This window comes from Chinchilla lanigera, unplaced genomic scaffold, assembly GCF_000276665.1.
Source record: "Chinchilla lanigera isolate Chin_1 unplaced genomic scaffold, ChiLan1.0 scaffold00019, whole genome shotgun sequence".
Lineage (NCBI taxonomy): Eukaryota > Metazoa > Chordata > Mammalia > Rodentia > Chinchillidae > Chinchilla > Chinchilla lanigera.
In genome coordinates this window covers 14,599,052-14,669,286 of record NW_004955420.1, presented here as the reverse complement: position 1 = coordinate 14,669,286, position 70,235 = coordinate 14,599,052, and the positions used below count along the sequence as shown (strand labels likewise).

Here is a 70,235-nt window from a genome sequence, read left to right as displayed (position 1 = left end):
CGCGCTCTGCTCCCTCCCCGGTCCCGGCCGCGGTGAAAGCCGGGCTCCCCGCTGCTGCCGCCCTGCCGGCCTGGGCGTCCGAATGCAGTGCGCTCGCTCGGTGAGCGCTCGCCCGGGGTCAAGTTCCCGGGGCTGGGTGGGACCTGGGCGTGTGGCTGCTTCAGCACCAGCGCCTTTAGTCTTGCACAACCTGAAGAGCCGCTGGGGGGACGGGAGCGAAGGGGCGGAGCAAAGGCTTGGGCCTCTAGGGGCGGGGGGGGGGGGGTTGCCACAAAAGCCGCCCAGAACGGCGGGTCAGGCAAGTGGCTTGGTGGAGCGCAGCCTGGGTGCTGGGCTGGCCCTGCGGGCAGTTAGCTTAGAGACCCAGGGCGAGTCCCCACCCTGACTGCCTGAACACGTGACGGTGTTCAGAGCCCCCTGAGTGTTCCTCAGCGCCCTGGGTGAAAGGCGGCCTTGAAGTTTGTTCCCAGGGGGCCCCGAATCACCCTGTGGTACGATGTGGAGGTTGGAGGATGAGGAAGAATCTAGAAAGACAGGGTAGGGCCCCAGCAGCTCGGTCACAAAGCCCAGGGTCCAGGCCAGCTGCCACCACCCGACTCTGTGGCCTCTGCCTGGGCCTCAGTTTCCCCCTCTTTCTGAAGCTCTGTGATAGCACCTTCTTCTCTCCTACAAAGCATTCCTGGGGTGGACCCTGGCCCGGGTGTCCGTTCTCACTCCGCCCTTGCAGAGGCTGCGGAGGTTCAGGGAGCCCCGCCAGAATGAAGTGGGCCTTGGAGAGGCTAAGATTTGAAAATAAAATCCAAGAAATGAGGAGAGCGTCCTACAGGAGGCCCGGCTGGCTCCAAGGATCCCGTCCAAGGCATCCGTTGTTCCCTCCAGTGGCAAGTGGGTGTGACAGGACCAGGTGTCCCCACACCACTCCCTGGGGTGACGAACGGAGTGTGGTTTGGGAGCCAGCCCCTCCAGCCACCGCTGCAAAGAGGAGTTCACTTGTGAAACAGAAACCAACAAAGGCCTGGTTCTTCCAAGCCCCATTTCTGTCACTACACCCTGTCCGGGGAGCATGTGGCCCCAGACAGCCTTCATTTCCTGCTCTCTGGACAGAAGGCCACTCAGTCTAGTTTTCTTCGTTTGCATAATGTCAAGAAAAGTGAGTCACATTGAACTGTCATTTGTTGAGAAATACTGGCAAGCGGTTCCAACTGCAGTTGGGGTTGGTTCCTCGCTAAGGGACAGGCGCTCTCCATCACTGATTAATTATTGTGTGGTGGAGGGTCTGGGCCTCAGTGTTCTGGTCCACGAATCCCGGTGTATTTAGTGAGTTCTTTCCACTTTGTCCCATGGGGACTGCAACATGCGTGGTGCCATCAGGAGACGTTAGCGTGACAACTGTCCAGAACAGAGATGGGTAAGGCAGGCATCTCAGTTTTTGCACGCAAGTTTGTCTGGTATTGTAGAAGTTGGAAAGGAAAGGGAGAAAATCACATGCCTCACTCCCGCACACCCGTGCACAACCGTCTTCACAGATAACTTCAGGTGTTTACAGACTCCCAAAAGCCCACCCCTGTAAGAACCCTACCTCCAGAGGATCATAAACATCGGGCCTGCTTCCTAATCTGTGCAGCGCAGACATCCCTCCCCAGCTAGCTTCCTGGAGAACAAAGAGAAGAATAAATAGCTCCGTGCTATCGGAACCCATTGGGTCTTTGCCCGGTGGACATGCACTATTGATGCAGCCTCTTACTGCTGTCTGCCGAGGTCATGGCCCATCCTACTTCAGGGGTGGACGTTTTTTTATAAGATGGAGAAGCAGCCTTGGTGGGGAGATTCCCAAAGCAAGCACCTTCTGGTAAGCCAGCACCAGAAGTTCTCCTCCGCGCCATTAGACACGGGATGAGTCCCCAGGTCACCAAAGGGACAGCAGAGGGTGGCCGTGTGGATGGTCAAAGGGTAATAATGGCCCAGGCCAGGGGGCAGCCGATTATAATCTTGTGGCTTTCAAGAGCAGCTCGTAATATTATAGAGAATAACTCCCTGAAACAAAGCCAACCTTTGGGGGAGGGCTTTTGATGAAGCTGTTTGCTGCCGTACTAAGTAGAAGCAGTCCATGTGGTACCACCAGTTTTTCCATGACCAGTAAAACAGAGGGATTAGATTGGGTGCCGAGGCCCTTGTCCTGCTGGCTTTGCAAATCCTTCAAAGAGTCAGACCTGCACTGTGGATCTGGGCCTCAGGAGGTACACAAGCACCGCACCTATCATGGTCGCCTAACTTTGTTTATATTTTAGGGACCTCCCAGGGCCTGGCAGCCCACTGTGGACTGCTAGACGTTGTTAGGTCACACTCCGCAGTCTCCTCCAGGGCCAGGTCCTCCTCGATGGACCTCAGGCAGTGAAGGAAGCGGCCCTGATGGTGCTCAGAGCCTCCTCGAGCACAGCTGGGAGCGAAGTGCACTTCCTGCAGGTGCTGCAGACAGAGCTGTGCTCACAGCGCGAGGTGGAAAGGAAAAGGCTCAGGTTCTGCTTAGGAAAGAGTCCAGCAAGCAGCAATTCAGCCCCACGGTCGGCGGACCCCGGGCACACACCTCCCTCTTCCTGCCCGTCCTTCTCATTGACACTATCCACACAGCTGTGCCTGTCCACTGTCCCCCAAGTGCCACAGAGCTCCAGGCAGAGCCAGTACCAAGGCCCTCTCTTGGGGGATGAATGCTGGTCCCCAAAAGATACATCCAAGTTCCACCTGCTGGCACCTGTGCATGCAGCTTTGTTGGGAAAGGGTCGTTGCATGTATGATGAAGTGAGGGTCTTCCTGGAGGAGGTCACCTGGGTGCCCAAGGGGCACCCCAAGTCCAGTGACAATGTCCAGTGTCCACGCCAGTGCCCTTATAAGACATGGAGAAGGCAGCAGAGGTGAAGCGCTATAGCCACAAACCAGGTTCACCCCAGAACCTTTGCAGAGAGCCCTGACCCTGCTCCCCAAGTGATTCCAGACTTGTGAACTCCAGAACACAGAGAGGATAAAGTTCTGTTGCTTGAAGCCACTTAGTTTGCAGTAATTTGTTACAGCAACCGTGGAAAAGAAATATTCCCCCTTAGCAAGATATCTTTGTGAACACCGCTCTTCAATAGAATTCTTAAAGGCAGGAGCTGCAGGCCAAGACACTCCTGACCTGGGAAGAATCAATTTCAATCTCAATCTGAATCTGAATCTGAATCTCAATCTCAATCTCTCTCTCCAGTCCCCAGGGCAGGGCCTGGATTAGGGTCACAGGAGGGACACCCACTCCCCAAACCTGGCTGCTCTGCTTCCCTTCCGGAGAAGCCGCCGGCCCTGACCCAGGCTGCGTCCTTGGTTGTGGGCTGTACACAAAGCGCTGCTCAAAGTCCGTAGCTCCTGGACTCAGCTCAGGGCGCCACCCGCAGAGTTCATTCTTGAGGCTGGAGAACGTGGAGACGACTCCTTCAGGCAGACTGATGGATCGTGGAGGCAGAGGGCGCGTCAAGGATTTTTGTGGTTTGTTGTTGTTGTTGTTCTGTTGTCCTACTGAGGACCCCAAGTTCCAGAGGGAGGAGAGTCGACCCAAGATAAAGAGCAAAATAAAAGACCGTAGGAAACAGGGAGACAGTCCTTCACAAAGCAGAAGAGGACCAAGAGGTGGAGGGAGCGGAGGAGGACGGAAAGAGAAGGTAGATGTGTTGCACACACGCATAAGCCCCACCTGAGCAACGTGGACATTACGTACTGTGAGCACGGGCGATTAAAAATAAAATTAAATAATTTAAGGGTTTTTCAAAGGGGGAAGAAAGATCTGCACCCACAGTCCAGTGCACACAGGCTTTTCCTTCTCCGCAGGGCTTGGGGTTTAGCCTCTGTGGTGTCAGGAACAGGGGTGAGGCCAGGTCGTTCTTAAACCCTAGGCTTTCATGCTATGAGGGTCCAACTCCAGCCCTTTTTTTTTTTTTGCTTGAGACAGGGACTCAAAGTTGCCTAGGCTGGCCTTGAACCTGCAGACCTCCTGCCTCAGCCTTCTAAGTAGTTGGGATCACAGGTGTGCAGCACCATGCCTAACTGCAGTGAAGTTTTTCAGAATACTAAATTTCAGGATTAACAAGATGAGAATCATATTGCTTTTCTTTTGTGTGAATTTAACTTTTTTTTCTGAGACGGGATCTCATTATGTAGTTCAGGCTGAATTTGAACTCACTATGTAGCCCAGGCTGGCCTGGAACTCACAGGAATCCTCCTGCCTCAGCCTCCCAAGTGCACACCAGGCACAAGTTTGCCTTTTAATCCTTGGATTGGGGAGTGTTAGAGGAAACCTTCACATGGAAAATGGTGAAGGTGAGGAGTAATCGGTAAGCGGGTGGGTGCTGGTCCAGGGTCCATGCAGTGCCTGGCAAGTGTCGTTGGCTCTGAGCCAGTCTAGATAAGGGAAGAGTTAGGAAATCCTTTCTAAGTATCTGCCCTGGGTCAGGCATGGAGCTGGGCACTGCTGGGCCCATTATCTCCTGTATAACGTGGAAAGCCGGGGGGGGGGGCGGGGCAGGTTTCAGACGGCTTTTATGCGCACCTGGGAGCCCACTGGAGCGTTCCTGCTTCTGAATTCCTGCCTTGAAGCAGCCCCGTTGCCGCGGACCCACACCTTTTGGTCTGTTTATATGGCCCGGAGCCAGCTGAATGGGACAGAGGAAGATAAGGCAGGCGCCCATCAGTCCAGGGCCAGCAGCCAGGCTCGATCCGTCCCCCAGAGGTGACCTCCCACTCAGGCCACGGCACCGGATGGAAGGGACTCTGGTCCTTATTGCACCAAATATCTGGGAGGGGAAAGAGCCGTTCAGGCACATCTGTATTTGATTGAAACAAACAACACACAGGCTACAAGCAAGACCTGGGCATGAGAGTTTCAAATGGTTCCTCCCCGGCTGATCAGATCACGGTGAAACATCAGAAAGTCTCCAGGAGTGGAATCAGCTATAGTGTAATCTCCGTCAGGCCAAATTGCACAACAGATGCTCCAGATGGTAGCAGAGCCTGACTGCCTCTATTTTCAGTCCCAGAGCCCAAGGGCTGCTCTCCAGGTCCCCAACCCAGAACGGAGGAAGCCCCTGAGACCGCAGCCCAGGTCTCACACTCCGAGAGCTCCGTCTGCTGAGACTCGATCTCGCGCCCTATCTGTCACCACAAAGAACATGGCAAAAAGACAGAGAAACCTGGTGCAGCAGTGCACGCACGTAATCCCCTCACTCTGAGAGGCCAAGGCAGGAGGTTGCAAGTTCAAGTCTTGCTTGGGCCATTTAGTGAAACCCTGTCTCAAAATAAAAAATGCAAGGGCCTGGTGATACAGCTCTGTGGTAAAACACCCCTGAGTTTGATACCAAGAATCATTAAAAAAAAGACACTGAAAGCAGCTTGCCAGGTTACCCATCTGTCAAGTCTGGGACAATCTATTTATCCTAATAAGGAATAGCAGTGAAGATGATAACCACTGAATAAAGTAGACTCTGTATGTCCTCGGTGACATGAACAAATGAGTAGAGAGAAGAAAAGCTTTGCTCGTAAGTGAAGGGTAAGTTAGAACAGTGACAATTCAGTAGGTATCACGACGATAATTAATCTAGCCAAGAAACATCTGTATGTTAAAACTAATGGATGAAAATTCAAAGTGGGAAATTTACAGACTCAGGGCATCATTTTTTGTTGTTGTTTGTTTGTTTGTTTGTTTGTGGTGCCAGGAATTGAACTCACGACCTCGTGCTTGCCAGGCAGGCGCTGTGCCGCTGAGCTAAATCCCCAGCCCCCATCAGGGCATCTTTACACAGAGTACTTACCAACTATGAGGGGAAAAATAATAATTTTACAATGAAAAGCCCCAACAAACACCATCTCAGATGAGTAGTCCAAGAGGATATCACAACAAGGGTCAAATTGAAATCATACATCACTGAGAATGCAGCATCATTTCTGTGATATTCCTGCCCCAAATGCATGTCCTAAATCTAATTGGGAGGAATCTTCAGACAAATCTGAAATGAGCGACTATTCTATGAAATAATCATTATATGCTATTCGAAAAGTGTCAAAGTTATGAAAGTCAAGGAAAATTTGAGCAACTATTCTGAGTGAAAGAAATGAAACAGCAAGATAACTAAATGCAACAGGTGATCCTTTTGCTGTAAATGCACCATGTGATTTGCTGATAAAACTTACCTGGCCCCTGAGGATTATGGGTAGTGAAGTTTCAGTGTGAATTTCCCCATGTTGATGACTGCTTTGCTATTCTGAGTGGGAATGTCTTTGCTTGTAGAAATTAAACCCTATACTATTTGGGCTCAGGAGAAGCACTCCTTGTTCTACTTTTGAAACTCGTTTTAAGGATGAAATTATTTCTAAATAAACAATTTTAGAAAACATCCAGAAGCAAGCATGTCGAAGTTGTGACTGGTAAGCATGTTTTTGTCCCTTCTTCCAGAAAATGGACTTTGTCTGCAAGGATGTGCAGCCACGTGTGACACGAGGCAGCTCAGTGCCCTGCCGGGAGCCTCATGGGGAGTGAACGCCTGTAAATCAGTGCCAGCGCCCCTCTAGGTGTCACCTGTGATACCCAAGCATCAGGCGAGACCAACCTTTAGCGAACTGCACCAACTTCATTTTACCTGCTTACAGGTAGGAGCATCACCTGCTGAAGCTGTTATTACACTGAATGTAACCTGGGCACGGCAGACGGGGAAGAAAATGAAGGCCGTTGGTGACAGGAGGGCCGTAGTTGGTTCCCCCTGCCTGTTTCCTCTGTGATAGATGAGAACCTTCTGCAGGTGCCGAGGGCCTACCTCAAGCCCCTCACTCCTTCCACCCTTCTTTCTCAAAGTAGTGTGATGCCTGGGGGCCGCTTGGAGTATTTGATAGCGTTCCAGGGACACGGCTGTGACCCTCTGTTCTGTCCAAGTGGAACGGGCTGTCCCCAGTTTATAATCCTGCTGCGTTCCAAAAGTTCTTGTTACTATTATTGCTGAGAGCTTGGAAATAATACCACAAATTATGGTTTGCTTTCTCAGCCCCCAAACTCCCCATAAATAGTATGTAATGTATTTACACACTACACACATACAGGTAGCACGTGCCCCCATGGAAAGGACGGCAGGAGAAAGGTACTGTGTGCTCGGTGCATTAAAGCATGGCCCAACTTTTATGGGCTGGAGTGGAAATCCAACCAACACGTCTACCTTGTCCACTAGGAAAAAGCGAGTTGAATCCCATGCAGAGCCCAGAGCTCCCGATGTGTTCCTCCCTGACCGCACCGCTGTCTTCATCATGTCACTCCCACCTCCCCACCAGACCTCCTCCCTGGCAAACGTGGGACACCGTCCTCTGCTCCCAGAGGCCTCCCCTGTGTCACTCACACAAGGACACACACGTGTGCAGCACGCTCACACACAAAACTCTCAGGTTGCCATCAGAAGGACTAAGGGGGCATTCCAGGTCACAGCAGTGAGTCAAGTGCGCATAGTTCCGAGACAGCACTGACATGAAGAGTGCGTGTTGATGAGCGGCTTCCTCCCTTGGGATTCTAGTGTGACAAGAACATGGTGAGGGATTCCTGCTGGGCCAAGCTCCCCAGTTGACTGTATCAACTTGATCAGCTTTGGGATCCACGCTGGGGATGGGAGGAGCACATTTTAGGGAATGTCTGCCTGGGTCATGGAAGTGTGGTCTTGGGGGTCTGTGCTTGGTCCTTCACCCCTAGTCTCTGGCACTGTTCACCTGCTCACCGTTCTGACCACCACAAAGGAAGCAGGTTTGCTCCACCACACTCTTCCGCCAGGATGTTTCTGCCTTGGACCCAGCTGACCATGGACTCAGTCCTCTTAAAATGTGAGCCAAATTAAACCTCTGCTCATGCTGTGGGATTTGAATCCCAGCAATGGGAAGGCTGACTAAGACACCTTTCTCCCACAGCTGTAGACCCCAGGCCTACAGCCACTTATGACACTCTGATCAGTGTCTTGCTATAATTTCACACCTCCCCTTTCTACCTCTCTCTCTCTCAAACTCTCTTAGACACACACACAACTGGTATCATTGAACACAAAAAATATGACATTGGGACGGAAAGTAAGTCCTGAAAGTAAAACATTTAGGTAAGCAAATATTATTTTCCATTTACCACTAAATATGTATTTCATGCCAGGCGTGGTGGTGCATGCCTGTAATCCCAGCACTCGGGAGGCTGAGGCAAGAGGATTGTCGCAAGTTCAAGACCAGCCTGGGCTGCAAAGTGAGCTCAAGGCCACTGTCTCAAAAAGACCAAAAAAAAAAAAAAAAAAGTATTTCATTTAGGTCATCCTGCCAGTGATATTTGATGGAATTATTTTATTTAAAACATCTGTGGGATATTCTATTTATCATAATAATGAGGAAAGGGAACAAAAAGAAGAGAAAGGAGACATAACTAGCTATTGGCATCAACCCATTGCCAGAACTGCATGTAGCTGTAAACTTGCTGGATGTGACAGGATTTAACTTTCGAAAACTGATAAGTCCATTGAGGGTATTGAGAGTTAAAAATGTCCTTGAAATCCTTATTCTGTGATAGAAAAAAAAGGGAAGCAAATCTGTCTGTATTCTCCCTACATGTTCTTCTTCAAGACAAAGTTTATAGCATAATTTCAGACAGGGTGTAACATTTGCCAGACAGCTGTTCTAGAGAATGCCAAAACAATAATGCTGGGTCTGCCGTAGTCTTTGGCATTTTTTCTCCCTTCAGTGAATTCTGGGACTGGGCCAGTATGTGGACACATGTTCAGGAAGCTGCAGAAGACTCTAAGGGGATTTCGTTTTCCTTGAAGCTATTTATTTATTTATTTTTGTTTTTTTGAGACGGAGAACTGGCATCGCGAGGTTTGACAGAAGGGCTGACCTCAAGTTTTCTAGCTAGACCTATGCAAATGCAACGGAATCCTTTTTCCGCTGTCCAAACTTCTCTCATTAAGCTCATTTCATATATTGAAATATCCATGATATTTTAGACATGTTTCTTGGCAGAAAGAATTTAGTTTTCTAGAACACTCATTCCTGTGGACAGGGATGGTAATCGATCAATCAGAAGAGAAAGCGCCAGGGCATGTGACCCCAGAGTTGTCTTCAGAGTTGTCTTCCGACCAGACTACGGCTTCCTGTGTGGGGTTTCACCCATTCTCCACAGGAGCTGTCTCAGGGATGGCTCACACCACAGAACTGGGTTGTCTCCATGCACTTCTGGGGGCGGAGCCCAAGGTCAAGGTGTCACGGGGCCAGCGGCTCCTGGGCTTGCGGATGCCCAGCCACTGTGTGCTGTGTCCTCACAGGCGCCTTCTCGTCCACTGTCTTCCTGAGGTCTCCTTTGGGGTCCAGATCTCCTCCTGTTACAGGGAAGGACGTGGGTCCCATTGGATGTGAGACCACCTCCATGGCTTCGTTACGCTGATCATCCAAATAGAATAATATTCTGCAGGACTGTGGGTTAGGACACAATCCCGTCCGCAACGGTTAAGAAGAGTCCTGTTCAAAATAGGATGTGGAGACCCAAGAATTAGTAAGCTTTCAGAATTCAGAATTGTTTTGAAACAAACCAAACAAGAAGCAGGATGGAATTCACAGCACTGGCCCGGGCCCTGAGCTCCAAAGAGGGGGAGGCCTTGTTGAAGGAGCCTCTTGTCTCCTCTACCCAGCCCTCTGCATCCCATGCTGATGTCAGAGAGGAGGCTGGGAGTGGAGACCAGGATGCAGGATGTGGAATGGGGAGATCGTGTTAAGCTTTCTAGTAGCCCCATTGAAGGAAAATTGAAAAATAGGTAGAAGGGCCAGGGATAGAAACAGTAGGACTGAAAAAGCTCACTTCAGCTCCCTGTTCCACAACTGATGGGCCAAACTGTGGGACCCAGTTTGTGCCTGCCAGGGGCACAGCACCTTGCCTGGCAAGCGCAAGGTTCTGAGTTCAATTCCTGGTACCAAAAAAAAAAAAAACCATAGAATTCACTTTAAATTATATCTAATATAACTCCATGTGTTCAAAACATTTCATTCCTTTCCTTTCCCTTCCTTTCCTGTCCTGTCCTGTCCTTTTCTTTTCTTTTCTTTTCTTTTCTTTCTTTGATACAGGATCTCCCTATACTGTAGCCCAGGCTGGCCTCAAGCTCATGGTGATCCTCCTGCCTCAGCCTCCTGAGGGCTGGGATTACAGGCACGTGGGACCAGGCCTGGCAAAATGTTATCATTTCTATCTATGATCCGCATTAGACAATTCTTAGTGAGCTGTTTTACCTTCCTCTTGCTGTGCTATGTCACCAGGTTCTCGTGACCATTTTATGCTCCCCCCCATGGGGCTGGTGGCCACACATCCCACTGTGCAGATCCAGGCCTCGTGAGGGCCTCAGTAGCCGTCAGGCTTGGTCTGGGATTCTCATGGAACCCCGCCAGGCAGATAGATGAGAGCCAGTGGCCAGTTAGCTTGGAGCCTTTGCAAACCCATGACTGTGTGAGCTAACCCAGGACACGACTCCAGAGCAGGCAGCCCAAGAGGGACACCGACCTTCCTCATGCACTCAGCTCTGACATGGCCAATGGGACCAAGAAGCCAGGCATGGTGGCACTCACAGTTATTCAAGAGGCTGAGGCAGGAAGCTTACAAGTTCAAGCCCAGCTTGGGCAACTTAGTGACTTAGTGAGACCCTCTCTTACGGGCTGGAGAGGTAGCTCAGTGCAAAAGCCCTGGGTTTACTCCCCAGTACTAAAAACAAAACAAAAGAACAATTAGAAACAATAGGACTGAAAAAGAACTGTGGCTCCAGTTCCCTGTCCCACAGCTGTGGGGCCAAACTATGGGATCTAGTTTGTGCCCGCCAGGAACCTTCTAGGCCTGCCAAGAAATCACACCCCTTTCCTTCCAGGCCAGCTTTTCCAAGAGCGCGTCGTGAAGTGGGAAACCAGGAGGTGTGTCGGGATGGACTCCTGGGAGGGAGGCTCCTGTAGACAGAAAAACGGGGCACTGCTCATAGCTGGTGAGAAACTTGGGAAGTCCGGGGCGTTGGATAATTTTCAGCTGACTTTGCACATTGTGCAGGAAGCGCGGCTCTACCACATCCCCAAAGGACTTGAAAGGTTTACTCCACCTCTACAGGCAAAGCCAGCGGCCTGAGAAACAGGCAAAGCCGCCCTCCCACCGCACTAACATGTCTTCTCCTGTCGCCTGTCCAGACGGAAGTCACCTCAGTGACCTGCTAATCAGAAAGGAACCACAGGTAAGGCTTCCCCTCACGGCACACTCCTAACGTTGATGTCACCGTGCACGCGTGGCATCCACAGTCCTCACTGAATCACTCGCCCCCAGTAATGCCCTTGAGAGGTGGGAGAAAACTGAGGTACCCAGCGTTGGCAAGGTTAGGGGGATGTAGAGGATTTTAAATCTGGTCTTATGACCTCAGGTCTACATAAACTGTGCATGGGGTGTTGACGTGTTAATGTCTCTGGGCGTGTAGCAAATGAACACTTAATAAAAACGGGGCAGGTGAATGAATGAATGAACGAATGCAAGAAAAATAAGAAACTGGATTGGTCTGAAATTCCCCAGAAAGTGCTGGGCCGGGCTGACTCTTTCACAGCCCTTGCTTTTCTTACTTGCCCGGAGTGGGGATTTCTGGGGAAGAAAATCCTAGGAAGAGGGGCCCCCAAATGCAAGGGCAGTCACTGGTTAGAAGGAAGCTACTTACGACAGAAAATTGTCTACCTGGAGGCCATTTTTACTCTTGGCATTGATTCTATTTGCTATATTTCTGGAGAGGGAAAATCATTCAAAGGATCCCAGGCACTGCAGGCTCAAATGAAAGGAATGGAGAATGGTGGAAACACTTGGCCTCCGTGAACTCATTCAGTCTCCAGCCGGCCCTCGGACATCGGCCCCCTCTTCAATGGCCGCATCTGTGCCATCCCAGGCCGAGTGGGTGCCAGCCCCAGCACCCCACTCTGTGGCCGGCCCACTTTCTGTGACAGAGCATCGCGGGGGCAGAGGCTTGATGTCACAACACCAGCTCTGGGTCTGGTGCAAGTGGGGTCGGACTGTGCTCCCTTTGGGGCCCCGGAGGGATTTCAGCGCCCCTTCCTTAAAAGAGCTGGCCACTAACACCGGAAGTGGATGCAAACCCCAGGTATCGGCAGCCTTCAGGTTCTTTCCCAGCCCCTCCGTCGATCGCACTGGCTACCAGACATCGTCAGAGCAAGTTTCCCTGCCTCAGTTCTTCAGCCAGAGAGGGGAGGTAATAACATGACTTTGCCCTGGGGCTGTGATACAAATCCAAAAAGTTACTTGTAACCTTTTTGAGACAACCCAAGCAGGCACTGCAGGAAGCAAAGCACAGTGTTTCACAGTAGTCCTTCCTGAAATTCTGGATCGTTATAAACAGCTTCTCGCTTTCTCCAGTGTCAGAATGCTCCTGTTAAGCTGGAGGGGGTGGCTAACACCCATAATTCCAGCACCTGGGAGGCTGAGGCAGGCGCAGCGCCATGAGTTTAAGGCCAGCCTGGGCTACACAGTGAGTTCAAGCCCAGCCTGAACTACAAAATGAGACCACTGTCTAAAAAAAAATGCTCTTGCTAAAATCAGGTCACTTTCCCCTGCCCGGGCCCACATGATTGCCTGTAGGAGTTCCCAACTGTTATTTTGTACAGGAATCCCCCTGGGGCGCTGGCAGAAAAATGCAAATTGATGAGCCCGCCCTGGGTTCTGGTTTAGGAGGTCTTGGGTGGGGCTCAGGCATCTACATTTTTATCCAGTATCCAAAAAGACTTCTGACGTAGGTGGTCTGGCACAACATGGCTTTTTGCACGGCATTCAGTGACCCTGGTCAGCTGGCCCTTGGCTACCATTGCAGCCTCAGCGTCCAAAGCAGGGCCAGACCTGCGTCAGGGAGAGGGAGAAGCCCCGTGAAAGTCACATTTCCCCCTCTGACAGCTGTGTTCTACAGGATGAGGAAAAACAGCTAGTGGATGGCCACCGAGGCCTCTGTCGCCCTGCCTGAGGGTCTCCATGGGAACCAGAGGCCGTGTCTGTGCTCGGGGACAGAGCAGCTCTGCTCTCTCTGCATCTCTCTTGGAGAGCAGAGCCCCCCCTCCGGGCTACTCTGGGTTTGGGGGAAGGAAGTTGCCATCAGGTACCAAAGTGGGCCTGAGGCCCCAGGACCATGAGCGGACTGAGCTATGTGGGGACCTTAAGGTGTATCAACAGCCCTGCCCCAAACTCATTAACTCCTCCAAAGAAAAAATAGCTGTTTCTCTCATGATGCCTAACAACTAAGTCATGACATATTTGTGGTCGTGCCAGGGAACTTTATAATACCTTTTTTTTTTTTTTAAACCCAAATATGAAATCCAAGCACTTTTAAAAGGTGTTTAAAGTCTTGGGGGGAAAGTTCCTGTTAAGTTTCACTGAAGGGTGCTTCGTTCTTGAATTCCAGAGCAGAACAGTTGGCTGGGGTCTTCGTCCTCAGTGGCGAGAAAGGGTCCCTCTGCCCTCCCTTTAGAGCTGTGCCTGGGACCTTCTTAGGGGAGGTGTTTGTAAAATAGAAATTAAATGGGGGGAGGGGCTGGGGATTTAGCTCAGCGGCAAAGCACCTGCCTGGCAAGCGCAAGGTCATGAGTTCGGTTCCCGGTACCGGAGAAAAAACAAACAAACAAAAAATTAAATGGGGGCACACCAGGTAAGAGCGGGCCCTAAATCCACCCGCTAATGTCCTTGAAGAGGAAAAGCTTTCTTCCCGAAAGCAAAATGTCAGTTGAAGTCACAGACACACAGGAAGAAGTGGTGTTCAACCAAGGCAAAAATGGGGGTGGGACACAGGGCCAAGCTGTGGTTCCCCAGCAGCCCCGAGAAGGTGGGGAGAGGGAAGGAAAGACCTCTCCTTAGAACTGCAGAGAGGGCAGCTCCCGTGGGAGCTGTTTCCAGTGTCAGGCATCCAGCACCATAAGAGAACGTATCTCAGTTGTTCTAAGCTGCCTCTTCCTGAGAATTTGTTAGAGCAGCCCTAGGAAAGTAATACCCTGCCCAAGAGGACACTTTCTTGATGAAAGAAGGTTCAGACTGTTGATTCTCAGATAGACTGGACAAGATAGTTAAGCTAAGTTGCCCAGGCTGGCCTTGAACTTAGACCCTCCTGCCTCAGCCTCCTGAGTACCTGGGCTTATAAGCACCCAGCTAAGTCCTATGACAAGAGCATTCCAACTTCCTTTAGGGCTTCTCTCTTCCACCTATGTGCAGTCGTAGAGGGCTGTTAAAGTTCCTTGGCTCCCCCCAACGGGACCGAGGCTTTGTCCCTTGGACTCTCCCCTGGGTCTCCAGAGCACAGGGAGGCTGGAGGGGAAGCAAAAGTCTCCCACCACCTTCAGAACCCCCAACCGACTGTCCGCCAGACAGCGTGCACTGCCCCACCCTCTGAGCGGCTCTCCCTTCTGCCCGAGTGGGCCAGGAGCAGTTTGTATTCCCTGCAACCAAACACTGCAGTGGAGACACCTACCTGCACCTGACCCTCCCCAAACCCTCCAGTCCACAGGGCGAGGAAAGGGAACGCTGGGGTACCCCGAGATGCTGCAGTGGCCCCAAGCTACACACAGGGCTTCAGTGCAGAAGTGCTGCTAAAAATTCAAAGTCTTCCACTCTGCTTGGGAGCCAGTCCCTTTGTTAATATAAATTCACTTCAGAAATCAAAACTGCATGATGAAAGTTCTGTCCTCTGAACAACCATCATTAAGCATTTCTTTCTCCCAGCCAAAATGCTTGAGGGAATCAGCTGCTTTTCCCCTGTGGCCCTTTGGGGTTTTTTTGGTTTAGGGTTAAAGTGACCGTGTTGGTTTGCCGTGTATCTTTCGCCTCTCCTGTCTCATGGGGCGGATCCTTGGTTTCTATTTCAAACATTTGCTATAAGATCTCCCATACCCCTTGTGGAGCCAGGCGAGGTGTAAATTACGAATTAATAAAGAAAGAGGGACATCACATGATCTTCCTAAGTCTTATCAAGTGAGATCCATAACTGATACAAATTTAGGATCCAGAAGCATTTGGTCCACTCCCTGGCTCCATTTGCACCAGGATAGGGAAGAACTTGGATCAGCAAATCAAACGCACACCGCTCCCCCCACCCCCGCAGACATGGCCCAGTCCTGTTATCCGGAACTCTGACTCCACCACCCCCAGGACCTGCCTTAGACCCCTGAAACCTGACCCCCACGTGTTCAGCAGCCTCGAAGAGTAAACCAGGCAAATTCCTAAGCCCACAGTCAGAGTTCCCTGGGCCAAAAGGTCACGCCACACCCTCGCCGCTCACCAGAAACTGGTGAAAAGCACAGGTCACCAAGGTCTCTTCTGGTTTCGTTTTCGTATTTTTCTTTCTCCTGAAAGAGCTGGCCCATCAGGAAGTTATTTCCTTGGGTGACCATTTAGCCAGAGAAGAGCCATCTTGATTTCCAACCTCAGGGCTTAAAACTAACACTGATACCAGCTTCTCTCAAATTTGAAAATTTATTGTACCAATTTGAGTAAGGCAGTTACTCCTCTTATGCCCTGGGGAAAGGAAAAGAAAAAGAAAAAAGCTACATGGCGCAGTCAAGACTTGTAGCATAAACCGGACCACGGGACTGAAAAGATTAATATTTTCCCTGTCAGATGAAGGATGGTATGTGAATGCAAACGGCCCCGTGTACATTATTACATTTCTGCTGCACTTGATCAGTTATAGAGTGATATTTTGACTGCTTCCTCTGTGTAATTCTCATAACTCCACCTGCCTGACATTTCCTTCCCCTCTCGGGTGCAAGCAGAACAGGTCCCATTTGTGGGACAGAGGCCACCGGTAGAATTCCAGGGACACATTCCAGAGCAGGCGGCTGCTGCCGACACACGCAGGAAATCTCAAACACACACAGATAGCACGAGCTCGGACCCTCCGGCACTGCTCAAGGAGGAACAGAGAAAACTCCTCCCCGAAAAAGAAAAGGAATTCCCCAGCCTTTCACCTTCCTGTAGCCCTCCAGGACAGAAACTCATTGAATACCCTTCCCCCGAGGGAGAGGGTGCTCAGAGAAAAGTATAAAGATTAAAGGCTTAGCAGGCACTGTGCAGAAGACACGCAGAGAGCGCGGTGGACTCTGGGGAAGCAGGAAACAGGATGCCAAAAACAGTTTCATTAATAAAAAGAAAAGAGAAAGAGAAGAAAAAGTCCACGATCACAAAGGTAACTTTGCCGAGCTGAGGCCGTGGCAGGGAGTATTTGTGAGTCAGACCCTGTCCACCCCATCTTCCCACCGTTCCTTGGGTCAGAGCCAGCGGTTTGAGGTTAAGCGCCTGCCCTTTGGGGAGGTGACCAGAGGAGCACGGGTGTCACTTGGAAGCAAAGACTTCCTTCCTCGATAGATCAAGGGACACTACCACCCCTAAGTCCCAAACGTCTTGTTACGGCAGGATGCGAGAAGGAGGGCCTCGTCTCCTGGTCTGGTACTGTGGTACCATCAAAGGGCAGGGTTAGGGCTGGGAGTGTAGCTCCGTGGTAAAGCTTGTCCTTACTTAGCATGCGCAAGGTCTTGAGCTCAATGCCCAGCACTGAAAAAGCAAGAGTGGTGTTAGCGTCCCCTCCCAAAGCCGGCACTGGTGGCCCTCCTTGCCATGGTTTGCCTGGGCTCCTCACTTCCCCCTAAAGCACAGAAAAATGAAATCACATCTCCAAGGCCTGCCAGCAAGGATCCTGCGTATTCTCTAGGCTCACCTCAACCAGTTTCCCACCCAAGCCCAAACTTTCCCTAAAGTCTATGGCTGAACTCAAAAATTCACGCAGAATTGGCACCCTACTCCTCCGTTATATATTTTTGTTACACTGTAAAAACTATTCCCAACTACCACCGGGTAAACACTTATCCCGTGGAGACAAGCCAAGTTTATCTTGGTGTCATAAACTCTAGGTGACCACCTGTTATAGCCTGGGATCTTAGCTGTCACCAAAGGCCCCCGTGTTACAGGCTTGTTCCCAGAGAGCTAAGGGGAGGCGCAGAACCTTTAGGAGGGGGTTGGTGGGAGGGGCTCAGGTCGTTAGGGGTGCAGAGGAGAGTGAACCCTGTTCTCTTGCTTCCTGGCCAGCAGGCGAGCAGTGTTGCCTTCCCACATGTGCCTGCCATGAGGAGCCACCAAGCAAGGCCCGAGGCAGAGAAGCCGGAAACTCCAAAACCTAGAACCAAAATGAAGCTTTTCTAAGTTTGTTGTCTCAGATACTTGCTATAGTGATGGAAAGCTGGCTAACACCCTATGCCAGAATGAGAGTATCACCCCAGGTTGAGGAACCCCGTCTTAAATAAGTGCCGCTCTTAAAGGAGCAAAGATGTGGCCATCAGGCTGTGGACATGACTAGGCAGCCGCCTTGTGTCATCTTGACTTGTCAAGAAAGGGTTCTGAGTCGTCCACTGATGATGAGCTCCTGGCTGAATGAGCTGCTGGGGTGGGGCCAGGTCGGAAGGGGCGTCGCTGGGGGCGTGGCCTGGAAGGCCGAGCTGCCCTCCCCAGCCCCTCCCCTCTCTCTGCTTCCTGGCAGCCATGGTGTGCGCAGCTTTTGTCCACCAGGCCCCTCTCCATCAGGTTCCTTCCTTGGAGCCAGCCAACTATGGACTGAAACCCTGACCCAAAATAAACCTCTCCTCCGTCAAGTTGTAGGTGTTGGGTATTCTGTCCCAGAGACAAGACAGTGACTAAGACACCCACCTCATAGCACCCTCTGGCCTTCCCCTTGGTCGTTATGTCCCAATGGACTCTCACACTGAAAGCAGTGCCTGCCCTGCGGCAAACCACCTACTTCAGTAAGAAGTGCCCGTTCCTTCTTTCCCCTGCTTTGCAGCAGCCGTGCCAGCGCATACATTGGTCCCACCCTGCCCTCCCGGGGGAGAAGACCCTTCTCTCCAGAGACTGGGTTAGTTGCCATCAAAGCTGGTTAGTACAAAGCGAGGCTGTTCCCCGTGTTTCCTCCCCTCCACAAACACACTTTCCTCCCATTTTCTGCCATGACTTGACTGCACCACAAGGCTCTCACCCACAGGCTTCCTAGCCTTCAGAAACATGAGTCAAAATAAATCTCTTTCTTTTATAAATTATGTGGTCTTGAGCCTTCTGTTATAGCGCAGAAAGTGTATGAAAATAGACACTGTCATGGTTTCTATTTGGATGTTCCCCCAAAGCTTTGGGTACTCAATGTGTACTCATGCTGAAGGGCTTGTAGAAGGTAGCTGGATTCTGGGGGTGCTTAGTGAGAGGAAGTGGGGCCTGGTCAAAAGAGGTGGATCCCTGGTGCCCAGGGGTGTCTCGCTTTCCCACTTGTCCCTTCCCTCTCTGCTCTCTCCTTCCCAGCCACCATGATGTGAGCTGTTTCTCCTCCACCAGGCCCCTCTCCCATGCTGTCCTGCCTTGGAGTCAGAGGATTACAGAGTGAAACTTCCACAAACTTTGAAGCAACATACACCTCTTCTTTAATTTGTGGGTGCTGGGTATTGTGTCTCATTGATGAGAAAGTGACAAAGACAGCTATGGAATCTAAATTTGGAAGCCAAATTTGGAAGAATTAGCCATGATTTGATCAGTAGATAAGCATTAGGCATGCAATCTGAGGACAAGAAGAGGCAGGTTCTAGATTTTCCCCCTGAAAGAATAATATCTGTAAAGGACAGAAGTGAGAGAGAATGTGGTACCTTCATGCAAATAAGAATGATCCCGTGTCCTATCTGAAAGAGCAGCCACTGGAAACTTGGTTACTCTGAATCCTGTAATCTCCATCCTTTTTAAGTTAATCACAGCACTATGGCCAGATCCTGGTGCCCCCAGCCGAAGGTGTCCTTCCATAAGCAGTACAAGAGCAGGCAGCAGGAACTGAGCTACAGACATGACCTCCCTGACCCACGCCACACTCCCAGTACCAGCGCAACACCTCATGCCATACACCTGTTCCCGGTCCTCCTCACCAACTCAAGCTTACAGAGCAAGACGAAAGGTCGTAGGACCCTGGTGGGATGCAGCTGTAACCGCACCTCCATCACATGTGGCTTCCATGTCTGTGGATATTCCCATGGATGCTCCAATTTTATGGTGCTTTCCTGGTCATTTTCCAACCTGAGCACACTGGTGAAAAATTCGAGTTTGACATTGCCAGCTGAAGTCAAACAGGACAAGATTCCACCTTCTTGTTTCAGCGACCATCCTGAAAACAAGTGTCCTCTGCAAAGTCTGTTTTGGGCCATCGCTATGATTTCGGTCTGGAATGTCCCCCCAGCTTGGCACTATTGGTGGAAACCTTCAGAAGTGGTGTCTATCAGGTCATCAGGGCATGGTCTCAGGACCCCGGCCTTTCCTCTTTCCCACCACGCCCGCCAAAATCTGCTGCTGCAGGACCCGAGGCAAAGGGGCTGGCTGATCATAATGGAAACATCTAAAATGGAACCCAAAGTAAACACCGTCCCCTTCTCAGCTGATTATCTGAGGTGTTTGCAACAGTCACGGAAAACTAACACAGCCCTCTTTTTCTGGTACGTGTGCATTTTGTGCTTTGTGTTGATTTTGTTTAAAATGGCCCTAAAGCATATGTCGTCCAGCATTTTTAAATGCAAGTAGGTCCTGATGGTGTGTTGGGGAAATTTCATTCAGGCAGAGCTACAGTGCTATTGTCATGAGTTTGTTGTTAATGAATCAATACATGTAAATAAAGTGTCTTTAAACAGAAACACGCAAAACAACGTTGACAAATACATTGTGATGAGCGGCTTAAAGGACCTGAACCTTGTATTTCTCTTAGGGGCAATGACCTGGTATTTGCTAATTTAGTATTCACAGCCACATTATAGAACACTGAGTAATGAGACGTGTATACGCATGTAGCTTCCAAGGGCTAGAGACTGTCTTTCTAGCTCAAAAGTTGATTCCCTAATCAGTTATTTTAAGTGCATTGCTTTGGCAAACAGACCCCAAAGTTCATAAGAATTCAAATACAGCTAACATTTATTTCTAGTCTACCAATCTGGAGCAGTGAACAAGCCAGCCCAGGGATGTCCTCCACCCAGCTCTGTAGGCACCCAGGCTAGATGGCCACTGACATTACAATACAGCTTTCAGGGGTACCCTGGCTGTATCCTTAACTGGCCAAAAGGGGAAAGAAATATGTAGGTGTGCACCGGAGATATTTTAATGGGCCACACCTGGAAGTGGCACCCATCGTACCTGCCCACCTTCCATTGACTACAACTCTCTCACATGACCATGCCTAGCTGCAAAGGATTGTGGGAAATGTAGTCAGCCTGTATGGCCAGGAAGAAAAGAAGAGGATTGCCCTGGCTGCTAACAGAACAGTCTCTGTCACAGAGTACTTACTTTTTGTTTTTGGCTTTTTATGTTTTACTGTTTTGTTTTGTATGTTTTGTTTTGCAGTACTAGGGACTGAGCCCAGGACCTTCACATTGAGCTACATCCCCACTCCTTTATATTTATTTATTTATTTATTTAAATGTTGAGACAGGGACTCACTAAGTATCTTAGTTACCTTTCTCATTGCTGAGACAAAATATCCAACACCTAAAGTTAAAGGAGGAAAGGTTTATTTAGTTTACAGTTTGTACAAGTCTCAGTCCATAATCAGCTGGCTCCAAGGCAGGGTGGCATAGCAGAGGGACATTGTAGAGGAGAAACAGTTCATGGTGGGCAGAAGGCAGCAAAACAACTAGAGTCGACCACAGCTCTTTCTATCCCTTATATCTTATTCAGGCTACTTGGGGCAGGTATGTTTGGGTCTGAAATAACCCCTTAATCATAATGTCCTTGATCCTAACATTGCACCATGAATCAATTCCAGCACCACACACTCTAGATTCAGCCACCTCTGAAAAAGCCTCATTCATGACCACACAAGGCTTTGTGAGGCCATCTAGACACAAGCTATAACACTAAGTCACTAATTACCCACACTGAGCTCCAACTTTTGATCCTCTTGCCTCAGCCTCCCACAGTACTGGGATTACATCCCACCCCAGTATTTGTTGTAAGGATTCATACAGAGTCAGGTTCAGGTTCAGACCAAGATCCCAAGATCTTTGCTTGCCCACAAAGATTAATAATTTGCTCACTCTCCTTCAATTCTTTGTAAATATTTGCTCAAAGTTTACATTGACATAAATCTGTGTGGGGTTAGGAAGGGAGAGAGCTATACCTTGACCCCTGGAAATGCTGCCTAAACACGTGGTCTGGGGCCCAAGCCACCTCCAAATCTGGTGCTGATTCTATCTCAAAGTGGAGCCTCTTCCTAAGGCTCCTGGGAATCATAGCCTTTGGGTGTGATGTGGCCGGGAGAGGGTCCACAGGCCCCTTTGAGGAGGGACCTATGTGTGGGATCACGACTCTCTCCGAGGAGGCACAGCCCTACAAGCTCAAGCCTGCGGAAAGGACACCTGGCTCTGGGCAGGAAGAGCTATGACCTCCACAGCTCCCTAAGGCAAGGGGTGAGGTCACACCTGCCAGGTGAGGCCTCGAGCCAGAGCTGACAATAGTGGTCTGAGCCCTTCCCATGCTGGGAGGCCAAGAGAGGTGGCTGAGGTGAGATTCCTGAATGAGGGCAAGGAAGACGGGAACTCATTTTCATCCAACGTGCTGAGGAGGCAGCCATCTTTGTGCTTTGGAAACATTTCTAAGATCTCATGTAGCCACAGGCTGCCTGGTCGGACCCCACATATTCTGGCTGAGGTGACAGAAAGGAGCTATAGATTCCGTCCTCCCCGCCTGTATCACTCCTGAATCCCCCCCGAAAGACTCTTGTTCTATCACCGAGCATCTTCAGAGAATCCAGAAAGAATCCCTGAAAGCACAACATACTAAATTTTATACTATGTCAGGCACCATGGTAAACATTGACGCAAGTTGCTCTGTTGAAGTCTTACCATGACCAGCGAGGCCGGTACTCTAACCCTCATCCCAGCAATAAGGAAACTAAGGGTCAAAGGAGTGAGGTAACGTGTCCCTGTCCCCACAGGTGGGAAGAGGCTGAGTCAGGCACTTCCGTCTGACCACAAATATTCTTAACCTCTGACCTTCCCGGAACGGTGCTTTTAGTCCAGTGAGCTGTCTGGCTTCTTCTGGCCTGGATCCTTCCCTGTGTACCTGTGAGGTCTCAGCTGCCGAGTTCCACGGTATCTCTGGGATGCTAAAGGGAGCCCCAGGTAGCATCAATCACCTGCAAATTTGCTCTCTCCTTCCGGTGGCTCTCAGAGAGACTTGGAATTGTGTCCATATCTCAGGACCTGTGACTAGCCCTCCTCTTCCACGGGGCTCAAAAGGCAGAGTGACCTCGAGCCACAGAAGTTCCTTCTTAGCTCTCCCTGGCCTGTGCCTTCCTGGCTGCTTGGATGACAGTGACATGGCCTCAAGCTTCACTGGTGCCAGTGGCCCTAGCCAGGCAAGACAGACTGGGTCGCTCTTGATTTTTCACTACCTGCTGCGCCTTGACCTCAAGCAGTATTCCTCCTTCCTCCCCTTCTATGAGCCTGCATTTCCCCCTTTTTAGGGGAGGGTGAGGACAATCCTTAGGGGTTGCCAGTTCTCTGGTTCTAAAAATAATAAAAGGAAGCTGGGTGTGGTGGCGCACGCCTGTTATCCCAGCACTCGGGGAGGCTGAGGCAGGAGGATCGTTGCAAGTTTGAGACCAGCCTGGGCTACAAAGTGAGCTCAAGGCCAGCTTGAACTGCGTAGAGAGACCCTGTCTCAAAAGAAGAAAGAAGAAAGAAAGAAAGAAAGAAAGAAAGAAAGAAAGAAAGAAAGAAAGAAAAGAAAAAAAAGAAAAGAAGAAAAGAAAAGAAAAGAAAAGAAAAGAAAAGAAAAGAAAAGAAAAGAAAAGAAAAGAAAAGAAAAGAAAAGGAACATTTTACATAATCTTAAGCGGGCTTCAGAAGGCAGCATTAGTTGGTGTCATTGGCAGTGATTTTAGGCCTGAACTTTTTGGGGACAGTTGCCGTGTCTGGCCCATTTCAATCCTATTCCTCTTTTTTATTGTTTTCTGAGAACAAATCCTATGGTTTAGTGTGGGGAGGAATCCACAACAATCTCCCTCCACGAGGACAGTTCCGCTTTCCTTCTCTCTGGTCTGGGGATGGTGGATAGGGCCAGGGTTTCTCAGGGTGTAGCCTCCGCTCCCAGCCTGCTTCCTCATAGTGTGGAGGGCCTGGCAGGGACAGGCTGGTAGTGCCGCAGCTGGTTTCCCACAAGCCCTGGGTCCTGCCCAGCTTCCCAGCTGGGGTGGACAGAGCAACAGCAGTGTTTAAGAGAGTTGCCCAAATCCACAGGGCTGGGTGGCACTCCCTGCCTGCAGGGACATCGGGAGCGGGCCGAGGGCACAGAACTGAGTCATGGGGCCAGGAGCCCCAGGTAAGGGCCTGAACCTCACTTGGCTGACAGCTCCACGCGACCCCTACAGTCTCACCACCCATCCCAGGGGCTCGGTTTCCTCCTCCCTAAGTGTGATTTCCTGTGACCTGTGATCCCCGAATTCTAGGAGGCAGGGGCAAGAAGACTGCAAGTTCAAGTCCAGCCTGAGCAAGTTAGTGACTTAGCGAGACCCTGTCTCCAAATACAAAAATAAAACAAATTTAAATTAAATTTAAAAGAAGTAGGATATAGCTTACTACCAAGGCCCCAAGTTTAATCCACATATTAAATAAATAAAACTTCTCTCCCTTCTCGAAATCAGAAGTCTTTTTTTGGCCAACACTCAAGCTCAAAAACTCTAAGTTCACCTGAAGCAACCCGAGGAGCCTTCACCTCCGGGAACCCTGTCCTCCTGGCCTTTGCCAGACACCTCCCAGGGAGGGGCGTGGGGTGCAAATGCGTCACACCCACTGCCCTGTGCCACTCGAATCTTCCCACCGGGGAGGGCCAACCGGTCCTGCCAGTGCCGTGAAATCAAAACAAAGCTCTGTTTCCAGGGCCACTTTTTCCTCAGTGGCCCTGGCCGTGCAAGCCAGCAGGAACCATGGTCTGGTGCCCCACGTTCCAGACAGACGGCCTGACCTCTGTCCTGGCTCGCTGCTCCAGCCTAGGCCAGACACCGCACCCCAGGACCATGTCCCAGCTGCAAAACAACCCAGGCTGGTGGCCGTGGAACACAGCCCGCAGCCTGGTCTGGTGGCAGTTAGACGTCAAACTCGCCATGCTGGGGGTGCCGTCCTTTTAGGGGGCGGGAAAGAGTCCAGCGTGTGCTCGGAAAGGGCGGGAAGGTGAAAGTTTGGGGGAGATGGTCCCCGCTCTGGTTTCCTTTATGGGGGGAGCAATCTGGTGTGCAGATAAATAGAGTCACCCTTTGACGGCTGTTGGGGCCTGGGGGTCAGTAACAGCTTCATCGGGGTGCTTCCGGAAGCACCCTTGCCCTCCCCACTGCACCCCTTTGACAGGCAGCTGTTGCCTGTGTCTCCCGCAGGTCTCTCTGGCTGCCACTGCCAGGTCACCCTGAGCCCTCAGGCTGTAGTGACTCACCTAGTTTCACACCCGCCTCCCTGGGCTGGGGCATCTGCCTCCTGCTACTTGGGACTTCTCTTCCTACCCCTGCCCTTTCAGTACCCCTTCCCTTCCTACCTCTGGCCCAACTGCAAAGGAAACCGAGGTGCCTCAGTCCTGGGCTGGCACAGCAAGGTCTTCTGGAGCTCAGCACTGAGATGAAGCTTAGAGCCTGCAGGAGAAGGAGCACGTCCGGCCCCTGCGTCAGGCCTGGGGAGGATTCACACGGTCCTCTGCCCGTTCGCACACATGGAGAGCAGGCGGCCGCCCGCAGCAGGCTTGCCCCATCCTTGGCTCTCCCGCCTGCAGATAAGGGAACTTGATGCGTGCTGCGCCGTCACCATCAATGGTGCTGGCTGTGATTCTTGGGGGAGGAAAAAGTGCAGACAGAGCAGGAGTGGAGAGGTCCAAGCAGACCCCTGACCCTCGCCGTGCCCCCGGACACTTGCTCGGCCAAGATACTGGATGAGATCGCAGACAGTGGTGCCCTTGCTGCACATCACAGGGGGTCTGTGCACAGGTCCTGGGCATCTGCTCACAGAGAGCCCGAGATCTGCACCAGGGTTCTGCCTTGTAGTTTAAGAAACCGAGGCCAGGAGAGGGGCAGGGCCTTGCCCTGAGTCAGCTGGCTGCTGAGACAGAATAGGACCCGAGTCTTTTCCCATACTGATGTTCCCTCTGGAGGCTTTAGAAGAGGGAGCCCCAGTCCTAGGGCACATGAGGATCATCTGGGGAAATTTCAAAGTATACAACAGCAGGCTTCAGCCTGAAACATGGAGTTAATTGCTCTGGAGTGAAAAGCTTGGGCTTACGTATGCATGAAAGTTCCTTGAGTGAATCTAATGCATGGCTATGAAGGAGAGAATCCCCTTTTAAAGACAGAAGTCCTCAGACAGGCAGAGAGAAGGCGGGCATGGTAACACACACCTGTCATCCCAGCCACCTGTCTCGGAGGCAGGAGAATTCTGTGGAGGACCACGTAGGCGACTCTCCTTGAAAGAGGGGCAATTGCCTCCATTTTGGCTGAGCCTGACCCTGTTTCCATGTATTGATGTGTACTGATCTGGCTGGGACTTTTCCTTATCCCTTCAATTGGCCTTAAGCAATGCTGATGGTGGTCTTTGGAGATGGCAGGGGTGTTTCCCGGGACCCCTGCTGTTCCCAGGAGTGAGCCAGGATGAGGCAGGATGTGTGAGCCAATGCTCCACGCTGTCGCTGGGATCCAGCCTTGGGATAGAGGCTGTGACTTCCTGGGGCTTCAGACTCTATACCTCAGAGCTGAAGCATGACCTCAAAACATTAGATACTATCTCAGGTGTGTTATGCAGATTGCTCTTTCTGCAGATCCTCCTGTCTGCATTTGCAGAGGTGATTTCAGGCCTCCTACCTCGCCCAGCTCATGGCACTCACCTGCTTCCCACGGTTCTCACGGTCACTCATCCTCAAGCCACTCTCTTCTTCACAAATTAATAAAACCCGGGTTTGGCCTGGGTTCGAGGCCTCAGTTCCGGATGCATCATCATGTCTGGACCTAGGACCCCTTGACTCCCCACCACTACTAATATGCCTTAGTGTCTTTATTCTCACCATGGGTTGCACTGGAAGTGGTAGATCAGAATTAACTCACTAGAATCCCAATAACTTTTCATGGGATTACAAATATAAACTTCCTGGGCCACAGCAAGGACCGGGAAGGGCTCTCTACAGAATCCCTGTGAATTTGAGCCTGGACTACAGAGTGAGTTCAAGGCCAGCCTGAATCACGTAGCAAGACCCTACCTCTAAGTAAACAAAGATGACAGAAAGACAGAGACAGAGGCAGAACACTGTGGAGGACAAAGGAGGAAACTTTTCTGTAGAAGAAATCTTGAAGTCTGTGAAATTAAGTTTATTGGAAGTGGCCTATATGTCCATCACCAGATGAATGGATAAAGAAAAATTGGTATTCACACGCAATGGAGTACTATTCTGCCATAAAGAAGGATAGACTTGAGTGACCTGTAGGAAAATAGAAGCACCTTGAGAGCATAATGTTAAGTGAAGCAAATCAGACACATGAGTTTAACTATCTAATGGTTTCTCATATATGAGAAAGTCAGAGAACAAATAAAGAGCAAAATAAAAGACAGACAATAGAAAAAAAGAGAGATAGATTTTCTTCCTTTCTTTCTTTCATAAATGGGAAGGGGACCAAGGGATGGAGGGAGGGGGAGGGGAAAGAGTTCTGTGAAGCCGATGGTGACAAAGGAGACAGGTGTGGCTGCGTCATACTCTGCCCATCCCTGGCCTTCCTGCTTGCAGAGCCGTCCCTAAAGCCGTGCCTCTCTGTCTTGGCTGCACCCAGCCAGAGGGTGGGACCCAGGCCTCAAGCCCCCGAGGGGTTCCAAAGGGCAGCCCAGCTGAGAACTGCGCCCTGTTGGGTGTGTACAGCTGGCCCGCAAATAGCAGTTATGAAAATGCCATTTCCTCCCCAAGAGACCAGTTTGAATGTGTCTCACCCCACCCACCTCTCCTCCCACACAAGCAATGGGTCCAGGCACAGCCTGGCCTTTTGACCCCGAGCCCGCATGGGGAAGGCAGGGGCTGTCCCCAAGCCCAGCGGTGCTTCCTGGGGCCAGGGCTGGAGGCCAAGACCCAGTCCCGGAATCTGAGGTGTGAGCACCAAGGCCAGGCAGGAACACACCCCGGTAGGCTGGGAAGAAGGGACAGGGGGTGCGGGGAGGGATGGGCCTGGCTCAGAGCTCCGGCTCAAGGAGCAGGAAACTCTGCAGGAGGAGACAAGGGGTGCTGGCGGTGGGGGCGGCCTGAATTTCCACAACACCAGGCAACTGTGTACTGGCTCTCCAGGTACCCTGGGAGGGCAGAAAAGGCAGCATGTGATAGGCCTGGTGTGCAGGCCCCCTCCCCAACTCAACACCCCAGCGGGGAGACGGGGAAAGGGTAGATCCAAAGGACCACGAGGTGACGTGTGCATGCGCCAGTGCTCCAAATACGTGTAATTGGTAGGCACCACGAATATACACTAATAAACAAAGAAACTAACAAAAAGAGAGAGAAAGATGAGGGAACTCATGGGGAGGTGAGCTACTTCCAGGGGTGCACTCACCTTGGGGTCCTAGAGCTTGTACGTTGTGTGATCCCAAACTACAACGCATGCTAAAAATAGTTTTTAATTTATCACAGTGGATAATACTGGGCCCCTTTAAATCATAAGACTGAACCCCCTTAAGGTCCTCCCCTTTGCTCTGCACCCACTAATTCCGTTGTTCTTCCCACTTTCTGAAGCAGTTCTGGAAGCCTTTTCTCCTGGGTGTCTTTAGCTGCACTGTCCAGGCTGCCTCGATGTCCCGAATTGATGCAAAACATCGACTTTTCATGGTCGTCTTGACTAGGGGGACAAACCAGAAGTCGCACGGTGCCAGGGCCGGAGAGTACAGTGGAGGAGGACGCGGCGTCATGTTTTATGAGCCCGCCTTTCTGTTGGATGGCGCTGGGCAGCAGCAGTCCCTGAATTTCTGATCACACTTCGTAAAGACACTCACGAAAGAGGGCTTGCAGAGCTGCTTCAGAAAGCGGCGAGGACGATGGGACGAGTGCTAAGCCGGAGGGAAGGCGTTAAAGGGGATTCGTGGCAAGGTGTCTTTTCCTGTAACAAATGCTTACACTGTAAACATTCACGGTAGGTTTTGATCACCGCTCCTATAAGCGGAATCCAGGCGGCAACATGTAACCTTGTACACATTGTCCTCTTTTTTCCAGACAAGAGGGCTGAGGTAGGGAGGACAAGGAGCTTGTTTTCACTCTGGCAGCTATTTAAGTGCTAAGTATTAAGTCTGACTTTTCAACCCCGGCACAGAGCTATGAGGGGACAACTTGGGGAATTTGAGGGGCTGGAAGAAATTCAGTGTCACACACAGGAAGCACAGCGGAGACCAGCAAGGAAGGAGGCCGGGGGGAGGCCGGAGAGACACTGAAGGGCCTACAAGAGCAGCAGGGGACAATGTTTGGGTCCAGAACGGCCAGGAGAGCCAGGAAAGCTCCTCAAGTGTTTTTGCTTTTGTTTGGGTTTTTTGTTTTGTTTTGTGTGATACCAGGGATCACACCCAGGGCCTTCACACTGACCTACACCCCCAACTGCAATCCTCCTGCCTCAGCCTCCCAGAAGGCCAACGTTAAAAGTGTGCAGGTTTGCTGAAGCTTTTTAAGCACGAGCACGGTGTGCTAGAGGGTCTAGAACCTGATTAGATGAGTTCACAGAAGAGCAATGAGCCAGTCAGATGGAAGCAGAGAGACTTGGATGACACTATCACAGAGTCCTGGAGTCCTAAAGGGGCACAGAAATGGCTCTAAATTGGAATCCAGGAGATCTGCGTGCAGGAGCCCCGGCCCCACTGGCCACCTTTGCAGGCAAAAGCCTTTCATGTCTGAGTCACAGTTTCCTCATCTGGAAAGTGGGCATGCTAATTCTTGTTCTGCCTGACTCGTTCACTCTTTATGAAACCCAAACAATCTACTGTTTGTGAAAAACAACCTGCGAGTATTACTGACAATACATTGGAGGTGTTGAAGCCTCTGCACAATTAGCTGGCGAGATGGCCTGGAGGGCTCAGGTGCCGGCGTGCGCCCCGGTGTCCCCTCTTCCCGCCCTACACATCCACCACGTCTTCCCTCTTCCTCCTTCCTCGGCCCAAACACCACCTTTTCTTCCTTCTCTCCTTCCCCCGCAGTGCCGCCTTACACTCTCCCTCGGATCCAGCAGCCGTGTACACTCGCTCCCTCGCTGGAGCTGCCCGAAGGCACTGCTCCTCTCGCTTTGCGTCTAGGCGAGCTCAGGCTCCGCCCAGCCCGAAGGGTACACTCGGTGCATTTCTGTTGGAAGACTGGAACACAGGGCGAGTGGGAGAACAGACCGTGACTCCAGAGGAGTTTGGGCCCACAGCAGCCCTTAAAATGCTGCTTCCCTGTCCTCCCCTCCCCGTTCTTCTTCTGCCTTTTCCTCTTCTTTTACTTTGTGGTACAGAGGATTGAACCCTGGGCCTTCACACTGAGCAACAACCCCAGCACTTTTTGAGACAGGATCTCACTAAGTTCCCCAGACTGGGTTTGAAGTTATAATCCTCCTGCCTCAGCCTCCCAAGTGCCAAGATTACAGGCATGTGCCACCATGCCCAGCTCAAATCCCTTTGGATGTGACTCATACTAATCCAGCTGGAGGACACATAGGGGAAGAGCAGACCCAGAGACAGAAGGCTTCTTTCATGAGTACACAGATGCATGTGAGGGACCTGGGACCTGCGGTTCTGCCAGCCCGAAGAGTCAAGTTCAAGTCTCAGGCCCACCTCGGAGGACAGTGATGGCTACAGCATGGAGACCCCTGAACCCAGCACCAAGGAGCGAGGGAACTCGCCTTGCCTGAGGGTTCCCAGCCGCGTCCTTGATAGCATTCCTTCTGGAAAGACATGGACACTCAGCTCCAGGATGGTGGCCAGACAGACAGCGTGGCCCTGGGATCTGTCCTCCTGTCCCTCGGCTCAGCTGGTGGAGAGAAAAGGGACACAAGACAGAGTGTATGACAGCCCAGGGCAAGCCCAGCCTGGACCCACAGGAGGACAGAGCTGACAAATGCAGGCATGCACCACCATGCCCAGCTAAACTTTTTAAAAAAATAAACTCAGGGCTGGGGAGTTAGCTCAGCGGCACAGCGCCTGCCTAGCAAGAACAAGGTCGTGAGTTTGATTCCTGGTACTGGAAAATAAATAAATAAACTCATTATGTCAGATCTATTTTTTTTATAGTGACAGCAAGCTGAGACCAGCATCTACTACACTGTGTTATCCCATATATAGTGGACACTGGTTTTATTTATTTTTTTCCATTTAGAAGTTTGGCTTCAGAAAGAACTAGAGTAGGAAATGCTTACATGTGAAGTTTAATAATTATCTTTTTTTTTTTTTAGGAAAAGCATCATTGCTGGCCATGGTGATGTATGCCTCTAATCCCAGCACTAGGGAGGCTGAGGCAGGAGGATCGTTGCGAGTTCGGGACTGGCCTGGGCTACAAAGTGAGCTCAAGGCCAGCCTGAACTGCATAGCGAGACCTTGTCTCAAAAAGACAAAAAAAAAAAAAAAAAAAGAAAAGAAAAGCATCATTGAGATATAATTCAGATATCAAATCTCATCATTTCCAAACGTACAATTCAGAAATTTTTAGTAAATTTCTAAAGTCATACACCTTCACCACTGTCCTTTAGCATGCTTTTCTCACCATATAAAGAAACCCTGCTCTCCTTAGCAGTGTAACCACTTGCTGGGCAACTTCTTTCTTTCTCTCTTCCTTTCTTTTTTAGACATGGTCTCACCATGTAGCCCATACTGGTCTCACACAGAGAGCCTCCTGCCTCAGCCTACCAAGTTCTGGTATTACAGGGTGTCCCACGACGCCCAGCTTCCCTCCTTTATTGTTGCCCACATCTCTACCTGCACCTCCTGCTCCTTCCCAGTGAAACAATGACCCTCATAGCCTTATCTCAGAGTAGGTTCTGACCCACACCAAACTAAGACATCCTCCTATTGCCTGCAAAATGGGTACATTAACCATTTTTTGTTTGTTTGTTTTTTGTTTGGTTGGTTTGGGTTTTTTTCTGGTACTGGGAATCAAACTCACGACCTTGAGCTTGCCAGGCACGTGCTGTGCTGCTGAGCTAAATCCCCAACCCCTACATTAACCATTAACTAGGGAGAAGACTGAAACTCTCAGGTTAAATATTTTGCAAGCACACAGTAGTCTTCGGATCTGAACCCACATGATGGCCTGGATCAAAACTGTCCCGAAAAGCTCCTGTGCTCTGGGGGGCGGGGGGGAGGCAGGGCTTTGGGAAGACGATTGGCCCAAGGGGCCTAAGCTCTTTGATGGATTCATCGGGTCCTCGGCTGAAAGTGGGTTAGGGGTCGGGGCCTGGCTGGAGAAGGCGGGTCCCTGGGCCCGAGCTGGTGCTGGTGGAGTCCCACACAGCTCCTCGCTTCCCCTGGCTCACTTCCCCGGCCCCCCATTTCCTGGCCGCCGTGAGGTGAGCAGCTTTCCTCTGCAGGGCCATTTCCGCCCTGGAGCCAGGGCTGAAACCATAAACCAGAATAAGCCTTTTCTCATCATGTAGTTGTGCTGGGTGTTACGGTTTGTATCTGGATGTTTCCCAAAGCTTCATGCGGCCATGGGTGGGGCTTTTTCACGGGTGGCTGGATCTAGAGTGTGTGACTATGGGATTGACTCACGGTGCAATGCTAGGATCAAGGGTGCTAGGACTAAGCGTGTGAATGCTGCCCACCCTAAGTAGCCTGGATAAGCTATAAGGGATAGAAAGAGCTATGGTCACCCCTTGCTTGCTTTGCTACCTTCTGCCCACCACAAACTGTTTCTGCTCTGTGATGCATGTCTGCCATTCACCCTGCCTTGGAGCCAGCCGATGATGGGCTGAAACCTCCACAAACTGTGAGCTAAATAAACCTTTCCTCCTCTAACTTTGGGTGTCACGTATTTTGTCCCAGCAGCAGAAGGGTAACTAATACAACCCACATTCCTCAGAGAGAAGCAGCCCTGTAGAACCCCCCAGTTCACCTGCAAGGAAGGCAAGCCAGCAAGCAGAAGGCTTCATTCCTGGTGTGTGGAGCTGCCCGGGTCCGTGGAGAATAGCTTTTGCAGCCACTTGTGGCAGGTTTTGCAAGCCCCTGGATGATGGCAGTGTGCAGCTGCAGTGCTCAGTGGAGTGTGAGCCTGCGGGTGGGTGTAGAATTATACTGACAACCAAGTGGTAGCCGGGAAGCCTGAGAGCTTCGACGGGGCCCCAGGAGCTGACAGGGAACCAGGTGAAGATTTGGCTTGGTGAAGAGATGGCTTGATCCAAGTTTTCAGCAAAATGGAATTATCATGGGCAGGAGCAGATGGTTGGGGTAAATCACATAAAATCAGCCTAAATTTGTCAAAAGCAGATGGAAAAGTTTCTTCTATTTGGGACTAGTGTTCTAGGTGTCTATCGCTATATAACAAACTGCTCCAAAACTTAGCAGATTAAAACCATAACTATATCTTCTCACATCTCAAGATTGTGTGGGTTGGGATTTCAGGCAGGAGTCTGGCCTAAGGTTCTCAGAGCTTTTCATTTCTCACGCAGTGGCCTAGGGGTCCAAGAACAGGTCTCCAGGGAACAACGGGGTCACATTTGCCATCCTGCTTCTCCAAGCAGGCACAGTCCCACCCAGAATCGAGGGGAGCAGGCTCAGCTTCAGCCTGTCAGGGAGGCGTGGATCCAAGAGCAACAGGTAGATGGGCTCCAAGGCAAAGGGAAGCCAGTGACCGCAGGACTCGAGGAACCTGAGACCGGGTTATCTGTGACCTGGGGGTGGGAAGGGAATTGGAAAAGGAATCGGGGCTGAAATCATTAGAAACCAAACCAAGTATACGCTGGTTCCTACTGCAGATAGCTGGTTCCTTGGAGCTCATAGCAACCCGGGCCCTGCTGCGGGGCCTCCTCCTCTCTCTGTGCCACCTGCTGCCACGTGGCATGGCCAGGCGTGGTGTGGCTGCATCACAGCTCTGCCCTGGGGGCTCGCAGTCACGACGGAAGGAGCTAAATGAAGAATCTCACATGTGTGGCAATGCTTTACCATGGAACCCCAACAAAAGGAGGAGGCCGCAGGAAATGGTCTGGTTGACTCAGCGGTGTGCAGACCAAGCAGGGATCAGAACCCGGGATCGAGTGGCTCTGGGGCTGCTTGTCCTGTGGACCTGTGGCTGAGGCCAGGCTCATCTCCCAAGGCTGGGCCGCAGTCCCTGCGGCACCGTCTGTCACCAGCACACTTTCACACAACAAGTGTCAGTGCCTGGCACAGCTGGGTCCCCAGAAGAGTCAAAGGAGTAAGTCAGCCCAGTAATTCAGTGGAGGGTGCCTTTGGCATCACAGCTCTGCTCCCTTTTTCTGTGTTTTTTTTGGGTGGTGCTTTGTTTTGTTTCTGGTTGGATCACTTACAACATTAGAGACCTAGAACTGGACCGCAGAGGAGGCGGTCGGTAGTGAAAGGAGGGAAGCGAGCTGGTGCTTTTGGAGCTTTCTAGCCTTGGGTACCCACCCTCAGCCACAGTCTCAGAATGCGCTGGAAGCATTGGATGGAGTCCTAAGTGGACAATTGTCTCCCCCAAAGCTTTTTATTTTTATTTATTTATTCATTTATTTTTTGCAGTACCAGGGATCGAGCTCATGACCCAGCACTTGCCAGGCAGGCGCTTATGCCACTGAGCTATACCCCCAGCCCTTCTCCCAAAGCTTGCACAGAAATAATAAACAGAAGGATGGAGGGAATGCACGCCGGCTGAGAACTCACTGGGTGGCCGGCATGTCCTAGGCCCCTCAGCACACACTGGTTCACCAGTGCTTACAAAACTCCAGGAAGAGGTGAATTCACTTTTTTTAATCATGGAAGACGCAAAACAGAGCAACCAAGGCCCGGATTTGTCCAACCCCTAGCCCTTTTCCTTCTGTCACTCAGCCTCTGAGGGGACTCTACAGTCACCGCTCACCCCTCACACAGAGGCAGGAACCCGGGAGCGGCGGGGCTCCTCCCTCCCCTCCGTGTCAATCAGCAAACGCATCCCATTCACTCTTCCTCCTGGGCGTCCTTCCATCACCCTGGGTGAGGCCTCACATTTCTTCCTTTTCCTTTGTCACTAGGGCTATTGTGCCAGCCTCCTGGCCACACCTTTGCGTTACCCCCTCCGGGGCATCCTCCTGCTGTGACATAGGAAGCTGAGACACATTGCCCAACCCCGGCCTGTGCTCTGCTCCCCATGTCATGCCCCCCACCCCGCGTCTGTATAACCATTCAGAAATTGTCTTTGTTTCAGCAGTATACTTTGTTTCAGTATAATATATAATATATATCATCCTGCTCAGTGCTGCCTCACTATTTGGCTTCTGTGTTGTATTATTCATACCTGCATTTACAATCTCCGACGTTAAATGAGCAATTCAGTTCATCGTTTTTAACTCTGAATGCAGTTTCTGGAGCTGACCTTGCAGCTTCTGAGGTACCCGGAGGGACGCTTGCTCCGGGTCCCTGGGTTCTTTTCTGCATCCCAGCTGTGCTAGACTGGAACCTGCATGTGCATCAGATCACAAATTCCACATTAGCCACACCTCAGCTTCCTCACCTGTAGCTGGGTTGTCCTTTGGTTTAGAGTGTCCACAAGTACAAACTACAATCAATCTAGGAAGAAATGCTCAAAACTGCTGGGCACTAGAGAAATGCAAATTAATATAACACTGAGATCCTGTCTCACCCCAGAGAAAACGACCATCAGCAAGACGTCAAATAACAACAAATGCCGGCAAGGCCAGGTCTGGGGGAAGGAACGCATCTATATGGTGGGGAGCAATGTAAACTACTACAATTGTGGAAAGCAGTCTAGAGAATCCTCAAAAAACTAACTCTAGAAATTCCATTTGACCCAGCTATGCCCCTTCTAGGTATCTTCCTGGCAGAGCTGAAGACATCAGACCACAGTGATCCATGCACACTCCTGTCTATAGCAGCACAACTCACTCACAACAGCTAAACACTGAGAGCAGCCTATACGTCCATCAACAGATGAATGAATAAAGAAAATGTGGTATTTACACACAATGGAGTACTACTCTGCCATAAAGAAGGATAAATTTCCATCATTTGCAGGAAAATGGATGCACCTTGACACTGTAATGTTAAGTGAAATAAATCAGACACACGAGTTCAGACATTGAACGGTTTCCCTTATAACCCAAAGAATAAATAAAGAGCAAAATGAAAGATGGATAACAGGAAATAGTACCAACTCCACACAAGGAATGTAAATGTTATGTACTACAGATGTATACAAATAAACATAAATTAAAAAAGAATGTCTTTCCACACTCTCCTCACTCCGCTTCCTCTCGGTGCTGGCCCCAAACTGTTGGTGCACGTCACTGGCTCTGCTGAAGTGGACCAGATATAAAGATTCTCCACGCTGGGATGGGCACCGTAGGTCCTCTGGTCCTTTGCGCTTATCTTACAGTTGAGGAAACCAAGGCGTGGAGAAGTAACACTCCAGATCCGGAGCTCAGGACTCTAGTCATCACATGGAGCCCTCCTTCCACATCCTGTAACATACTGAGCAATTTCTTTCAAAAAAATTTTTTTGGTCTTTTTGAGACAAGGTCTCACTATGCAGTTCAGGCTGGCCTTGAGCTCACTTTGTAGCCCAGGCTGGTCTCGAACACACAACAATCCTCCTGCCTCAGCTTCCAGGATGCTGGGATTACAGGCGTGTGCCACCACACCCGGCTTCTTTCAAACATTGATACTCATCATTACATAGGGTCTCTGATGGCTGCATGCTGAGGAAATCCGTAGCAGTCCCATAACTACATCCAACAATGCCACAGAATAACAGCGATAACTGACACATCCCTATGTCTGAAGTGCAGCAGTGGAGTATCTCATGGGCTCTGAATCCTGAAACCCTTTTGCATCTCTGCACTGAACAACAAAGGCTGCTCCAGTGAATGCCGTCCGATACCTACTGCAGAGAAGTGCAAAAGTATACACTGATTTATGAACGTCTCATCACGCTCTGAAACCAATTATTTTTTTTGGTACCTGGAATTGAACTCATGACCTCATGCTTGCCAGGCAGTGAGCTATGTCCCCAGCCCTGAAATCAATTTTTAAACTTTCCTAAAATCCAGGACATTCTATAAATGTAACAATTAGGTCAGTGCCCTAAATTTAATAGATGCTTAGTAAACATGTGCTGAATGAATGGGCATCCCACAGGCTGGGATCTCATTCTTTTTCTAAGGCACCTTGAAGTCTTGTGAAAATTATTTCCTCTGTTCATCTTTAAAATAAGGCATTTGGAGCAACCCAACCTTATATTTCTGAGATAACGCCTTTGAAACTCTAACGTTCTATAATTTCATGATAACCTTAAGTTCATACATACTATTTGTGTCAAAGGAAAAGAAAGATAGAACTGGTGTTTAATTTCTTATTTTATGCTCCATTGATTATTTTATGTCATTGTAGGGACTTTCTAATCCACTGTGTACTTTTTTTTTTTTTTTTTTTTTGTACCGGGAATTGAACTCACGACCTTGCATTTGCCAGGCAGGCACTGTGCCTCTGAGCTAAATCCCCAGCCCCCTCCACTGTGTACTTTTGAGGAAAACCATATTTGTGCAGATTCTACATTTGGAGTAACTGAAGTTTTATTAACTTGAAAAGACATGACCTTCCAGTCTCAAAAGACTCTCTACTGTTTTCAGACATCGAGAAATACACAGTGCAAAACTGTGACCAGGGAGAGAAGCAAGGGATTGGTGAGGTAAGTCCTAAGATAACCTGGCTTTCAGCAGCTTCCAGGTCATGGGTGCAGTCTGGTGGTTCCACTAAGCTGAGGAGACAGAGAGCAGAGCCTCAGGAAGTTGCGGTAGCTTGGAGTTGAATCACCACTGCAGAATGGAGGGAAAGACAGAGAAAAAGAACCCCTAAGCCGCTGAAATATCCCCTTGAGTCTTTGCTAAGTATGAGGTCAAGCGAAACTACACAAAACCAGGCAAGAGAAATGACAAGTGCGCTGTAAACTGAGCAACCCACGAGGTGAGGAATGACTATGCTCCAACCAGCCAAAGTAGAGAGACCTCGGTTACCCCTGGGACACTCAGTGGAGAGCCAGGAGAAATCGGGTATGAAGAAAGTGGTCCAGCTCTTCCTGCAGTGAAAGTTACTCTGGGCCAGTGATGGGGAATCTTTTAGAGATTTCAATAAAAACAAATAGCCCACTGCACCACGAGTGCCATAGGTTCTCCAGCACTGCTCTAGACCTGCATCACAAAACTTCAAGACCAGATTCTGAGATTAAACTGACCCATGTGAGACTTTGCTGCCTGCCAAAACAAAGCTTAATACCCTTTAAAAAAAGAGAGAGAGAGAGAGCAAAGTCCTAATACTTACAACATCACAGTGTCTACTCTCTTACACAAAATTACTAGACATATAAAAAAAGTAGGAAAATGGCGACCAGTAACTAAGAGAAAAATCAGTCAATAAAAACAGACCCACAAGTGACAGAGACGATGGATAAGTGTCAGCAGAAGGGCACAAGTGCCATCAGTAACAAGTCCAAATTCAAGCCTAGGTCACCTGACACGTTCATACAGTCCTCTTTTCATTGCCTGTGCTCACTGGTCTCTCTGCATGTTTTTACCATGACAATCCTTTTTTATTTTATTTTATTTTTTGTCTTTTTGAGACAGGGTCTCGCTGTGCAGTTTAGGCTGACCTTGAGCTCACTTTGTAGCCCAGGCTGGCCTCAAACTCGCACGATCCTCCTGCCTCAGCCTCCCGAGTGCTGGGATTACAGGCGTGCGCCGCCATGCCTGGCTTACCATGACAATCCTAACATGATGTTTCTGTGCATCTAGCCTGCACTTTAGTTGCAATAGCTGAGATCACTTAGTGGATCTGCACTTTAGTTGGAACAGTCCTGCGGATGTAGCCACACACCTGAAACCTACGAAGGCCAACCCTTGATCACACATCAGCTCTAACCATCCTCATGGACAAAATTTTAGCGATGCTGCCACAGACCTCCTTGCCCCCACCCCCGTGCCAGCATGGTGCCTGTGTGGGAATTGCGCATGGCCGCTCTTGTGTCACCCCTCTGGCCGGCAGATCTGCTCCCTAGGGATGACGGCTTATGGCAGCGTAAGAATCAGTGTGTGAATGACAAGAGCCCTGGCCAGGAAAGCAGGCTCAGCTTCAGGCCTGAGTTGGCAAAAACTTAACCAAGGGCAAATGAGGAACCCCAAAGGCCTCACGGGATGCAGACAGGTGCCCGCCCCATCCCCACTGCTCGGGTCTACTTGGGTGTGTGTGCCACCTACAAGCGCGTGCAAGAGAATAGCTCCGGGAGCAGAGACCCAGGTCACCTCCCAGGCTGGGGGTGCAGTTTTTCTCCTTGCAATTTAGTACACAAGTAGTTACCAAAGCAAATATCAAAGCCCTGTAATTTGCTAATTATAGGCGGGATCCTAGGCTTGTGGGCCCAATTAACCACTTGTTCCTCATTTTCTGTGTGCGCCCGGCCAACTGCACCCACAATTACCCGCTTGTCTTTTAACTGCCCTGAGAGCTGGCTGACTCACCCCCAATTCACTCCCACTATCACCTCTAGATGGCCTTTGGTGTCTGTGTACCCCCACTCAGCTAGGATCCTCTCTGGGGTCCCTGGGTTAGGGCTCCCGCGAGATTTCCCAGCCTTGCTCCTCCCTTGCCCATGTGCAGAGCCTGGAAGGCCCGAAGCAGCTCTTGTTGACCAGGGCGCCCTGCCTAGCTCATCAAGGATGCACAGGAGGCCACGGCCGCATTCAGTCTCTGCTCCCAGACAGTCTCTGTGGAAGGAATAAGGAAAATTACAGCTTCCCTGGAACGGGCCTGCTGCCAGGGCTCCGGCCCACACCTTCCCCAGCTCTGCATTCGGTCGTCCAGGGCTGAACTCAGGGAGACTTCTTACCAGTCCTGGGAGAGGAGGCCGAGGAGCCGCCGGGCTTAGCTGTCCAGGGAGACAAAACCCCTGTGCCCCTCACTGGACAGATACCTGGCAAGCAGATTTCCAGCAAATGTTGGATGGGCTATTGTGGCCTTTTATGTGTCACAGTCACCTTGGAAAATCTAATGAAATCCCTGGAACTTCTCCAGCAAGAAATGCTCACAGGTGTCCGGCCGCTTACGTATTTAGTCATTCAATAAATATTTGTGAAGCGCCTTGTGCTTGGCATTCCTGCAAAAACAGGAATCAACAAAAACCCCTACTCTCAGGAAACTTATTCTGTAACAGGGAAAGCAGGGCAATGAAGGCTAAATGAGTGAAGTTCAGGGCCCGCAGGAAAATCGGGAGAGAAAAGAGCCGAAGACCAGAGGAGCGACTGGGGCAACGAGCAACGCCGCCGGAGACAGGGCCGTGCCCGGGAGGGCAGGCGGGGAGGTGAAGAGGGTGAAGCTCTGAGGGTGTAGGAGGCCGCGCAGGTCTCTGGGGAAACAGTGGCAGCGGAGAGAGCAACCTGAGGTCACACCCAAGTGTCTGAAGGCAATGAAGGAAAGCAGGGAAGGAGGCTCTGTCCGGAGGGCAAAGAGGAGGACAGCGCTAGGGCCCGGGAGGCCCTAACCACTGGAGTTCTACTCTGAGATAAGTCTGAAGCCATTAACGCGCTTAGAGCAAAGCAGTTCTGTGATGTCACCCAGACTAAAAGGTCTGTCAGTGGCTGCAGCAAATAATCTACACGCAGATAGAGAACGATGATTTCGACCCGAGAGGACAAGAAGGCTGAGTCAGGAGGAGATCCTGAAAGCAAGCAGAGCCGGGGAAGATGTGCGTACAGTCTTGCCCTCTACCTGTCCCCTCTGTCCCGTGCAAAGATGCAGGTAAGAGGCCCTTGATCAAATGACAGGGGAAGGTGGTGCCCCAAGGAGGGACAGGGAGGGGACCGCAGGGGTCGAGCAGCATTTGACAGTTTCCTATCCGAAACAGTTCATCACTGAGAAAGAACTGCTGTCCTCGGTTCATCAGGAAGCCTCACGTGCCGGTGACCCAGCGAGGGGAAGTCAGGACGGGGATTCTGCTGACGCTGCCCCTCTACGACGTCCTCAGGTTGTGCGCTTGCGGGTGGGAAGACTTCGCTTGCTGGCTTTTCCTTTCTTTCCTTCCAGCAGCTCAGCGGCAGAGGTGAGATAATTACAGGGCATCAGCAAGAATGCACTGCACCAAATGCACAGTTGAGGGGGGCAAAAGCGATGGAGCTGGGCGGACTCGGGGTGCCACCTGCCAAGGCTGCCTGGCTGCAGCATGCAGGGGAACGAGCGGATGGAGACTCACAGGTTCAGAGAGAGCCTGGGCAGCTGGAGGCTTCTGTGGAGCCCGGGCCAGGTGCCGTGATCCAGGCCCCACACCTGCTCCCCCTTGGCCCACCCGAAGGAGATTTCTCGTCCCAGCAACCGGGTCAGAGAGCTCACCCCAATTCAGAGGCGCTCTGCAGAGCGTGCTGGCCGCCTGGGTGGTAGGAAAGCCTGGTCTGGGGCTGCAGGAAGCCTCAGCTTACAGATACGAGCGACTTTGAGGTCCCAGGGGAAGACACCTCCTGAGGGCAGGCATGCAGAGACCCCTTGCTGACCTGGGTGGGGCTCTCCCCTGTGTCAGCCACCTCAGGCCCTGGGCCCCAGATGGCAAACTCCTTGCAATCTCCAGACCTGTCTCTGAGCCCCTGGGGCAAGGTCTCAGCTGCCGCGTGTTTGACAGAAACTTGTGCCATGTCATAGTTCTGATCAGGTGCCAAGGGAACTATTTCCCAGGCCACGGCTTTAACAAGGCCGTGCCTCTAATTACTGGTTTTCTCCTAATTAAATAAAAAATGGAGGGGGAGTTAGCAGTGATTAGTCCACCTTCTAATACCACCTTCTCTTTATGGGCGTCTCTTCAGACAGGCCCAGAGTGCTTTGGGTATGATGCTGTATTTTCCCCTTGTAACATCGCAGCATCCTGGAGAATCCAAGGGGTGGTTATTATCATGCCAGTTTACAGCTGGGAAAGGGTCCCCTGGGAGATAAACTGGGCTAAAGCAACACATAAAAAAAATAGTCATTTATTGCAAACTTTACTATAGTAATTAACACTGTTTGGTTCTCACAACAATCCTATAAAAGAGATAATATTGCACCAGCCTGACCTACGAGGACAATGAGATTCAGAGAGCTGTTGGGGCCCCATTCAAACACGATCACAGCAGTAAAAGCAGAAGCTGGTGTTCACTGAGCACTTACCATGTGTCAGGTGTTTTACATTTATTAACTCGTTTTAACGCTCACAACAATCCTTAAAGTGGTAATTAGTATTAGTACCATTTTGCTGGTGGAAAGACCAAGGTGCAGAAAAGCTAAGTACAGTAACTTGCTCAAAGTGATACAGCAAGTAAGTGGCAGAGCCAGATGAGAACCCACAAAAGGTGCCACCCACTGACCCAGCGGAAAGAACGCCGCCATCTGAGGCTTGGCCTGGGGACACCGAGGGACAGTCAAGGTGCAGCCCAGGGACTGTCCTGGTTCCCATGCCTGCCTGGGAAGGTGCATGGGGATTCCCTTTCTGCACACCGCTGTGTGCGACGTGGGTGTGCCTGGGCAGACATGGTTGGTACTTTCCGCTGGTAAATGGCACCATGCAAGCTGCTGGCACAGAGGCAGGGAAGCCAAGAGACACGCAGAGCTGTGGGAAGTGGAGGAGCTGTGGAGGGGGTGTACACCGGAGAAGAAAGCACGCCCCCAAACCAGCCTAGAGCTGCGGGCTCCTCTGCCCTCTCCCCCAGAACTCCCCAGAGTGACTCAGTCTGCCTCCTGCCTCTAGCAGGAAGGGGATGCCCCAGACAGGACAGCTTCTGACTCTCGCACTGTCCACCTTGTCCGTCTGTAAAGCAGCCTCCAAGACCCAGGCTTCAGCAAGGCCCAGTGGAACCCCACAGGTGCCCAGCTGACCTCCCAGGGCAGCAAAGGGGACCCAGCAGCACCTGGACTCTCGGGCTAAGGTCTGGCGGGACGGCCAGGCAGCAGCTGGCTCACTCCGCTTTGCAGACCGATGCTTGGGAGCTGGCCAACTGCATCCTCACCTGTCTCTGCCTGTCCTATCTCCTCCTGACAGGTCATGTTGCCAGGGAGCCCTGCCTGGGAACCATGGGAGGAGAATGAACAAACTGCCAGCCCATCATGGACGCAGTTCCCCGTGAAGGCTGGGTGGACCCACACTGCTACAGCTCTCTGTGAGTACAGCAAAGCATCTGAGCAGGTCCTGACATGCCCTGTCTGGCTTCCTAACTGCCAGACTCTTTCTCCACCTTGCAGAGGTCCATGGCCCGAGGACAAGGCATCTTCATTCTTTTTCCTTTTCTCTTGTATTTTTGAGAGGGGGTTTCACTGTATAGTTCAGGCTGGCCTTGAACTCATAGCGATCCTCCTGCCTCAGCTTCCAGAGTGCTGGGTTTGCAGAGGAACACCTCTTTAGACCCCAGGCTCTGGCCTACCAACTATTCTCTAGCTGTGCCACCCTGAGGACTTCACAAAACCAGTCAGTGCTAGTTTTGGTGCCTGTGAAGTAGGGAGAATTCCTGCTTGTGGTAAGAGGTGGATGAGTTACTACAAGAAAGTGCTGAGAGCTGTGCTGAGCACACAGCAAGCGCTCAATAAATGCTATCTGCTGACCTAGCATGTGATCCCGGAACCTCCCCCAACTCCATTACTCTGTATCAAGTTGGGCTTTGCACTCCAAAACTTCAGTAGGTAGGATCGGCTCAGTTGCCCAGAACTTCTACGGGTGATGTGGAGGAAGGTGAACGTGGCAGCCTCAGCCCCCGGTAACCACACAGCATCTGCAGGGACACTCGGGGAGCAGGATGACCCACGCGCCCCTTACCCGGGGACACCTCTGCTGCTCGCGTGCGGCCCCGGCACCGTCAACACCAGAGAGGCCAGGAGGTGGAAGACGTAGCCGCTGCTGGGTAGAGCTCAGGTTTCTGCCACCGCTGCGAGGCTGGGCCGGCAGCTGCTGGGTAGAGGTCACGCCCTGGGACACGTCCACACAAGCCGGGGACCCACAAGGTCCAGGTTCCCCGGCTTCATTTCACAAGCATCCCGCCTGCTTGGGAGGTGGCTAGCCTGTCCTGACTGAGGTTTTATTTTTGCCTAACAAAAGGGATGGGGGAAAAAAGACTGACCGACCAACACACAGACAGACAGACACAGAGAGATCCTACATGCTTCTTTTGAGACCATTAGGTTAAGGGAAATAAATCAGACACATGAGCGTCAATATCACGTGGTTTCTCTTACGCGGGAAACCCACAAAGCAAAGTAAAAGCTAGGGAGGTAGAGCTTTGGAAAAGGGGGTAGGAAAGGGGACCCCCTTTCGCGAATGGAGAGGAGGTCAAGAGATGCAGGGAGGGGAAGAGGGTGAAGAAGAAGGAAGATGTGTTCTGTGCACGCACCAGCTCCCCACAGCAGCGTGATCCTCATGTGCTGCAGACACGCTCCGCACTAAGAAAAAACAAAAACGCAACCAACAAAAAGAAATGCTCCTGTAACAGACAACAGGAAAAAGCAAGCTCGCTCTTTAGCAAATGGGAAAGGGATCCAAAGACAAAAAAGGGAAGCAGGAAGGGGAGCAGAAGGGGAATAAAAAGAATTAAGATGTGCCACGTGCATGTGCCCACCCTACGACGAATGCAGACACCCTGCACTGCAAAGGGTACCGATAAAAAATTGAAGAAAAGACAAATGCTTTGTTAATGATGCTAATTGTGATCTTTGCACTGTTGCTTTGGAAGTCAGTCCGTATTGGATTCTTTCTCAGTGCATGGCTCAAAGAGAAAACCTGAATCTGCCACAGGAAGCCTGGAGCCATTTAACTCTGAGAAGTTACTCTTCCTTTTTTTTTTTTTTTTTTTTCTGGTACTGGGAATCGAACTCACGACCTCATGCTTGCCAGGCAGGCGCTGTGCCGCTGAGCTAAATCCCCAGCCCCTCTTCCTTTGCTGTTGAGTGAAATATTTGGGTTTGAACAGGGACAGCCCCGCTGCACAGGGTAAAAATAGAGGACTGAACAGTTTGACCACCTGTGCCTTCCTCGGGCACATATTTTCCAGAGTAAACACGAAAACACAGACTGGAAATCCATTCATTCCTCCATACAATGGCTTCAGCTGGGGTTTATTTGTGTTCTCAGTCAGTGCAGGGCAAAAGCAACCCCTGCGGGGTGACCATCTATCATGCTTCAGGCTCTAGGACATCTTACCCTCTGTGCGGCCTGCCCACAAATGCAGCTGATAACTGTAACTGCCAATTTGCTGAGCATGCGCGATGGTGATTCTACATGACTTCCCCTCTGTCATCTCATCTGTGACAAAGGTGGGAAGCGTTCATTCCTCATTCCCGTTTCCCAGCTGAGAAGGTAGGCTCACTCGGAGAGGCTGCCCTGCAGTTCATAAATGGCCCTGCCGCGGGTCTGTGGCTTTGGGTTCTGAGAGCTGCAGATCTATGGTTTCGCCCCCGCCACAAACATCAGAATCTCCTGAAGGAATGCTGAAAAATACAGATGCCCAGGCCCTCTCCACCCTGCGGCTCTGCTTTGACTGCTCCGCAGCCTAGACCAGCCCTCAGTCTTTTTCTAAAGCTCCCCAGACGAATGTGCAGCCAGGGTCAACTGAATATTGATCTAACCCGGCAGCAAAGTTCTCCAATTTCACCGACCCTGCTTGTGCTTTTATACATGTAGTTGCTATAACTGGAATTCCTTTTCATAAAATCCACTAACTGTAGCGCTACCAGAGTTCATCTCAAAACAGATGTGAGCTTTCACTATGCTTAATTGTGTGTTTTGTTTAAATAAGTTAAGGCATCTCACCAAAATTTCAAAATGCTGTAAAAAAGTGTGTGTGTGTGTGTGTGTGTGTTGTTATTGCTGTTGGTGCTGATTTCTTTCCTCAGGGGCAGAGACGAGGAATACTATAACCAGCAGAAGGGTCTAGATCAGTGATGGTGAACCTATTAGAGCTTTCAGTGGTACAAACAGCATGCCATAGGTTCACTACCGCTGTTCTAGATCAATCTGATCTAGTAACTGGCCAGGTAGAAGAAATCTCATAAAGTATTGACAATACCAGCTTTTGGCAGTAGCTCTTCTTAGGCCTAACCTAGGAGGCAGGCCTGTCTAGAGGTAGAGAGGTTTGGAAGCCAGAGGAAGAGGTCAGCCAATGGCCCATGGCTATTTTATGAACTATTAGTCCCTCATGTGGCATCCATGAGAGGGAGGCAAGCTTCCCAAAGCACTCCATCTAAATGTGACCCGATGGCATAAATGTCTAGGGAAAGTCCAAACACTTCTAAATGAAAAAGAATTACTTTTTCTTTTAATGGATGGAACTACCAACTTCTCAACATGTAGAAGAAATTTAGAGTTTGTTCACAGGCAGACATCCATAGTAGTTTACAACTCTTGGTTAGACTTCAGTATCTCTCTTGCTATTTTGTATAAACTTTCAAGACACACACACATGCATGCAAGCACATCTATCCTACATACACCATGGGAGCCTTTGGTTCTACAAATGTGTCGTGGGCTTTGGATGGGAGTTACCTCCCCACCCCCAAATCATGCAAGAGTTTAAACCCCAGAGTCACATGTAGTTATGAGAGTGGAAATGAGGGAATTCTGATGTTTAGAAATGGTGTTTGGAGAATGACTGGGTTTAGATGAGGTCATCAGGATGGAAGCCCCATGACTGAATTCTGCTGGCTTTATAAGAACAGGCACAGAGCTCAGATACACAGATATACACATGTGCTGTCCCTGTCTCTTCCCATGTGGTCCCCCACCACACTCAGGACTCTGCCAGCAATGAGGGTGTCACCAGAACTGAGCTGATACCAGCCCCATGCCCTTAAAACTCAAAAAGTATGAGGTAGATAAGTCTCTCTACAAAGTTAGCTTGCCCCAGGTATTTTGTTATAGTAATAACAAACCAGCTAATACAATGTGCACATACATACATACACAACACATACACACATGTGTACATACACACCCATACATATAAATGGAAGTGACCATGTAGTTGCTCACCCTCTGGTGTCATAGTTTAGGTGGATGAATCACTACTTGGTGTTAGCTGCTTCTGTAACCAGAACAGTGATTCCTGCAAACATCTACAGTTGTGCTGATGTTCACACAGAAGCACCAAGCCAGTCTATGGATCTTTGGCCTTTACCTATTACTCACGAACAACCTCAACCACACAAAACAGACAGAAGATGCTACTTAACATAAAAACACTGGCGATTCCCTTACATGTTAAACGGTTGTTTCCTCTGGGCAATCAAAAGATCAGCATTTCCACACAGGGAGTGGTTTTGATCTTGCCTTCCAGCCACAGTATTTGCATTCCAGTAAAGTTCATGTGGATTAGTTAATATTCACATGGGTGAGTATACAACCTAAGATGGTATTCTTAAATAAAATGATACAAAGAATGGGGAAGGAAGCCAAAGGGGGCCTTACCCTAAAAAAACAAAAAAGTCCAGAAGGATATAGAAACATTCCCTAATGAGAATTTCATGATAAACTCTGGGTCAAAAATAAAATCATGTCAGAACTAGAACAAGTCAGGAACAAACTGATTAAAGTTTGCTTTAATGAAACTGGAGACAGACATCTTGTCAACCCAATATATATGGCCCTGCATAGATCAAAGATGAGTGTGTGGTTTTAAAAAATTAAAACTTGAAAAGTCAGTCTAGATAAGAGCAAAGGACTTTGAAGTCACAAGGAAGTTATCGCTTCTTGTGTGAAATCCAGAGATCCGTTCAGAAAGGCTGACCTTAGGAAAAGGAGCTGATAGCTGTATTTCTAGTTCAGAAAATGATCTTTTTCCCCTCTTTCTCTTACATATGTAGTCTGGTCTGGGGACAGAAGTGACCTGAAGAATAGAGGCTTGTTTCTACCTGCGTTAGTCCTGGCAGGCACTGGATTAAGCGTAAAGATGTGGACTGAGAGAGAGCCAATGTCTCCAGAAAGTCCCCATCAGGTGACACTGCTTACAGTCACTTTAGCAGCTGACTAATCTAGTTCCTCCCGACTTGAGGCATGAGCAAAGGGCAGGAGGCTGGTGGTAATTTGGACAGGCCCCTGGCTTTGGGCTGGGGCCGAGCTTACGGTCAGTGCTGGGAATTAACCTCAAACTGTGATCAGTTCACAACCCGGAGCAAGAACTCAGAGGAGATGCTAGACAGAGGCAGGTGTGGGGATGAATAAATCAGAGTGTCTGGTCCTCCCTAAGTTGCCAGCCGGGACCAGATTTTTTAACGCTTAGTAGAGAAGTTCACAGGCTTTTCAGGGAAAGCATCTGAGTTCAAACTAGAGAGGAATCTGGGTATGGTCCCAGCTACTGGGAGGCTGAGACAGGCACATCACTTGAACCCAGGATTTCAAGGTAAGCCTAAGAAACACAGCAAGATCCTGTCTCCAAAAAATAAGGTTGGGCATGTGACTCATTGGTCAAGCTCTTGCCTAACATGTGCAAGGCTCTACCATCATCATTATCCAAAATAGAGATACTGGTGAAAGCCTGACTATCAAGCAGATATTGGAGCAGGAAGCATCTCTGAAAGGACTGCTGCTCTATTGCATGCTTGTTCCTATGCCCCCTCTCCATGCGCCTCCTGCAGCTCCTCCAGCAAGTCTTTCCTGGCCTCCTGGCCCAGGCTGTTCAAGTGTCTCAGCTCCCACAGGAAAGGCTGGAGAACGTGACCCCCGACCTCCCAGCTCCTCATGTCCACTCAAGTGGGTTGGTTTATGTGATCTGGGCCCAGCATGGGCAATAGCAACGCCTTAGACTCGGAACCCAGCCCACTGTGGCCCACTACTGACCCCGGGAAAGCGCTTCTGTCTGGGCTTTAGTGTCCCCGTCTGCACAGTGAAGGGGATGAGTGACGCGTTCTGCAAGGCTCTGCCCTAATCCTCTGTGATTATGTGGTTTCCAGCAAATGCCAGATCCTATCTCCCTCCCTCTCTAACACACACACACACACACACACACACACACTCACAGCAGACAGCTAAACCATTTTAAACTGAGACCAACACACAATTTTTACACTCCTGCTATTAGGCCTCTCCAGATCCAAGCTGCTAGGAGAAGCCCTTTAGCCTCACCATCTCACCATGAAATGGACTGTTACCCGACCAAATACAAGCCTGAGCTCCGTTCTCGCCGGTTCAAGGGACGGTTGTACATCCAGTCCCCTTTAAGTCTACAGCAACCTGCCCATCTTACAGAAGCAGGTTCCGTGCAGTCACAGAGCCGGTCAGCAAACAGTGTCCACCTCCCAGAGCCATCTGCCCCGTCCTGTGGTGTCAGAGCCCCACAGCTGTGGGAAGCCAGAGGAAGCACTTACAATGCAAAAAGAACAAAAAGAAGAGAAAAGGGAAAAGGGCTGGCTGCAGGCCCAACACTGGTGAAAAGTGTCTTGTGATATTATCTTATACCTGCTGGGATTTTTTGTTTTGTTGAGACAGTGTCTTACTTATGTAGCCCAGGCTGGCCTTGTACTTGTGGTGATCCTCCTGCTTCAGCCTACTGAGTGCTGGTATTACAGGCGTGTACCACCATACCCCAGCTACGTCCTGGGATTTAGAACTTGTGTGTTATGCTTCTGACCCTCCACTACTTCTGTGCCCTCTTTTGCCCTCTCCCCTGCTCAGGGTTTCCTAAAAAGAATGTCCATTGCAATTTCTCTCCAGCTGTTTGATCTTTTTAAATGTCTCTCACTTATTTGTGGCATGTGCTCCCATCAAAAAATAGACATTGGGCATTCAGGACAGGAAGGAGTATTAGGTGGCAAAAGCCTGCCTTGTGCCAGGGGTGTGGGCAGGCCCTGGATATCTGTGATGACCAGATGTCCCGGATTTGCCGGCGTGGTCCGAATTTAAAACCTTCTAGTCGCTTGTCCCCATGAGCGCCCACACGCTTGTCAGACCATGTGTCCCTATTTGGGGCTTGGAAAATATAGTTTCCATGTGGACACCCGATACCAAGTGTCCCAGGGATCCAGGGTCAGCGTCGTGGGGAGGGAGCACAGACGTGGAAGCCAGGTGGGTCTTGGGTCACCCGGCTCCACCACTTACTACTGTGTAGCTTTAGGCAGGTTGTTTTTGTTTTTTCTGAGCGTCATTTTCTTCACTAGGAAATGTTTAGTTTCCCTGTACGTCAGCGCTACCAAGTTGGGCTTATTGGAAAAATCGATACTTATACATACTCATCTCCCGGCCACTCTGTCTGAGCTTCATTCATCCGGGCTCCCTTGCCTTCTGGTTACAACAGAGGCGTCACCGTGGGAAGCCTCATCTTCAGCATCCCAAGGACCCAAACAGATGTGTGATGTCCCCTCCCCTCCAAGCCAACTGTACAAATCCTCCTGTCCCCCAGACCCAATCCCCATTCACCCTCCACTGCTCCTCTGTTTCTCCCGGGTGTCATCTCGGTCCCTGCAGAAGTCTCCCTGCCACCCACACACATGGTCCTGGACTCCATCCCGCTAATGCTGAGGCCAAGGTGGGCAGAGGAAGGGGCATCGCCGTGGAGACAGATGAGCGACAGCTCGGATGTGGCGGCCGCCATGGCTTCCAAGACCACTTTCAGCCTCTCTCCATTGCCATGCACACAGATGTGTCCCTCCCAAGTGCAGAGGCCAAAGACCCCACAATGTGACAGTATTTGGAAATGGTGCTGTCGTGGGAACAAGGTTAAATGAGGTCCTAAGGATGGGTCCTTAATCTGTGAGCCTGGTGTCCTTACAAGCAGAGACACGAGACCCTCTGCAGGGTGAGGATACTAGGAAGGCAGTCATCCCCCAGGGACCAAATAGGTACCTTAGTCACAGACTTCCCAGCCTGCGGAACGGCAAGACTAGGAATATCTGTCACTCAAACAGCCAGTGTATAGTTTCAGCAATCATACATACAAATATGTGTGTCTCTGTGTGTTGATATGCAACAGGAATACATTATTACTTTTGTCACTGTGCAAACATCATAGAGCAACACACAAACAAAGGTGGTGACAACAGTAATAGGTGCTATAATCTTGGGGACACTATTACATAGGAGGTCTACTGTTAGCCAGCTGTCATTATGTGGTGCATGACTAAGGACACACACACACACACACACACACACACACACACCCGCAATGTGACCGTTATATACAAGTCACTTTAGACCCAACAGCAATTGAGTTTGTCTGCTTTACAGGTGAGAAAATTGAGATTCAGATAAGGTTACTCACCCAAGGTCACACATCTGTCCAATGAGATTTGTTTGTTTGTTTTTTTGTCTTTTTGAGACAGGGTCTCTCTATGCAGTTCAGGCTGGCCTTGAGCTCACTTTGTAGCCCAGGCTGGTCTGGAACTTGCAAGGATCCTCCTGCCTCAGCCTCCCAAGTGCTGGGATTACAAGCGTGCGCCACCATGCCCGGCTGTCCAATGAGATTTGGAACCTGGGGTAAATCGTACCCACAAGCATTCATTTGCTGGCACACTGAGCCAACAAACAGAGAAGCTACCATAAGCAGCTTCCCCCCGATATTTTTGTGGGACGTAGAGAAAGGAACATGACACTGTCTCTGTGAGAAAGTACAGAAGAGAGGGATCCCGGGTAGATCACCCAGGAGTAGGGGACACGCCATAAGCAGGCGAAGGATTGAGTGCTTCAAGCTTCAGGACTTCTGGACAGGCCGATCAGGCGGAGGGTCGCAGGGCCTGCCCCACTCCCAACTCCCCTGTAGGGCAAGGGACTCTGAGGGGCACAGCCTGTAGGCATGGCCTGCATCTGAGTGGCGAGTGCTGGGTGTGGCCCAGGCACGCTGAGCTTGGGCTCCGGCAGCTGCTCAGTGACTACTGGGCAGGGTGACCTTGTGTGTATTCCTACGTGGCTGCGCTTAGAGGACATTGCCCCGGGGCATCTCTGGGCACAGGATTCCCACCAGCCCCAAGCTCCAAGCTAGAGTGAAGGTGACCTCGGCAGGGGTGCAGGTCCTCGGCCACCTCCCAGGGAAGCTGCTGGTGCTGTGGGGGCTGTGGGCACAGCGGGGCTTCCGGCCCAGAGCTCTCCTTTCGTGAACCTGAGCCTGTGCCCAGGGTGCCTGGCAGGTGCTGTGCTAAGTCGCCTCCCACAGGGAAGGGCTCTTCCAGGGCCTGTCCAGACACGGCCCCCTGCCCCCTCCCGCCTGCGCAGCCCTTCTCTGAAGGCGCCCTCCCACAGTCCCCGGGGACTGCATCAGCTGCTGTGACCCAAGGCCAAGGGGGCAAGCAGGGCGATCTGGGTGGCGCCGGGCGCGCGCTCGGAAGTGGCCCCGCGGCCGGCGCTCCCGTGTCCGCCTCCCGCCCGGGCGGGCGCAGGGCAGCTGCTGGAGGCGAGCGGAGCAGCGCTTTCCCACAGTCTGGGGCGGTGACACATGGCGCTCACACATTCCACAGCCGGCGGCCGCGCCAAGCCTGGCCGCGAGTCAAGGCAGCGCCCGGAGCCGTCGCCGAGCAGGTTCCGACTTTGGCACCCGCTTGCCCTCCCGGCCTGCGGGGTGGAGGGGAGGGACTGGTGTTTAACCCTTGCAGGGCTGGGCACGGCCGGCCGTGACAGGACTCCCTGGCAGTGAGCAGCGGCTGGAGAATACATGAATGAATCGTGAATGAATGAATGAATGAACCAACCAGGCACGCACACCCTACCTGCCTATGCAGTTCCTTGTCATTTCCACAGGGCTCTGTATTCTTGAAAGAACCTTCGAGTATTTGGGGCAGCTCCAGTTCACAAAGCAGAAAACCGGACTCTGCTGATTTGCGGGGGTGGGGAGGCAAGGCAAGAAGCCCAGAGATGTGGAGTGGGGGACCCTCTGCATCGCCCCCTCCTGCCCGCCCACAACCCTGTCTCTGAGTCCGGCCCATCTCTGGCCGGCATCCCCTTCCATAGTCTGTTTACGGCTGGGCTGTGCAGACCTTGGACAGATGCAAAACAGGTCCTTGGAAAATGGCTCCCCACGGGGCCCTGTGGGTGTGGGGCGGGGCGGGGTGGGGGCTTCCCCCCTGGCTGGCTGAGCAGGCCTGGATTCTGCCCCCCGGGGCTTCTGTGTGACCTCCAAGTGACCCCTCCAGCTGTGACTGGGTCTCTACTGCATCAGTCTCCCAGGGCAGGGACCGCACTGAAAGGGGAGGCTTTCCTCCTACATTCCCACAGACAAGGGCTCTACCTGCGCCCCGCAGAGGAGCAGCGCAGACCCTAGGGAGGGAAGGGTCTTCAGCACGTTGGCTTTCATTCTCCCAGCACCCCAGGAGGTGGGTAGTGTTATTGCCCTGGGTTATACTAAAGGCACTGAAGCTTGCAGGGGCGAAATCATTGATTTAAACTCACAGAGCTATAAATGCGTTTGGCCTTGGCTTTGTCTAACCACCAGCCAGTGCTGTGTCCATTAGATCTCAAGTTTAGATGCAGTTCAGAGTATACTGCATACACACACCCTCTCCTCTCCCTCCCCACACACATGCGTGTGCACACACACACACACACACACACACACACACACACACGCCCAGTCTTTCCCCTTCCGGGCAGAAAGGACCTGGATTCTCCTTGGCTCTGATTTTGGTAGAACCTGGTAGAATGTTTAAAACTCACCGTGCATTGGTGAAATCAATGCTGCTCGGCCTCTGAGCCCACAGTGCGTACGGTGTCGATGACTCCAACATAATCAAAGGCCAAGATGTGGACCTGGGCTTCATGATCCACTGGGTACATCCAAGGGAGTTAATCAGTCATTAGCACATTCACCTTGAGCCTTCGATAAAGATGACAGAGAGGACCCGGAACAGGAGAGGAGGAGGAGGAGGACCCACAGCCCCCACTCGAGGCTCCCAGTCAGGCAGACGAGAAAGATCCATATGGAGACAATTATTTCACAGCATGGTGGCAGAGAGAGGAACAGGGAGTGGGGGCTACCGAGGGGAAAATGCTGCTAGCTGATACCCAGGAAGGTTCTGTAAAGATAGACACTTACGCTGGGTACGTATGTTTGTCTTAGTCTATATTGCGCTGCTATAACAGAACTCCCCACCGGGCGTGGTGGCCCATGCCTGTAATCCCAGCACTCGGGAGGCTGAGGCAGGAGGATCACTGCGAGCTCCAGACCAGCCTGGGCTACAAAGTGAGTTCAAGGCCGGCCTGAACTGCACAGCGAGACCCTGTCTCAAAAAGACAAAAAAAAAAACAAAAAACAGAACTCCCCAGGCCAGGTAATTTATGAGTGGAAATGTGTTGGCTTATTGTTTGGGGGGTGTCAGTGTGTGGTAGAAGAGCAGGGAGAGGGACAGAGAAAGCCAGATGGATACAGTAGAAGGGGGCCAGGCTCCCTCTGTTATAACCAACACACTCCTGCACTACTGATGTGAACCCATCCACTCCGCCTGCGCAGCCCGATCACCCACGCTACGTCCCACCTCCCAGTGCTGCTGCCGTGAGGACAAAGTTTCCCACAAATGCTTTTTGGGGATGCATTCAAGCCAAGCTGTCTTGGAGAAGGGGTGATTCTCCAGAGGGAGGCAATGGCAAGGCAGCTCCTCCAGGCAGAGAATACAACCTGATGCCTTACAGAGGACTAGAACCATAAATTAAAAATTGATGATTGTGCATCATCAAATTAAAAATATCGCTCACACAAAATACCATTAAGGAAATATGCCAGGCGTGTAGCGCACACCTGTAATCCCAGCACCTGTGAGGCTGAGGCAGGAGGACCACCATGAGTTCAAGACCAGTCTGGACCATATAAAGACACCCTGTCTCACAGAGGGAGGGGGCGGGGGCCACAGACCTGGAAAAATAGGAGTTATGTACAAAACATATAAAGAACTCTTGTGGCTCAACAATAAAAAGACAAACAATCCATTTGGTTTTTTAAGCGGCCAAAGACTAAACAAGATGCTTTACACAAGGAAATATACAAACGACCAAAGGGGCGAACGCGAAAGCTTTCAACACCATCCTTCACCAGAGAAATGCAAATTACAACCATGAGATACCACCACACCCCGCCGCAACAGCTGAAATGAAAAACTGGCCACCCCAGGTGTGGGGAGGACGCGGAGCGATCATGTGAGGGTGGTAAGTGCACTGCCGCTCGCCAGCACTGGGAGTTTCTGTGAAAGCTCACACGCAGCTGCAGGGGTGCTGGCCAACAGCGGGCTGTCTGGGGGAAATATCTGGGGGGAAAGCAATCCCAATCTGTAGAATTTGCTGATTGCCCTGGTGTAAATTCTCCCATCATGGTCAGTTTCAAGGTACCAATATGACATTATCGAATGCAGAGTTGGGAATAAGATAAGCACAGTTAGCGTTGAGACAGGGTCTCCCTATGGAGCCCAGGATGATCTTGAACTCACAAGGACCTTCCTACCTCAGCCTCCTCAGTACTGGGATGACAGGCACATGCCCAGCTGCAGTTGACTCTTGCCAACTGGCCCCAGTGCATTCCAGTGGCCACTGCATCTACCCTGCAGTCCTATTCATGGGTATTTACCAAAGAGACATGAAGACTCCTGGCCACAAACCATGCTCTGCTACGCTGGCGAGGCTGAGGCAGGAGGATTGTTGAGAGTTTGAGACCAGCCTGGGCTACAACGTGAGCTCAAGGCCAGCATGAAGTGCATAGTGAGATCCTGTCTCAAAAAGACCAAAAAAAAAAAAAAAAAAAATAGTGTCTGCCGCAGCTTTATTCAGGAGAGCCCAAACTTGGGAACAGCTCAGAGTCCATTGAAAGACAGTAGAGAAATAAGCTGCGCTGTATCACACAGTGGAATAGCAGTCGGGGATCAAATTAGTGATCTGTGGAGGTATGCAGCAGTGTGTATGGTCAGATCTCAAAAACACCAAGGCAAACATGAGAAGGGCACCTACTATAACTGCATTTCCAGGACATTCGAGAAATCAGCGCCAACCAATGTGATAGAAATAAGATGAAGCTGCTGCGGGGAGGCAGCGATGGATTGGGAAAGGATTTGCTGAGGTGATAGAAATATCTGATTCCACCTGTAATCCCAGCACTTAGGAGGCTGAGACAGGAGGATCGCTGTGAGTTTGAGGCCATCCTAGGCTACAAAGTGAGACTTTGTCTCAAAAAAATAGTGGGGGCGGGGAGAAGAACAAAAAAAAATAGCTGAGCCTTAATGTGCATTAGTGAAAATAGATCCTTAAGATTGAGCGTTTCACTGTATATAAAATTACACTTTTAAAGGAAAAGCCTTTGCAATGGGAAGCCAGGGTTTGCTTCCATTTGCACACTGGGGGTGCCCTACAAGGCGAGGGTCACAGACCCGCTTGTGGCCTCAAAACAGCTGCCTCAGCACAGGGCCCTCGGGAGTAAACTGAACTTCTCTTATTTTCTTTTAGCAAAACCAACAAAGCACTATTTGCTTTGCTGCCCTCCGCGGTTCCCAGTTCCGCTGCCACAGGGCAGGGCCCATCCTTTCCGGCCTGGCCTCGGGGTCAGCATCTGCCCCGCCCACGGCCCGCCCAGTCTCCCGTCCCCTGTGCGCCTGCTTCAGTCCTGAGGACTCCGTGTGGGAAGCCTGCAGGGGTCCCGGCCACCTTCCTCCAGGGTCTCTCCGCTCCCTCCTGCTCTCCTCCCTTCTCTTCTACTACGTCCATCTCCCACAGAGCTGGGTGCTGATCAGTTAACAGCTGGGCGGTGAGGACAAGGACGCCCTGTCTCCCTAAATCTAATAATCATTAAGGTGGGGGTCACGGTCCAGCGACTCGTCCCAGCTCCCCAGCGTGTTGGGTTTCGGTCACCGAACTCCGAGCCTCATTCTCACTAACGGCGTAGGGGAAAGAATTCCCAAGGGCCTGTTTCAGGGGTCAAAATGAGAACTTGTGAAATCACCTGCCCGTTTGGGGATCTGGGCCTTGCAGCGAGCTTCCTTCTTCCTATTTCTCTGCCATGGGTCCATGTCAGTGGTACCATTTAAAGGGCTCTGCGGAAAGCCCTGCGCCCCAGGCCAAGCGGTGCCCTGCCCGGTACACTGGCACCTCCGCTGTCCAGAAGAGTGACGGGCAGGACCCAGCCGCGGGAGGGCTCATTCCCCCGTCAGTGTCTTCCTGAACACAAAGTCTCCTGACTTTCTGTTTCACAGTCGCCGTAGCTCTCTCAGGGTCTGCATGGGACGCGCTTGTGAAACTCCTCCTAAGACCTGAGCTTCCTTTTGCTTTTCATGTTCGAGTCACACTGTACCAAAATGCACTGGGCACTGTCCACTCGCGCCCTGCCTCCCTCCTAGCTTAACTGCCTTCCCTTTACACTCTGTGGCAAAGATGACTGGTGCAGCCCCTCCAAAACATTGCTCTGTAATCACCCTGCTCCTCAAGGTTCATGCTGCTTCAGCCCCACTTGACCTTGTTTGTGGATTACTCAATGTTCCCCCAACAAGCAAAGTACTTTCCGGACCCCGGGCTTTGCTCAAGTGCCTCCCTCACAGTCCCTTCCTCTTCCCACATCCATTAAGATCAGCTCCAAGGCCAGCTCCTTCATGAAACCATCTCTGACATCCCCAGCCGGCAGCATTCTCTTTCTTCTTCTGAGTCCTCTTGCGGTTCTTCCCCCCACTTTCTGGGAACACATCCCCCTTTCCCTCCCACATCACACACATCATGGACTGGGAGTTTATGGGTGGATGGGTGGATGATAGATGGGTAGGTGGGTGGGGTGGATGTGTAAGTGGACAGATGGATGAATAGACTGATGGGTAGATGGATGGGTGGGTGGTTGGGTAGATGGATGGGTAGATAGATGGATAGATGATAGATAGATGAGTGGGTGGGATGGATGTGTGAGTGGATAGGTGGGTGGGTGGGTGGATGGGTGGTTGGGTTGATGGATGGATGGATGATGGATAGATGGACAGATGGACTGATGGGTAGATGGGTGGTGGGTGGTTGACTGGATGGATGGATGGATGGATGGTGGATAGATGGGTAGATGGATGGTGGATAGATGGGTAGACAGATGGGCTGGGTAGTTGAGTGGATGGATGGATAGATGGATGGGTAAATGGATAGATGGATGGATGGATGGATAGATGAGTGGGTGGAGTGGATGTGAGTGGGTGAATGGATGAATAGATGGATGGGTAGATGGATGGGTAGGTGGGTAGATGGATGGATGGGTAGATGGGTAGGTGGATAGATGAGTGGATGAATGGATCGATGGATGGATGGACTTGTTCACAGATGTATGCATATATGCATGGAAGTATAGGAATTGTTCCGTGGATTGCTAGGTAACAGGACATTCTCATACCTGGGTTTCCGCATCATGCTGCTGTATGTACTTGTTCCGTGTTTCTTCCAACATCTTCCACTTCTTGCCCATCGTATCGTGTCTGATCTAGGAGAGAGGCATTTGGTCATATTTCATTCAGGCTAGATCCCAAGCCCTCGCCAGTCGTGCTTTTGGTTAACAAAGGGCAACACACATTTCATTTGTTCCCAACCTCAAGTCTGACGCTTCCTACCAGCATTCAAAAAGTAGACATCCACATATTTCCCAGAGGGCTGGCGGATCCAGGCTGGCTGCGTTTCAACTTCCGATGAAAACCAGGGAGGTTTGAGCAGAAAACCCAATCCTTCCCGGAGAGAAGCAAGATTTGTGCATTCCAGATTCCTTTTGTGCTTGACACCGTGAGAGGCGGGAGCTAAACATTTCAAGGTCTCATGTGCACACTGAAGGGAAGAATGTTACGTCTCTGACTCCTTCCAAGAGGCTCTGGCAGGTACCGGAGTGCGTCTGCGCACTGACATTGGAAAATGAAGAGCTGAAGAGTTTCATGCTGCTAGTGCAACTTCTAACATCCTCGAGGGCACTATTAAAGAGTAAAACCTACTACCAGGCCAAGAAGTAATCATTTTCCTGCTCTGCAGATGTAAGCACCTTCCATTTTTTTTTTTTTTTTTTTCTGGTACCAGGAATTGAACTCACGACCTCGCGCTTCTTCCATTATTACTGAAGAGCAAAATACTCAGGGTAGCCAGGTGTGGTGGCACACACCTGTAATCCATCCATTAGGGAGGATCACACAGGGCCTGACGGCCAGCCTGGGCTATGTGATACGCTCTAGGCCAGTCTGAAGTATATAGCCAGACTTCATTTAAAGCAAAACAAAACTACCCAAGAGAGGAGCTGGGGACATAGCTCAGTGGTGTGAACGCCTGCCTGGCAAGCATGAGGTCATGAGTTTGATTCCCTGTACCACCAAAAAAAAAAAAAAACTACTCGAGAGAGCTTCTGTGTATTACTGATGACTTCTCTGACATCCTGCCCCTAGCTTCTCTGTCCCCAAATAAAACTTCATGATATTTCACAGGAATTTCTAAAATGTTGACCCAAAGTTTGCAGAAATACCTTCAGTTCTGCTTTTCTACTACAAGTCCATGGTGACCAAGGTTCAAAACCGCAGCTCCCTCCAGTGAAAGGACAGGAATCGCAAAAGGCAGACAGCCAGTGACTGACTACTCATGGGCCATTAAAAAAAATTTTAATTGACACTTTGCCCCTGGAATATCCAAAGATAATGGGAAAAAAGTGGGAGAGTTAGCAGAAAGTTAGGCCATGTGGAGGGTGGCCCTGTAAGAATGTGGCGGTCACCTCCTCCCGGAGAGCCCGAGTGGCGATTATGACTGACTGGCCGATCAACCCAGAACACCTCTTGCTTTTATGAATTTTCAGTCAGTTCCTAAGATGCCAGAGTTTCTTTTCAAAATTTAAAAAAAAAAAAGAGGACGAAAGGAAGAAATGCAAACAGTGGATCAACCCAGGAGCCGTGGCGATCCACTCCAGCCTGCAAAGCCAGGACAATGGTCAGGAATCCGTGGACAGAACTGTGAGGCGGCTTTCAGACACCTCTTGACCCTGTCATGTCCTGGGTAATTAAGAGGCACTACAGTCCCGTGTCACTGTCAGGGCCTGAATGTATATCGATAGATAGATATATACGTTCTTAAAAGACTCTTTTTCTACAGCCTTGGTCAGGATCCTGCCAAAGGAAGGCGGGAGAAGAAAGGCATTCTGTCCCGAGTGGAGTGAAAGGAAACATGAAAACCTAAATTTTTCAGGCCGGTCTGCTCCTGGCATGGGAAAAGGGCACAGACAAGAATAGACAGCTTGTTCGCTTTTCTTTCCCTGCCTTGACAGATTCTCTCTGGGAATGTGTCGCGGGCAGCAGGGCTCCCCTCCCTCCAAAAGCAAGAATGCAAAGCTGGAGGTTTCCAGCGGCCGCTGAATCCCCACCTTGCATCAATGGGGCCCCAAAAGGACGGCCTCCCTTCTGGGCCTCAGTTTCCCCAAATGAGGAGAACGAGACCGACCTCTTTTTGCAGCCTTTCCCTGGGTTGGTATTCGGAGGCCATGAGAAATGGTTTATGCCTGCTGATCCTGCCAGAAAACAAGGACACAGAAGACCGGGAGGGACAAAACAGGCATTGTCGTTTATGCTGTCAAATACCAGTGACCAAGGCCACTCAGAGCCATGGGGGTGGGCAGTAAGGACCAGGAGAAAGCCGTGCTAAGCCACCGCAGGGAGAAAGCGCTAAAGGTCCTGTGCCCGTTCTGACTCCGAGGGGTCTTTGGCGGGTCTGCGTCCTTTCCCAGTGTCGCTTGTCTGTGGGCTCCGTGCAAGGGGCTGCCCACAGTCTGCTTTGTGATCAGTGTAAGCTGCATTGCACCCTGGCTGTGAGCTCCTGACCCAGGGTTCTGTGTCCACTCAGTGCTTGGGGCCCTCTCATACATGGAAGCCTAATCCCCAGTGTGAAGGCGCTTGTAGGTCTTGGGGTATCATTAGCTGTAGATGAGGTCATGAGGGTGAATAGGATTAGTGCCCTCATAAGAAAAGGACATGACCAGAGCCACTCTCTCTGCTGTGTCAGGATGTAGCAAGAGGGCAGCCCTCACCAGATGCCATCTTGGTTCCCGCCTTGACCTTGGCCTTCCTACCCTCCAAAACTGAGAAGAGCTTTGTGATGTGAGTGGGTCAGTCTATGGTATGTTGTTAAGCAGCCTGAACTGACTGCTCAGATGGGGTTTTTGGGGAGAGTAGCATTGGTTATCAATCGTTTGACAGGCTCCCATAAATAAGGAAACAGAACTCCAGAAAGATTTCACAAGGCACTTCCACAGGAATGATGGAGCCAAGAAAGAGCTGGTCCCTGCTCTGAGAAGGACCTGATACTGTGATAGAAATGACCTAGTCCAGCAGGGATTACGAGCCTAGACATAAAGCAATGGCTTCCACCTGAGAAATGGCACTGGAGACTTCAGAGAACAGGTCCGTGCTAAAGCTATCAGGTTGCGGGGAGAGGAGGAACTGCTTCCTGAAGCAGGAGGGGCCGAGACCCAAGAGCCGAGAGCCGAGCTGAAGGGATCAGGTGGCTGTGCTTGCGCGGAAATGCGATGGAGAAGGAGCAAAGGGCAGAGAGGCTGGAAAGCCGGAAGTGGGGCAGGAGGAGCTAAGGAGTCAGCCTTTTCCACAGTGCTGCTGAACCTGAGGCTCCTTGGAGCTCACGTTTAAAGACTGCGAGGAGCTGGAGCGTTTTACATTTCTCACTTCTACCCTCCTCCACCGCCCGCAATGGATCCCCAAGCGCCAAGCCCCGCCCCTTTCGAAAAGGGTGAGGGTGAACAGCTGGACAACCAGTGCGGCCTCCCAAGCGGCCGTGGGAAGGGGCTGAGCTGTCTGCCCCCCTCTCCCTCTTCCGCCGGCTGTGAAATCCACATCAGCTGGCCGAGCCCAAGAGATCTGTTTCCATCTGTTCTGGGCCCGGCTGGTGGGAAAACCTCGGACTGGAGGGGCCAGTGTGGGGCTGGGGGCAGGAAGGAGCCCAGCTCAAGGGCACGCTCAGCCAGCCCTGGGAACAGCTGCCAGGGAGGGGCCCAAGGCCCCCGGTTTCCAGGCAACTCTCAAATCACCCGGTCCAGGCTGCAGCCAGGTCACTAGTGATGCAGTTCTGTGCATGCGGAAAACATCTGTTTTACGCAAAGAACCACGGGCTGTTATGGGGCCAGGGAACCTGGGCCACTGAACAACCAAGAGCCCTGACACGCCCAGGGACCTCCACAACCGCCCCCCAGAATTTATCACCCATGGCCAAAGACCCAGAAAGTAGCCTCAGGGCCCTCGGCCAGGGCCTGGGGACAGGGACGGAGGCCTGCTCTGGGATGTGCAGCTCAGACCCCCAGGCTCATGGCCACTATGGCCCCTGGGGAGGACCAGGCAGCAGGCACGCTTCACAACGCGTGGCAACACACGGGCTGCTGTTGCATTCAGTTCAGGGACGCTGTCCCAGCTGTTTCCTCCCAGCCCAGTCTGGAGACAGAGGCCCACAGACAGGGGTTTCTTTGGGAGTGATCCCAGGAGCAGCAGCGAGGTGCGGTCTGAGAGAGCAACAGCGAGGTGCGGTCTGAGAGAGCAACAGCTACCACCGGAAAGAAGAGCGCTCGAGGCCGCATGTGGCCAGGGAGAGCTGCTGCGCGGAGCTGCTCAGAGCCCCCCCTGCCCCCGGCCGCAGGTAGCCACCTTGGAGGTACCATCATTCAGCCCGTCACAGACTCGTCTCCGCCTCTCTGACCGTGACCTCACACAGGGACCTGGGGCCAACTTTCTACACTGTCCTTGCAGCTGGGTGGGGAGGAACTGCCTGCCTGGACCTCTTCCCTGGGCTCTGGCACACGGTCACTGGTACGGCAGCTGGCTTTGTCCTGGACAGCTATGACAAACACAGCCCCAGGTCGGTCTGGCTGTGCGGGAGGAGCCCAAGCCTCACAGAAACACTGGCTGAGCTCCAGTCCTTGCTCTTCTTAGCCAGGGGGGCGGCCTGGAGCAGGTCCCCCAAACTGTCTGAGCCCCTTATCCTCTCTGTATGGCAAAGCTAATGCCCTAGGAGGCAGGATTAGAAATCACTTCAAACTTTAAACAACACATGGTGAAAACCTCCTGTCTGACTGGCAGTCTTCCACGCCCTGGGAATACAGCATCAAATAAGGCCAAAGCCCTATCCTCCGCATGCTGGGTTGGGTGTCATAGGCCTTAGGTCCTTAGACACTGCCGGGAATGTAGTACATGATCAGTAAAATACAGGCATCTCTAGCATTTTCAAACCTACAATTCTCAAGAAAGAACTACTATTTTTAAGTATTTACTGATTTACAATATACAAAGTATAATTATAAGCATTAGCTCATGTGACTCTCACAATAATAATCCAGGGGAGCCAGGCGTGGTGGCGCAGGCCTGTAATCCCAGCACTTGGGAGGCTGAGGCAGAAGGACTGCTGTGAGTTCGAGACCAGCCTGGGCTACAAAGTGAGTTTAAGGCCAGCCTGAACTGCACAGTGAGACCCTGTCTCAAAAAATAACAATGATCCAGGGAGAGGGGACAGTTAGCAGCCACCCAGTGGTTCTTCTTCAGCAACAATGAAACCCTGTGCCTAGTCCAAGTACGCCTAGCTATTTAGAGCATGTCACCTTCTGTCCTGTTTCTGTTCTCTCTTTTATGAGGCAGGATAAACAGTTAAGAGGTAGGGAATAAACAAACAAAAAACTAACCCAAATTAAAATAGTTCACTCTTGCCAGGTGTGGTGGCACACTCCTATAATCCCAGCACTTGGGAGGCTGAGGCAGGAGGATCATTGCAAGTTCAAGGCCAGCCTGGGCTACAAAGTGAGCTCAAGGCCAGCCTGAACTGCATAGCGAGACCCTGTGTCAAAAAGACAAAAATAATAATAATAGTAATATAATAATAATAAAATAGTTTGCTCTTTCTTCTTTCTGTTCTTTCTTTCTTTTGCAATAAAATCTCATTATATAGTTCAGGCTGGGCTTGAACTCACTATGTAGCCCAGGTTGGCCTTGAACTTGGTGGGATCCTCCTGCCTCAGCCTCTGAAATGCTAAGATTACAGGTGTGTGCGACCATGCCCAGCTAAATGACTTCTCTACTGTTGTACGTACAGTAAGAAACTGTAAGCCATTTCTCCCCCTATCAATGTTTTACTTGTATTTTAGGACAGGGGTCCACACCTGTCTTTCTGCAGGTAGACCAGGCCTCGTCCTGTTGGTGTGAGCGTGGGCTGTGTCCCTCTCCTGCAAAGCTGGGATCTCATGGCCCAGGGATAGCTGATCTGACTCAGGAGGCACCCCGACAAGACCTAGCAGGTACTTTGCAACCACTTCGTGGCTCTAGGGAGGACCCAGTACCCCACCACCACCCACCCACCCCCTACCCACAGCCCCTTGGCAAGGAGAATCCTAAGACCGCTCAAGTCATCGTGGCCCCCACAAAGCAGTCTCTCCCTGAGTCCCTCCCACTGTTCCAGGGTTGGCAGGGACTTGGGTCAGGCACCCGGCCTGAGCAGCCCAGGGACACCAGGGTACAAGCTTGTGCAGCGCTCCCTTGCCCTTCCCAGAAGCAGTGTAACCTCGCAGAGGTGGGGACCCCGGGCGGGCTGTCCTGGGGCTCAGGACCACGGTCCCCCGTCCTCTCCACCATCGATACCAGCCTTGGCACCCCCAGGGCTCCCTCCTGCAGCCTGTCTGGGCAGAGCGCCTCAGTCCCCTGAGCACAGCGAGCATTTCAGAGCGGGACAAGCCCAGCCCCTGCAGGTCTGTTTTCAGAAAAATCCTCATTTTGGAGGATTCGGACTTGTTTTTTCCCTTCCTTCCCTCCCACCCAGCCCAAAGTATGAAAACGTTTCTGACATAGTTGCCTGGAAAAGGATTTCTAAAGAGAAAAACACCAGCGGGGCCCTGCGATTTCAGTGATTTGGTGTGAAAAGCACACCCAGGCAGAAGGGGAAGGGTGGGGAGCAGGAAAGAAAAAGCTCTCGAGGCAGAGTGGATCTCAAAGGCGCGTTAGCTTGCTTTCCCCTCCCGGCTGGCTCCGGAAGCGCACATGTTGGTTCCGTTACTCGGAAAGGCGTTATCTCTGCTGCGAGAGGTGGGGCTTGGTCCCCTGGGCCCAGAGGTGGGGACAGGAAGTGGGGGAGGGGCAGGAGCCCGAGGCCGACGCTCAGATGGGGGCTCTTTGGGCACTTGTCACTGGGACTCAGGCTGAGCCAGATGTTACAGGGCTCCGAAAATGGAAAAGGTCCATTGCACCTGATATTTAGGGAGCTCTGACGCCAGCCGGGGGAGGGCCTTTCTCTCTGGCCTGCTCTGAGAGCTTCAGGTGAACTTGTTGGGGGAATTCTGGAGAAAGGCCAACCAAGGGGACTGGTCCTGGATTTCTGAAGATTTTCTCTGAAGAGATGACTTCTGTATAAATCAGGCACAGTGGCACACATCTGTAATCCCAGCACTCTGGGTAGGCCGAGGCAGGAGGATTGTGAGTTCCAGTTCAACTTGGGCAACTTAGTGACTTAGCAAGACCCTGACCCCAAATAAAAAGGGGCAGGAGCATAGCTCAGTGTGAAGACTGAGCTCAATCCCTGAGTTCAATCCCCAGCAGCAGATTAAAGTAAGAGAGAGAAAGGGAGAGAGGTGATTTCCACAGAGACCACGCTACTCTCACCCTGGGGTACAACCTGATGGAGTCACAGGGCCCTTTGTCCAGGAGGAATTTTTGAGGCCACCGTTCCAAAGGTGACAGGCTATCTAAGATAAAGTGACTGAGGCCAGGCATGGTATCATATAACAGAAATCTTGGGAGGCTGAGGCAGGAGGATCGCTGTGAGTGCAAGGCCAGCCCGGGCTGCATAATAAATTCAAGGTCAGCCTCAACTAACCAAGATCTGTCTTTAAAAAGAAGGAAAAGGGAGAGAGGGAGAGAGAAAGGGAGAGGGAGAGGGAGAGGGAGAGGGAGAGGACTTGAGTAAGGATTGAGGGGCTGGTCCAGATCAAAGGAGCAAAAGGCCATTTTGGTTTTTAAGCGCATCCATCCATCCCACAAGCAGGTCATGCTGGGCGGAGCCCCTGTTCCAGGCTTAGTCTCTTCAGAGTCAGACCTGTGAGCCCCCCAGGCCAGGAAGGAGGCGGGGTGCGAGAGGAGCCTGCAGACCCCCTCCTTAGGGAGCAGCTCCACGAGCGCCCCAAAGACAAGAGGCAGCACCTGGGATGGAGACAGTGCATCCCAAAATGGCTCAGGTGAGGGGACGCAGCTCGAAGCCCCTTGAGAGCAGCTGGCCCCACGGAGCCGGGCGTCAGGGAGGATGCGCGGAGCCCCGCGCCCGCCACAGGGAGCAAGCACGTGCCAAGGCTTTGGTGACAGGGCGAGGACCAGGTGGACCTTGAGGCACAGTGACTGCCCAGAACGCCCACGGGGTCCCATCCAGGAGCCGCTGCCTGACCTCAGACCTAGGAGAGCAAAGGCCCGGCTAGGCCTGCAAGCCCCTCTTGCAAGAAGGGTATTCCCTCCTTCCTAGTGAGTTCAAGACCACCCTGGCAGACATAGCGAGACCCTGTCTCAGAAAACCAAAAGACACAGCAGAGGCCCTGGGTGCTGACCCCTGGGAGGAGCGCATCATTCTCTCCGCGGGGCAGGAGAGGCTAAGGCGCACCCCACGCCCTCCCCCGCCGGCCGCCCCACCGCCCGGCCGCACCCGACCACCCAGTTCTGCCGGGCTGGCTCCATTACTCACGCGGCAGGCTGAGGTCATTAGGAAGGAAGCCGCGCTGCCTCCCCTGCGCGCCGGGAGACCGCCGCGCTGTCGCAACCCGTGAGTAATCAGACATTCCGGGAGCCCTGGAGGGCCGCTGCCAAGAAAGGTGTCTCGCCTCGCCGCGCCGGTGGTGGGGAGGCACGGTGCAGGTCTGCATCGCACCGCGGCCGGCCGAGCAAGGCCGGACTTGCCCGCCTGCGAGGCCGCGTTGCGGGCGGAGATGGTGCAGGGAGAGGCGAACCCTGTCCCCGGCTTGGGCCTCACCAGCAGCCCAGCCCCGCTGACCCCTGCGGGGAGCTCCGAGGCACCTGCGCTTTGGGGTTACACAGAGAGCCTGCAAAGGCCGCTAGAGCCTGCGAGAAGTCCCCCTTGGGCCAATGGCGAAGCGCAAGCCAGAGACAGTGGCACTTGCCCGAGGTCAGGAGGTTAATTCGTATCACCTGAGACAGACCTGCCACTCTCTATGCTCTGTCTCCAAAATTATATTAACAGATAGCCGGGGATATAGCTCAGCAGTACAAGCGCCTGCTGGGCACCCACAAGGTCCTGAGTTCGATTCCTGTACCCAAAAAAATGAATTATATTAACAGATAGTGATAAGACTTGGCTGCTAATTGAACACGTGGATTGCAAAATAATGAATATCACCCCATGTCCAGCAGTTGGCACGTGTTCTTACATCTGTAATCCCAGCTGTCTGGGAGGCTGAGGCAGAAGGATGGCAAGTTGGAGCCCAGGCTGGGCAATTTAGTGACTTAGCAAGACCCTGTGTCAAAATAAAAATTGAAAAGAGGACTGGGGAAGCAGCTCAGTGTGAAGGCCCTGGATTCATTCCACAGTGTCACACACACACGAACAAGTTGTTAAATAAAATGAAATGCTAATTGGCCATTTAAAAAGTTTAGCTCTACGTTCCGCATTCTCTCTGAGCTGGCTCTGTGATCAGGTTTTAAGAGCAAGACAGCACCGCTTAGGAGCAGGCGTGTGGTCCATAGCCCTTTCGAACAAGGGAGGCAGGTGGGTGCTCACTTTCCAGCGTCTGCTGTCACCTGGATATTCTTAGCAGCACTGGGCATCATCCGAGCGTGGTCTCAGACCTGCTCCCAAAACCTTCCATCAAGCAGGGAGCTCAGGTTCTCTGCCTGGAACCTGGCCAGCCCCATACCCTTCCCCTCCACGGGGCCTGAGCGCTTTGCAGGCCTCAGAGCACCTTGCCAACCCTGTCCCGTCCACCCCAGGCAACTCTGGCCCAGACACAGGACATCTGAGGTCACAAAGGGACGGCCCCAGGGGAGCGGCTGTGTCAGAGCCGCTTGCACGCTGGTCACTCACAACGGCGGGGGAGGAGGACACCTGGACTGCTCAGCCTCCCCCTCATGGGCAGCGACTGACAACCAGCAGTCAGGGCAGGGCCTGGGCGCCTTTGCGCCCACTGCATGAGACACAACTTGCCAGGAGGCATACCCCAGGAGACCAGCGCCTCTGGGTAGGATCCAAGTGCAGAGAAGTCAGAAGGAAAGAAGCACCCTCAAAAAATTCCCCCACAGAATGGGAGGCTGAGGCAGGAGGGTTGCAAACTTGAGCCCACCCTGGGCGCTCATAATGTAGGAGACAAATATTTCGAGAAGAAAGCACACCCAGAGTTTAGGGGACCCCATGACATTCCACTGATGGACCACTAATCACACTCATAACCCCACTCCTCATTTTCCAGGTCTCTGTGCCCCTCCCCCCAGCTGTATCATTGCTACAGCATTTTTAGTTTTTGGTTTTTCAGACAGGGCCTTACTATCCAGTGCAGGCTGCCCTCAAACTCGCAGTGATCCTCCTGCCTCAGCCTCCCGAGTGCTGGAATTACAGGTGTGCCCCACACTACTGCATTTTTTGCCCTTGTTTTTCTCCACAGGCCTCTCCCCCAGGCCCGGCTGGGCTCACCTTTGACACTGACTGTGGATATTTTTGCCAGGGCAGTCTCCCCTTTGAGACCCTCTCATGTTCTTACGCATATGCTCATTAGTTCATCAACTATTTACCAAACATCCTGCTTGCTTCCAGCATCACTTCCTGAGCAACCCCTGAGAAGTACGCGGCTCGGCCCATCTTTCATAAAGAACCAGAGAGAAAAGTATTCCAAAAGTCCCCAAAAGAGATCATTTCTAAGCAAAAGAGGATATCACCGGAAAAAAAAAAAAAAAAAAAAAAACCTGTACGCTTATCATCCTTTACTAATTCTATTCCTCTGTCTTAAATTTCCCCGTAGTCACCAGGACGCGGTCGGTACACGGCAGCATTTTCCTGTCTGATGCTGTTTAAACCGCATTACAAAAGCGCGCAGTTTTCGCTTCACACGCATTTGTCTCTGGGTCTCCGCTCTTTTTTTCCTCCCCCTCCTCCTCTCTCCTCAAAGCAGATAAATGAGGTTCTAAACTCGGGATAATAAGGCTTAACAGTGAGGTGCTTTTTAAAAAGTGAATCATTTCTCAGCCCTGCTTTGCTAATCTCTCTTGGTAACATTAATTATGAGTTCGCGCGGCGTGCCCCAAGGCGAGCTCAGCTTTCCCAGGACAATTAAAGTTACTTAATTATTAAAAACTGTGTGTGCTGCTGCCCGGGAGAAAGAGGCAGCCCGGCCAGCTCCCGCAGCCCCTCAGCAGCGATCAGACACTGTGGGAACGCAGCCGGCCGTGGTCACACTTTCTGGGCAATCTGTGAAATCCCGTTGTGCCCCCGCCCCAGCGGGAATGATTTAGGGGCTGCTCGCTCCCTCAGGGTGGTCACTCCAGCTTCACCAGCCCCGGGCAGCTGAGCCCCAGGGCCTCTCTCTCTCCTAGGACCTAGAGCTGGAGTGAAGGATCCAAAACCAGTGACCCACTCACTCCCTCTTCCCGGTGCCTACGGCCTCAAACCACACGGAAAGGTCATTTCCCACCCTAAAAAAAGTAGGAGGGAAGCTAGGTGTGGTGGGGCGCACCTGTAATCCCAGCACTCAGGAGGATGAGGCAGAAGGATCACCATGAGTTCAAGGCCAGCCTGGGCTACACAACAAGACCTCATCTCAAAACCAACAAAATGTTGACCTTTCATGGTCATTTTGACTTTGGGAAAGAGCCAGAAGTCGCACAGTGCCAGATCCGGTAAACAAGGTGGATGAGGGCACACGGGAATGTTTTTACGAGCTGCCTTTCTGTGGGATGGTGCTCAGCAGCAGTCACTGTATATTTGATCATCCTTCATAAAGACCCTTAGGAAGGAGGACTTCCTGAACTGCTTCAGAAAGTGGCAAGGATGATGGAATGAGTGTGTTCAAAGCAAGGGGGAGGATTTTAAGGAAAATTCATGGCAATATGCTTTTATGTTAATAATTTTTAAAAATTTAAACTTCCACCATACGTTTTGATCACGCCGCATATGTCACCCACATATGCGAGTGACATATATAATTTTAAGGCACCCAGGAACCACATTTTGAAATTAAAAAGCAGCAGGTGAACTTTTATTGCAAGGATATATTTATTTTACCAATGCATTTAAAGTGTTACTGTTTCAGTTTGTAATAAATATTTAAAAATTATTAATTAATAAGAAGTTTTTATATTTTTAAATTCAGTCTTCAGAATTCAACTTGCATCTTACCTTCAGTATGTTTCCCTTGGGCCAGCCACATAGTACTTTGAATTCATGGGGCTAGGGATCTAGCTCAGCTGCACAGCGCCTGCCTGGCAAGCGCAAGGTCGTGAGTTCAATTCCCGGTACCAGAAAAAAAAAACAACCAAAAAAAAAAAAAGAGAAAGAGAGAATTGAATTCAGTGGCTGGTGGTCACCACGCTGGACTGTGCTGTCTGAGGTCCCCGCGCCTCACTGTCATTCCTGAGAACTCTTCACTCCCTGTGGGAACACAGGGTCCCCTTCCTGTTCCCAGCATGGCAGGGGAGGCTTGGAGCGGGCTCCTTAGATCACAGACCTGTGGGCATTTCCTCTTGTCCAGTGACACCGGCATATACGAGGCACCCCAAGGAAACCAAAGACAGAGATTTTCATGGGTTCTTATGAATAAAGAAAGAGGGCTACAACCTGTCATTAAGCACTTAGCGTACTACACGCCTATAATCCCAGCACTTGGGAGGCTGAGACAGGAGGGTCACTGCAAGTTTGAGGCCAGCCTGGACTACAGAGTGAGTTCAAGGACGGCCTGAATGATATAGTGAGACCCCCCATCTCAAGATACAAATAAGCAAATAAACTACCCATGGAAGGGCTCCTCAGAAACTAAGAACAACCAGTAGGGGCAGCTGGGCACAGGGGGGCGGGGCAGGGTAGAAGGGCACGTTCC

At 51.3% G+C, this 70,235-nt stretch overlaps 1 long non-coding RNA gene across 1 annotated transcript; it reads right to left on the bottom strand.

The window, feature by feature from the left end:
* Positions 1 to 35,874: 35,874 nt before the first annotated feature.
* Positions 35,875 to 39,299, bottom strand: LOC106148388. The gene is made up of 3 exons (XR_001233801.1): positions 39,149 to 39,299; positions 36,976 to 37,085; positions 35,875 to 36,154 (listed from the first exon to the last, which is right to left on the bottom strand). It is a non-coding gene; the product is annotated as an uncharacterized LOC106148388 (long non-coding RNA).
* Positions 39,300 to 70,235: the final 30,936 nt, after the last annotated feature.